The following is a 72,089-nucleotide window of genomic DNA, read 5'->3' on the forward strand; positions in this document are numbered from 1 at the left end:
TGCTACACCTGTTGATACCTTACCTGCAATCCTAAATGCTTAGTATAGGATGCTAGTTTATCATCATTGGCCCTACATTCTTGTCAGTCTGCCTTGCTATACTATTGGGCCGTGATCACTCGGGAGGTGATCACGGGTATATATCATACATACATACATACTATACAGATGGTGACTAAAGTCGGGTCAGCTCGAAGAGTACCCGCGAGTGATTCACGGATTGGGGGCTGAAAGGACCTTTGTCCCGACGGCCCTCTGTGTGGATCGTTGTGGCGGAGCGACAGGGCAGGTTGAGACCGCCTAGGAGAGAGGTGGGCCTGGCCCTGTTCGGCGTTCGCGGACACTTAACACGCTTAACGAGATCTTGGTATTTGATCTGAGTCGGCTACGAGCCTATACGCACTAACCATCTACGTGGGAGTAGTTATGGGTATCCCGACGTCGTGGTATCAGCCGAAGCACTTCAGACGTCAGCGACGGAGCGGCGCGCGCCGAATTGGACTGGAACGCCACTAGGCTAGGTCTGCTTTCGGCCGCGTACGCAACGTGCAGGTGTGCTATGGGCGATGGGCCCAGACCCCTGTGCGCTTAGGTTTAGACCGGCGTGCTGGCCTCTCTGTTGAGCCTAGGTGGGGCTGCGACGTGTTGATCTTCCGAGGCCGGGCATGACAGAGGAAAGTGTGTCCGACCAAATGGGATCGAGCGTGTTGGGTTATGTGGTGCACCCCTGCAGGGAAGTTAATCTATTCGAATAGCCGTGATCTTCGGTAACAGGACGACTTGGAGTTGTACCTTGACCTTATGACAACTAGAACCGGATACTTAATAAAACACACCCTTCAAAGTTCCACAGACAACCCGGTGATCGCTTTTCCGCAGGGCAACGAGGAGAGGATCGCCGGGTAGGTGTATGCTATGCGATGCTACTTGGAGATGCTATTTGGAGATGCTACTTGGAGGACTTCAATCTACTCTCTTCTACATGCTGCGAGGCGGAGGCTGCCAGAAGCGTAGTCTTCGATAGGATTAGCTATCCCCCTCTTATTCTGGCATTCTGCAGTTCAGTCCACTGATATGGCCTCCTTACACATATACCCATGCATATGTAGTGTAGTTCCTTGCTTGCGAGTACTTTGGATGAGTACTCACGGTTGCTTTCTCCCCCCTTTTCCCCCTTTCCTTTCTTTCTGGTTGTCGCAACCAGATGCTGGAGTCCAGGAGCCAGACGCCACCGTCGACGACGACCCCTACTACACCGGAGGTGCCTACTACTACGTGCTGCCCGCTGACGACGACCTGGAGTAGTTAGGAGGATCCCAGGCAGGAGGCCTGCGCCTCTTTCGATCTGTATCCCAGTTTGTGCTAGCCTTCTTAAGGCAAACTTGTTTAACTTATGTCTGTACTCAGATATTGTTGCTTCCGCTGACTCGTCTATGATCGAGCACCTGTATTCGAGCCCTCGAGGCCCCTGGCTTGTATTATGATGCTTGTATGACTTATTTTATTTGTAGAGTTGTGTTGTGATATCTTCCCGTGAGTCCCTGATCTTGATCGTACACATTTGCGTGCATGATTAGTGTACGATTGAATCGGGGGCGTCACATTGTAGTACTCAGACATTCTGAGCACATGCTCACTAGCTGAGCTATTCTCCTCCATCTTGTAGGCAAAGTACTTGTCAGAGGTCTCATACCTCTCGACTTGGGCATGAGTCTGAAATACAAATTTCAACTCTTGGAGCATCTCATATGCTCCATGTCGTTCAAAACATTTTTTGAAGTCCCGGTTCTAAGCCATGAAGCATGGTGCACTAAACTATGAAGTAGTCATCATACCGAGCTTGTCAAACGTTCATAACATCTGCATCTGCTCCTGCAATAGGTCTGTCACCTAGCGGTGCATCAAGGAAATAATTCTTCTATGCAACAACATGGATAATCCTCAGATCATGGACCCAGTCCGCATCATTGCTACTATCATCTTTCAACTTATTTTCTTTAGGAACATATAAAAAATAAACGAGGGGAGCTAAACGCGAGCTATTGATCTACAACATAGATATGCTAATACTACCAGGACTAAGTTCATGATAAATTTAAAGTTCAATTAATCATATTACTTAAGAACTCCCACTTAGATAGACATCCCTCTAATCATCTAAGTGATCACGTGATCCATATCAACTAAACCATGTCCGATCATCACGTGAGATGGAGTAGTTTTCAATGGTGGACATCACTATGTTGATCATATCTACTATATGATTCACGCTCGACCTTTCGATCTCAGTGTTCCGAGGCCATATCTGCATATGCTAGGCTCGTCAAGTTTAACCCGAGTATTCTGCGTGTGCAAAACTGGCTTGCACCCGTTGTATGTGAATGTAGAGCTTATCACACCTGATCATCACGTGCTGTCTTGGCACGAAGCAAAATAGATGTATAAAGGATAAACATCACATGCAATCAGTATAAGTGATATGATATGGCCATCATCATCTTGTGCCTTTGATCTCCATCTCCAAAGCACCGTCATGATCACCATCGTCACCGGCTTGACACCTTGATCTCCATCGAAGCATCGTTGTTTTCTCACTAACTAATGCTTCTACGACTATCGCTACCGCTTAGTGATAAAGTAAAACAATTACATGGCGATTGCATTTCATACAACAAAGCGACAACCATATGGCTCCTGCCAGTTGCCGATAACTGTGTTACAAAACATGATCATCTCATACAATAAAATTTAGCATCATGTCTTGACCATATCACATCACAACATGCCATGCAAAAACAAGTTAGACTATTGTTGCAAGTTTTACATGGCTGCTACGGGCTGAGCAGGAACCGTTCTTACCTATGCATCAAAAACCACATCACGGTATAGTGATTGCTTTTTGATCTTCAGAAAGAACCCTGTTCATTGAATCCGATTCAACTAAAGTTGGAGAAACTGACACCCGCCAGCCACCTGTGTGCGAAGCACGTCGGTAGTACTAGTCTCTCATAAGCGTACGCGTATTGTCGGTCTGGGCCGCTTCATCCAACAATACCGCCAAATCAAGATTCAACTAGTGACGGCAAGAAATATGTATATACCCACGCCCACAACTTCTTTGTAATCTACTCGTGCATATAACATCTACGCATAAACCTGGCTCTGATACCACTATTGGGGAATGCAATAATTTCAAATAAAATCCTACGCACACACAAGATCATGGTGATGTATTGCAATGAGAGGGGAGAGTATTGTCTACGTACCCTCGTAGACCGTAAGCGGAAGTGTTATGACAACGCGGTTGATGTAGTCGTACGTCTTCACGATCGACCGATCCCAGCACCGAAGGTACGACACCTCCGCTATCTGCACACGTTCGGCTCAGTGACGTCCCGCGAACTCACAATCCATTAGAGTTCCGAGGGAGAACTTTGTCAGCACGACGGCGTGATTACGGTGATGATATTGCTACCGGAACAAGGCTTTGCCTAAGCACCGCTACGATATGACCAAGGTGGATTATGGTGGAGGGGGGCACGGCACATGGCTTGGAACAATCAACTTGTGTGTTCTAGGGTGCCCCCTGCCCCCGTATATAAAGGAGCAAGGGGGAAGGCCGGCCAGCCCTACTGGCACCCAAGGAGAGGAAGAATCCTCCTCCTAGTAGGAGTAGGATTCATCCTTTCCTAGTCCTACTAGGAAGGAGGAAGGGGGAAGGAAAGAGAGGGAGAGGGAGAGGGAAATAGGGGCCGCGCCCCCTCCCCTAGTCCTATTCGGACTCCCCTTGGGGGGGCGCCACCTCCTGGGCTGCTGCCCTCTCTCGCCCCTAAGGCCCACTAAGGCCCAATACTTCCCCGGGGGGTTCGGGTAACCCCTACAGCACTCCGAAAAATACTCGAATCACTCGGAACCTTTTCGATGTTCGAATATAGCCTTCCAATATATCGATCTTTATGTCTCGACCATTTCGAGACTCCTCGTCATGTCACCGATCTCATCCGGACTCTGAACAAACTTCGGTCATCAACTCACATAACTCATAATACAAATCGTCACAGAACGTTAAGCGTGCGGACCCTACGAGTTTGAGAACTATGTAGAAATGACCGAGAATCATCTCCGGTCAATAACCAATAGCGGAACCTGGATGCTCATATTGGTTCCTACATATTCTACCAAGATCTTTATCGGTCAAACCGCAAAACAACATACATTATTCCCTTTGTCATCGGTATGTTACTTGCCCAAGATTCGATCGTCGGTATCTCAATACCTATTTCAATCTCGTTACCGAAAGTCTCTTTACTCGTTCTGTAACCCGCAACTAACTCATTAGTCACATTGCTTGCAAGGCTTATAGTGATGTGCATTACCGAGAGGGCCCAGAGATACCTCTCCGACAATCGGAGTGACAAATCCTAATCTCGATCTATACCAACTCAATAAGTACCATCGGAAACACCTGTAGAGCACCTTTATAATCACCCAGCTACGTTGTGACGTTTGGTAGCACATAAAGTGTTCCTCCGGTATCTGGGAGTTACATAATCTCATAGTCATAGGAACATGTATAAGTCATGAAGAAAGCAATAACAATATACTAAACGATCAAGTGCTAATCTAACGGAATGGGTCAAGTCTATCACATCATTCTCTAAGAATGTGATCCTGTTAATCAAATGACAACTCATGTCTATGGCTAGGAAACTTAACCATCTTTGATTCAACGAGCTAGTCAAGTAGAGGCATACTAGTGAGACTCTGTTTGCAACACATGTACTAAGTTTCCGGTTAATACAATTCTAGCATGAATAATAAATATTTATCATGAAATAAGGAAATAAATAATAACTTTATTATTGCCTCTAGGGCATAATCCTTCATGTAGCCCTTGCCAAACTCATGGCAAGGTACACAATAGGTCTGGTACACAGCATGGCATACTTTATAGAACCTATGGCTGAGGCATAGTGAATGACTTTCATTCTTTCTCTATCTTCTGCTGTGGTCGGGTTTTGAGTCTTACTCAACTTCATACCTTTACAGGCTAGAACTCCTTCTTTGAGTGATCTGTTTTGAACTCCTTCGAAATCTTGTCAAGGTATGTACTCATTGAAAATCTTATCAAAGCGTTTTGATCAATCTCTATAGATCTTGATGCCCAATATGTAAGCAGCTTCACCGAGGTCTTTCATTGAAAAACTTGTATTCAAGTATCCTTTTATGTTATCCAGAAATTCTATGCCGTTTCCAATCAAAAATATGTCACCCACATATAATATTAGAAATGCTACAGAGCTCCCACTTACTTTCTAGTAAATACAGGCTTCTCCAAAAAGTATGTATAAAATCATATGCTTTGATCACCTCATCAAAGCATATATTCCACCTTCGAGATGCTTGCACGTGTCCATAAATGGATCGCTGGAGCTTGCACACTTTGTTAGCACCTTTAGGATCGACAAAACATTCTGTTTGCATCATATACAACTCTTCTTTAAGAAATCCATTAAGGAATGCAGTTTTGACATCCGTTTGCCAGATTTCATAAAATGTGGCAATTGATAACATGGTTCGAACAGACTTAAAGCACCGCAGTGAGTGAGAAAATATCATCGTAGTCAACACCTTGAACTTGTCGAAAACCTTTTGCGACAAGTCGTGCTTTGTAGACAGTAATATTACCATCAGCATCAGTCTTCTTCTTGAAGATCCATTTATTTCTATGGCTTGATGATCATCGGGCAATTCAACTAAAGTCCATACTTTGTTCTCATACATGGATCCCATCTTAGATTTCATGGCCTCAAGCCATGTCGCGGAATCTGGGATCATCATCGCTTCCTCATAGTTCGTAGGTTCGTCATGGTCTAGTAACATGACTTCCAGAATATGATTACTGTCCCACTCTAGTGTGGAACATCCTCTGGTTGACCTACGAGGTTCGGTAGTAACTTGATCTGAAGTTTCATGATCATCATTGTCGGATTACGGGTTCCGGCAAACCCTTGTGAGGTTCGAACTCTGTGGTGTGCATGAAGAACACTCTCTTCCTCGCTGGCTCGTTCAATGATTCCACAGCCTAGCTCGACGGACCCAAAGAACAAGATACATGAGGGTTTATACTGGTTCGGGCCACCTTGCGGTGTAATACACTACTCCAGTTTGTGGGTGGATTGCCTCGAGGGGCTAAGGATGAACTAGTACAATGGATGAACAACCTTGGGAGGTGAGGTGTTCTTGAGCTAGATGAACCGCTGAGCTCGTTTGGGTGGAATGGATCCCATCCTTCTATGGTGGTGGCTAAGTCCTATTTATAGTGGCCTTGGTCCTCTTCCAAAATGTTAGGCGGGAAGTTATCCCACAACGGCCAAGTTTGAAGGGGGACAACTAGTACAAGCTATCATGACACGAGGTGGTCTTCGCCTGCCAAAGGCTCTGGTGGTGGTGCTGTTGTGGGCTCCGTGATGACCTCCGTCCTGCCATCCTGCCATCCTGTTGGTCTTGGTCTTGTTGCACCGATATGGAAACCTTTGCCTGATTCCTCGGGACCCTGCGCCTGCGCTTGCCTCCTTAGCACCAAAGAGGAAACTGGTACACTACGCCCGCTGGCGCTCGCCCGGCCTTGGTCGTCATGGCTCACGTCACGTGAGCCTCACGAGGTGCTCCTTGCATAGATATCTCCGCTCCTCAGGAGCTAGCCTAGTGAGGCTGCCCTTAGGGAGGTCATGGTGTCGTACGCCTCGCGAGGCTCGGCCCCTTCCGAGGGTCTTGAATTGCTGCTGCTGAAGATGGCCTATACCAGGCCGTTGGTGGAGCCATGCTCTCGGGCCACAGGCAGGCAAGTCTGGGCATCCCGGGTCCCAGAACACCGACAGTAGCCCCCGAGGCCAAGGCGCGCTCGGACTTGCCTTCGAGGCGAAGCCAAAGGGCAAGTGCGGAGCACCGCGGGCCCCAACCGCCTGCGGCCTTGATTGACGCGTGGCGATTGGTGGGACGCGGCCGTCTCCGCTTCCCCATGCTGCCTCGGCAACCGTTCGACTTGACGAGACACTGCTGCATGCATAAGAAAACCATCATTACCTGCGATCGTGGAGGCTGGCGGTTGACCTCCTTCTGGCTATAAATGAAGAGAGGCGCAGATCCCCCATTGCTCATCTCCTTCTCCATGCCGCCTACTTCTTCTTCTTCCTCCTCCTCGTCTCTCTGTCTTGCCATGACACTCATGGCACCGACAATGAGATTCTCCACCATTGAGAAAGGGAACCCCACCCCCCGCCCCCTGCGAAGAGCAGGGGACACTTCCACTGAAGAAAAGGTTCGTCCGCTCCCGCGACGCTGTCGTGAGGCAGGAGGTGATGAGGCCTTGGTACGAGCGGCCTCCTCCTGGCTACCTGCTGCCGTTGTACGCCCATATGAAAGGCTCTGGAGGAGGAGGCAGCGCCCCGCGCCGCTCGCGTCTCGGCCGTGGTGGCCAGGCTGTGGTGGCACGAGCCGCCGATCCACGAACTTATGCCAAGGGTTCCTCGCGTGAGTTCGTGATATGGGCGGCGATGCCCCCAAGCACGTGGATCAAGATTCCTCAGTTCTTCGCTGAAGAGATGCCACCGAGAGGACCACTCGAGCTGTGGTTGCAGCACGCCCAGTGCAGCACCTCGGCAACAGGGGCGGAGGTCGAGGTCGTCTCCCCGGGCAAGATCTTCATGACTCGTGGATGGGGCAAGGTCGCCCGCGCTTGCTGTGTGGAGGTGGCACTCACCATCCAGTTTGAATACGACGACGCCTCCATGATGTTCTTCAAAGTCTTCGACGAGGAGGGCCGCCGCCTGGAGTGCTGCCCCGGAGGGGGCCGCCAGGATGGCGTGGCAGCGGGCGTCGAGCCTGCCCCCGGCCCTGCTGGCAGTTCCTCTAGCAGCAGCGATGGCTCATGAGAGTCCCGCGAATCTCCGGAGCTTGACGAGTCTCCGGAGACGAGCGACGACAGCTACGTGCCACCGAGCTCCCATTGTGCCCGAAGCACGGCAGCAACGTCAGGTCATTGTCGTTGATGATCTGGATGGGGTCGGTGTCGGCCCCTCATGGCCCACTCTTGATGATGGCGTCAGCGGTGATGCCCGTAGCTAGGACCCTTGAAGTCTTCCTTCTTTTGTTCCCTGCGAGGAATTGAGACGAACCCCATGGGGGCGTGTAAAGAAATTGTAATGCTTTTGCTCCGGTGTTTATCATTCCTTCTGTAAGACTTGTGGTCGCACGTCTCGCTTGGCACTGTCCCCCTTTTCATCCTCGCGATAGCTTAGCGCTCTACGCCGGCAGGTCCCAGTCCCCAGGCAGGCTTCAGCCATCGCTGGTATGCCAAGTCTTTATGCCGTGGTCAAGGCCAAGAGGTGAGTGGCCCGAGGTCCGGTAAGAGCTCCTGAGGCGCGATGCTCAAGAGGTCCCCCTTGGCGTGCAAGCGGTGTCCCGAAGGCAGAAATGGAAGGCAGCATTGCCGGAGCAAGGTTGCCCGAATTGAAAATTCCGATTGCGACGTCGTGCTAATCCGAATATGTGACTTACCTTGCCGAGCCGAGGTAGTTCCTTGTACGGCTTCCAGTTTGCGCTTCAGCGGCAGTGTTATTGGGTGAGGCTCATGCCGGCTTCCCCCTTCCTTGCTCATCTAAGTGCTCTGCGTCCTCCGGTCATGACCCTTGAGCAAGCTCAACCACCGCTGGTATGCCAGGTCGCGATGCCGTGGTCAAGGCCAGGGGGTGAGGGCTGGAGAGTCAGTAGGAACTCCTGAGGGGCGATGCTCAGGACCCCCCGGCCACCCGTAACCACGCCCCGTAGATTCCTACGAGTTAGTGCGAGGGGAGAATACAGCTCATAACCGCATTTGATGCCCTGCCACTAATCTTTCCGCGAGAAGATGAAGGCACCGCGGATCTGGTGAAGTGACGTGCGTGGGGTGGGCCGCGAGCCAGAGCTCGATCGCACAGGTTTATCAGCGTTGCAGGGACGGACCCGAGCACAAGCGTCGTGCTAGCATGTGAAACCCTCGTTGCGGGATGAGCAAGTGGCCGATCAGCAATGCGGGAGGCCGCGATGGGTAATAACCAGGTAGGCGATAATCATAAGGTAACTCATGCAAGGAGGTAACCTAGTTTAGATAAATGCAAGGATGATACATGTCACAGGGACGGACCCATATCTGCTCAAATCATCTGTGAAGGTTAGAAAATAACAATACCCGTAGCGAGCCTCAACACTCATCGGACCGCATACATCGGTATGTATTGTTTCCATAAGTCAGTGGCTCGCTCCATTGTTCCAGAGAACGGAGTCTTAGTCATCTTGCCCATGAAGCATGGTTCGCAAGCATCAAATGATTCATAATCAAGTGATTCCAAAAGTCCATCCGCACGGAGTTTCTTCATGCGCTTTACACCAATATAACCTAAACGGCGGTGCCTGATACGTCTCCAACGTATCTATAATTTTTGATTGCTCCATGATATATTATCTACTGTTTTGGACTATATTGGGCTTTATTTTCCACTTTTATATTATTTTTTTGGGACTAACCTATTAACCGGAGGCCCAGCCCAGAATTGTTGTTTTTTGCCTATTTCAGTGTTTCGAAGAAACGGAATATCAAACGGAGTCCAAACAGAATAAAATCTTTGGGAACGTGATTTTCTCACTGAACGTGATCCAGGAGACTTGGACCCTACTCCAAGGAGTCAAATAGGAGGTCATGAGGGTGCCCCCCCTAGGGCGCCCCCCTGCCTCGTGGGCCCCTCGGTGCTCCACCGACGTACTCCTTCCTCGTATATGTACCTACATACCCCCAAACGATCAGAACAAGAGCCGAAAACCTAATTCCACCGCCGCAACATTCTGTATCCACGAGATCCCATCTTGGGGCCTGTTTCGGAGCTCCGTCGGAAGAGGGCCATCATCACAGAGGGCTTCTGCATCATCCTAGCCCCTCCGATGAAGTGTGAGTAGTTTACCTAAGAACTTCGGGTCCATAGTTAGTAGCTAGATGGCTTCTTCTCTCTTTTTGGATCTCAATACAAAGTTCTCCCTTCTCTTGTGGAGATCTATTCGATGTAATCTTCTTTTTGCGGTGTGTTTGTTGAGACCGATGAATTGTGGGTTTATGATCAAGTCTATCTATGAATAATATTTGAATCTTCTCTGAATTCTTTTATGTATGATTGGTTATCTTTGCAAGTCTCTTCGAATTTTCCTTTTGGTTTGGCCAACTAGATTTGTAGTTCTTGCCATGCGAGAAGTGCTTAGCTTTGGGTTCGATCTTGCGGTGTCCTTTCCCAGTGACACAAGGGTCGGCAAGGCACATATTGCATCATTGCCATCGAGGATAACAAGATGGGGTTTATTTCATATTGCATGAATTTATCTCTCTACATCATGTCATCTTGCTTAAGGCGTTACTCTGTTTTTAACTTAATACTCTAGATGCATGCTGGATAGCGGTCGATGAGTGGAGTAATAGTAGTAGATGCAGAATCGTTTCGGTCTACTTGTCACGGACGTAATGCCTATATACATGATCATGCCTAGATATTCTCATAACTATGCTCAATTCTGTCAATTGCTCAACAGTAATTTGTTCACCCACCGTAGAATACTTATGCTCTTGAGAGAAGCCACTAGTGAAACCTATGGCCCCCGGGTCTATTCTCATCATATCAATCTCCATCACTTTAATCTTGCTTTGCTTTTTTACTTTCCTTTTACTTTTTACCTTTCATCTTTATACCAAAAATACCAAAAATATTATATCTATCAGATCTCACTCTCGTAAGTGACCGTGAAGGGATTGACAACCCCTAATCGCGTTGGTTGCAAGTAGCTATCGTTTTGTGCTGGTACGAGGGACTTGAGCGTGGCCTCCTACTGGATTGATACCTTGGTTCTCAAAAACAGAGGGAAATACTTATGCTACTCTGCTGCATCATCCCTTCCTCTTCGGGGAAAACCAACGCAAGCTCAAGACGTAGCAAGAAGGATTTCTGGCGCCGTTGCCGGGGAGTCTACTCAAAAAGTCAACATACCAAGTACCCATCACAATCCCTATCTCTTGCATTACATTATTTGCCATTTGCCTCTCGTTTTCCTCTCCCCCACTTCACCCTTGCCATTTTATTCGCCCTCTCTCTCTCTCTATCCTCCCTCTCTATTTGCCTCTTGTTTGCTCGTGTGGTAGTTTGCTTGCTTGTCGTTATGTCTGAAATTGGGGAAGTTATCGCCAATATGGGCGATATCAATATCATGGAAAATTCTGATGCTCCTGCTGAAGAACTCCCTACCTACCATACAAAAAGATTTTGAATCGGTAGTGGTAATATTATTGGAAAAGGAGTTATTCAAGATTTCTTTACTTGTGTAGGTGCTTTTCCCTCTATGGGCGGTTCTATTCTCCATAGAACTAGTAGTCTTGCGGACGCTATTGCCATGCTTATCGTTGAACTTGAAAGGCAATTTATGCATAGGCACCCATCTATACAAAGAGTTTTCCTAGAATTTTCTAATATCGAGCATTCCTCTGTTAAGCGTGCCGCTACTACCTTTTTGGCTCATGAATTCAGATTTATAATAAAAGAAGCCAAAGAAATCTTTGTGCACTATAGGGTGGACGTTGGTCGTCCTCCCATAGAATCTATCCTCTTTGATCAAGAAGAAATTATGCGCTTTCAATCTCCTGACTATGTTGCTTTTAATGAAAACCTCAGAAAAAAGGTGCCAACCAATATTTTAATTGATAGAATCTCTGAACTTAATGATGATTTGGCTATTCGAAATAATGAGCTAGGATACTCTCTTGAGTCTAGGCTCACAAAGTTCTGTCAAAAGAATGCTTATAATGATGAATTGGTTGTACAATACGAAGGGCCGAAAGAGGAACCTATACCTCCTAAAATTGATCTTGGGGACTTCTGTCCTATTAAATTTATCCCTTTTGATTACTTTTGCTTTCCTCAAAGAAAACTTGCTGCTGAACATAGATAATATGAAATTAGCTTCATCGATCTATCTTATTACTATGGCACAACCTAGATCTATCCTCGCTTTTATGCCTAGCTAGGGGCGTTAAACGATAGTGCTTGTTGGAAGGCAACCCAATTTTATTTTTATTCCTTGCTTTTTGCTCCTGCTTAGTAATAAATAAATTATTTAGCCTCTGTTTGGTTGTGTTTTTTTGTGTTTAATTAGTGTTTGTGCCAAGTAGAACCGTTGGGAAGACTTGGGGAAAGTCTTGTTGAACTTGCTGTAAAAAACAGAAACTTTAGCGCTCACGAGAACTGCTGTCATTTTTATTTGAAGAGAGCTATTTAGTTAATTAATTTTGAGGATGATTAATAGATAAATTCCTCAAGTCAAGAAATTTATTTTAGAATTTTTGGGGTTCCAGATCTTGCGCTAGATACATATTACTACAGACTGTTCTGTTTTTGACAGATTCTGTTTTTCGTGTGTTGTTTGCTTATTTTGATGAATCTATGGTTAGTAAAATAGTTTATAATCCATAGAGAATTTGGAATACAGTAGGTTTAACACCAATATAGATAAAGAATGAGTTCATTACAGTACCTTGAAGTGGTCTTTTGTTTTCTTTCGCTAACGGAGCTCACGAGTTTTCTATTTTGAGTTTTGTGTTGTGAAGTTTTCAAGTTTTGGGTGAATTCTTTTGATGGATCATGGAACAAGGAGTGGCAAGAGCCTAAGATTGGGGATGCCCATGGAACCCCCAAGATAATCCAAGGACACCAAAAATTCAAAGCTTGGGGATGCCCCGGAAGGCATTCCCTCTTTCGTCCACTTCCATCGGTAATTTACATGGAGCTATATTTTTATTCACCAACATGATATGGGTTATGCTTGGAGCGTCTTGTATTATTTGTGTCTTTGTGTCTTAGTATGCCACAATCATCCTTGCTGTACACACCTTTTGAGAGAGCCATACATGAATTAAAATTTGATAGAATACTCTATGTGCTTCACTTATATCTTTTGAGCTAAGTAGTTTTGCTCTATGTGCTTCACTTATATCTTTTGAGCTAAGTACTTTTGCTCTATGTGCTTCACTTATATCTTTTGAGCTAGTTAATTTTTCTCTATGTGCTTCACTTATATCTTTTGAGCGTTATAATTTTGCTCTATGTGCTTCACTTAGATCTTTTAGAGCACGGTGGTGGATTTGTTTTAAAGAAACTATTGATCTCTCATGCTTCACTTAAATTATTTTGAGATTCTCTTAATAGCATGGTAATTTGCTTAATAATAATATGCTTGGTATTCAAGATTTGTGAAACTTTCTTTTGATTGTGTTGAATACTAAGAAAAGATTAAAGCTTGATAATTGTTTTGAGATATGGAGGTGATAATATTAAAGTCATGCTAGTTGAGTAGTTGTGAATTTAAAGAATACTTGTGTTAAAAGTTTGTGATTCCCGTAGCATGCACGTATGGTGAACCGTTATGTGATGAAGTCGGAGCATGATTTATTTATTGATTGTCTTCCTTATGAGTGGCGGTCGGGGACGAGCGATGGTCTTTTCCTACCAATCTATCCCCCTAGGAGCATGCGCGTAATACTTTGCTTTGATAACTTCTAGATTTTTGCAATAAGTATATGAGTTCTTTATGACTAATGTTGAGTCCATGGATCATACGCACTCTCACCCTTCCACCTTTGCTAGCCTCTCTAATACCGCGCACCTTTCGCCAATATCATACACCTACCATATACCTTCCTCAAAATAGCCACCATACCTACCTATTATGGCATTTCCATAGCCATTCCGAGATATATTGCCATGCAACTTTCCACCATCTAGTTCATCATGACACATTCATCATTGTCATATTGCTTAGCATGATCATGTAGTTGACATAGTATTTGTGGCAAAGCCATCGTTCATAATTTCTTCATACTTGTCACTCTTGATTCATTGCATATCCCGGTACACCGCCGGAGCCATCCATATAGAGTCATACTTTGTTTTAGAATCGAGTTGTAATCAGTGAGTTGTAAATAAATAAAAGTGTGATGATCATCATTTAATAGAGCATTGTCCCAAAAAAAAGAGAAAGGCAAAAGAAAAAAAGAAGGCCCCAAAAAAAGAGAAAATAAATAAAAGGGGCAATGCTACTATCCTTTTACCACACTCGTGCTTCAAAGTAGCACCATGATCTTCATAGTAGAGAGTCTCTCATGTTATCACTTTTATATACTAGTGGGAATTTTACATTATAGAACTTGGCTTGTATATTCCAATCATGGGCCTCCTCAAGTGCCCTAGGTATTTGTGAGCAAGCAAGTTGGATGCACACCCACTAGTTTCTTTTGTTGAGCTTTCATACATTTATAGCTCTAGTGCATCCATTGCATGGCAATTCCTACTCACTCACATTGACATCTATTGATGGGCATCTCCATAGCCCGTTGATACGCCTAGTTGATGTGAGACTATCTTCCCCTTCTTTTTGTCTTCTCCACAACCACCACTCTAGTCCACCTATAGTGCTATATCAATGGCTCACGCTCATGTATTACGTGAAGATTGAAAAAGTTTTGAAAAAGTTAGAGTATGAAACAGTTGCTTGGCTTGTCATCAGGGTTGTGCATAATTTAAATACTTTGTGTGGTGAAGATGGAGCATAGCCAGACTATACGATTTTGTAGGGATAACTTTCTTTGGCCATGTTATTTTGAGAAGACATAATTGCTTGAAGTATTATTATTTTTATGTCAATATAAAATTTTGTCTTGAATCTTTCGAATCTGAATATTCATACCACAATTAAGAAGATTTGCATTGAAATTATGCCAAGTAGCACTCCGCATCAAAAATTCTCTTTTTATCGTTTACCTACTCGAGGATGAGCAGGAATTAAGCTTGGGGATGCCTGATACGTCTCCAACGTATCTATAATTTTTGATTGCTCCATGCTATATTATCTACTATTTTGGACTATATTGGGCTTTATTTTCCACTTTTATATTATTTTTGGGACTAACCTATTAACCGGAGGCCCAGCCCAGAATTGCGGTTTTTGCCTATTTCAGTGTTTCGAAGAAACAGAATATCAAACGGAGTCCAAATAGAATAAAATATTCGGGAACGTGATTTTCTCATCGAATGTGATCCAGGAAACTTGGACCCTACTCCAAGGAGTCAAAGAGGAGGTCACAAGGGTGGGGGGCGCGCCCCCTAGGGTGCGCCCCTACCTCGTGGGCCCCTCGGTGCTACATTGACGTACTCCTTCCTCCTATATATACCTACGTACCCCCAAACGATCAGAACAGGAGCCAAAAACCTAATTCCACCGCCGCAACTTTCTGTATCCATGAGATTCCATCTTGGGGCCTGTTCCGGAGCTTCGCCGGAAGAGGGCCGTCATCACAGAGGGCTTCTACATCATCCTAGCCCCTCCGATGAGGTGTGAGTAGTTTACCTCAGACCTTCGGGTCCATAGTTAGTGGCTAGATGGCTTCTTCTCTCTTTTTTGATCTCAATACAAATTCCCCCCTTCTCTTGTGGAGATCTATTCGATGTAATCTTCTTTTTGCGGTGTGTTTGTTGAGACTGATGAATTGTGGGTTTATGATCAAGTCTATCTATGAATAATATTTGAATCTTCTCTGAATTCTTTTATGTATGATTGGTTATCTTTGCAAGTCTCTTCGAATTATCCGTTTGGTTTGGCCAACTAGATTGGTAGTTCTTGCCATGGGAGAAGTGCTTAGCTTTGGGTTCAAGCTTGCGGTGTCCTTTTCCCAGTGATAGAAGGGGCAGCAAGGCACGTATTGCATCATTGCCATCGAGGATAACAAGATGGGGTTTATTTCATATTGCATGAATTTATCTCTCTACATCATGTCATCTTGCTTAAGGTATTACTCTGTTTTTAACTTAATACTCTAGATGCATGCTGGATAGCGGTCGATGAGTGGAGTAATAGTAGTAGATGCAGAATCATTTCGGTCTACTGGTCACGGGCGTGATTCCTATATACATGATCATGCCTAGATATTCTCATAACTATGCTCAATTCTGTCAATTGCTCAACAGTAATTTGTTCACCCACCGTAGAATACTTATGCTCTTGAGAGAAGCCACTAGTGAAACCTATGGCCCCCGGGTCTATTCTCATCATATCAATCTCCATCACTTTAATCTTGCTTTGCTTTTTTTACTTTGCTTTTACTTTTTACCTTGCATCTTTATACCAAAAATACCAAAAATATTATATCTATCAGATCTCACTCTCGTAAGTGACCGTGAAGGGATTGACAACCCCTAATCGCGTTGGTTGCGAGTAGCTATCATTTTGTGTAGGTGCGAGGGACTTGAGTGTGGCATCCTACTGGATTGATACCTTGGTTCTCAAAAACTGAGGGAAATACTTACGCTACTCTGCTACATCATCCCTTCCTCTTCGGGGAAAACCAACGCAAGCTCAAGGCATAGCAGTGCCACAAATATGTTGCACTAGCATTATCAACTTTGCATCTTTTGGCATCAATATAATGAATATGTGTATCACTACGATCGAGATTCAGTAAACCATTTATATTGAGTGTATGACCATAGAAGGTTTTATTCATGTAAACAGAACAACAATTATTCTTTGACTTAAATGAATAATTGTATTGCAATAAACATGATCCAATCATATTCATGCTCAACGCAAACACCAAATAACATTTATTTTAGGTTCCACACTAACCCCGAAGGTAATGGGAGTGTGCGATGGTGATCTTATCAACCTTGGCATCACTTCAAACACACATCGTCACCTCGCCCTTAACTAGTATCTGTTCATTTTGCAACTCCTGTTTCGAGTTACAAATTTTAGCAAATGAACTGGTATGAAATACCCAAGGGTTACTTATGAACACTAGTAAAGTACACATCAATAACATGTATATCAAATATACCTTTGTTCACTTTTCCATCCTTCTTATCCACCAAAGTTTTTGGGGCAGTTCCGCTTCCAGTGACCATTTCCTTTGTAGTAGAAGCACCCAGTTTCAGGTTTGGGTCTAGCTTTGGGCTTCTTCACGGGAGTGGCAACTTGCTGGCCATTCTTCTTGAAGTTTTCTTTCTTTCCCTTTCCCTTTTCTCGAAACTAGTGTTCTTGTTTAACCATCAACACTTGATGCTATTTCTTGATTCCTACCTTCACCGATTTCAGCATCACGAAGAGCCTGGGAATTGTTTTTGTTATCCCTTGCATATTATAGTTCATCACGGAGTTCTAGTAACTTGGTGATAGTGACTAGAGAACTTTGTCAATCACTATCTTATTTGGAAGATTAACTCCCACTAGATTAGAGTGATTGTAGTACTTAGACGTTCTGAGCACATGCTCACTAGCTGAGCTATTATCCTCCATCTTGTGGGAAAAGTACTTGTCAAAGGTCTCATACCTCCTAACATGGGCATGAGTCTGAAATATCATTTTCAGCTCTTGGAACATCTCATATGCTCCATGGCCTTGAAAACATTTTTAATTCCCGGTTCTAAGCCGTAAAGCATGGTGCACTAAACTATCAAGTAGTCATCAAACTGAGCTTGTCAAACGTTCATAATGTCTACATCTGCTCCAGCAATAGGTCTGTCACCTAGCGGTGCATCAAGGACATAATTCTTTTGTGCAGCAATGAGGATAATCCTCAGATCATGGACCTAGTCCGGATCATTGCTACTATCATCTTTCAACTTAGTTTTCTCTAGGAACATATCCAAAATATAGGGGAGCTACAACGTGAGCTATTGATCTACAACATAGATATTCAAAAACTATCAGGACTAAGTTCATGATAAATTAAGTTCAATTAATCATATTACTTAAGAACTCCCACTTAGATAGACATCCCTTGAGTCATCTAACTGATCACGTGATCCATATCAACTAAACCATGTCCGATCATCACGTGAGATGGAGTAGTTTTCAATGTTGAACATCTCTATGTTGATCATATCTACTATGTGATTCACGTTCGACCTTTCGGTCTTCAGTGTTCCGAGGCCATGTCTGTACATGCTAGGCCCGTCATGTTTAACTCGATTATTCCGCATCAAAACTGTCTTGTACCCACTACAAAAAAAAAGACACATCCGTGACATTTTGGGCCGAACGAATTTTTTTTCTGTCACACATATGACACTTCTATGACGATAATTGTGACAAAACCCGGTATCATCATAGATGTGGTGGGCTCCTACTTCTATGACAAAAATGGGCTTTTCGTCCTGGGCGGGCCGAAGACGCAGCTTCATGACATTCTTTGGGCCGTCCATGACGGAAAAAACCATGGTAGAAGCGAGGGGGAGGAAAATTTCGGGGAGTTCCCGGTTACGGTGGGAGGTCGGGGGCTGAGCGATGCGCGTTTCTCTCGTACACGTACGCGCGTGTGTGCGAGGCGTTGGCTCTAACTGAACCCGAGCGAGGCGTTGGGCTCTAACTGAACCCGAGAGATTGCACTGCAGGCTACGTGTTACTAAACCCGAGCGATCGATCAACGGCTGTTATCTGAACCCGATCGAGCGATTCCTTCGTTACTACTGCTAACTGAAGCCGATCGATGGGATGAACAATGAGCGTTGCAGGGGGGTTTGGATGAACAGTGAGCGGTGGCGTTGCCTCTGGATGAACAGGACCCCGTGGTGTGGTGGAGGGGTGCCCGTGGAGGGGTGGATGAACAGGACCCCATGGTGTGGAGGGCTGGATGAACAGTAGACGGTGGAGGGGTGGTTGACCAGGACCCATGGTGTGGAGGGCTGGATGAACAGTAGACGGTGGAGGGGTGCCCGTGGAGGGGTGGTTGAACAGGACCCCGTGGTGTGGAGGGCTGGATGAACAGTAGACGTTGGAGGGGTGGTTGAACAGTAGCCGATGGAGTAGCGCATGGTGGAGGCTGGATGAACAGGAGCCCGTGGAGGCTGGATGAATAGGAGCCCGTGGAGGCTGGATGAGGTCGACGGTGGAGATGAACAGTATCCCGTGGAGTCCCGTTTTGCGGTACGCCACACCCCTCCCGATGAACAGGACCCCTATTTCGACCGTAGCGCTCCAACACAAGTCTGTTTCTTCCGTTTTGCGGTACGCCACACCCCTCCCGATCAACAGGACCCCCGTTTCGACCGTAGGAGGTCCGTTTCCTCCGTTTTGTGGTACGCCAGACCCCTCCCGATGAACAGGATCCTGTTTCGAAAGTTGTCGGTCGAACACAAGGCCGTTTCCTCCGTTCTGCGGTACGGCATGCCTCGTTTCCATCGCCTGTTCCGTCCAAGCCCTCCCGATGAACACGACGCATTCCGTTGCCTCCCCATGAACACGACGCATTCCGTTGCCTCCCCATGAACACAACAACGACGCTATTTCTCCGTTTCGACCCAGCCATGTACACGAGCCCTCGCCGTACGTATGCGCGAGTAGGCGTTCGAGACCCCGCCCGTATGTACACATACGTGGCCGTATTTTCTTTCTTGCACCCTGGCCGCTGTACGTACGTGTAAATGCTATGTGCGCGCCTCTACTACGACACGTGCGCGCCTCTACATCGACCAGTATATACGTACACGTTCGCGACCAAAATGACAATGCTACGTACGCTTCGACCAGGTGGGTCCTGACTGTCAGGCACTTCCTTGCCTGCGAAGATGCAGCTGGTCGGTCCCAGCAGTTAGGGGGTGAATCATTTTGTTTTGTTTTGCCCGGACACACTTCCTTCCGTGCGAAGATGTAGCTGGTGGGTCCCAGCAGTTAGGGGGAATCGTTTTTTTTTGCGAAATACGGTGGCCCGTCCGGTGGGTCCCGCTGTGAGGTGGAGGAATAATTATTTTGCACGTAATAAGGAGGCACTTCCTTGCTGCGGCCATGGACCCAGCTATCAGCCTCTCCACGTATAGTCCACGTCTGATGGAAGCCATTCCTTGACCATGTTGACCACGCCGCGCTGAGAGCACCAGGGCGGTGGACGACGGCAAGGCCTAGGAAGGGAACGACACGGAGCCGGGGAAGATGCGGCAGTGGATGCCGATGCGTAGAGGAGTACGAGGGTTCACTGGTTCACTGCAATGTGAGGCTGCCGTCGCCGCGGAATAATAGGGGGTGTGGGTGAGTAGAGGGATGGCCTGGCCAGCGGTGGGAGTAGTAGGGGGCGGTGAGGCCTCCGCCGCATCGCAGCCGGCCACGGGAGGCAGGAGCACGAGGCACGACCGGCGCTGGTTTGGGCGGCTGGAGCAAGAAGACCAGAGGTTGAAGAAGCACTACGGCCATTGGATGGACATCGTACGGTCACTGGAGCTAGAATCGTGCATATTGACTAAGTTTACAAAGCCCTCCGTCCCCGTCAACTTAGTAGGCCCACAAGTCAGCCTGCCACTATTCTGGGTCCCAGCTAACAGGGGGAGTATTCAGTTTTTTGTGCATAATAAGGAGGCACTTCCTTACGTGCGAAGATATAGCTGGTGGGTCCGAGCTGCCAGCAGTGGTAACGTTTTTTCCGCAAAATACAGAGGCCCTTTCGGTGGGTCCCTGATGTCAGGTGGAGGAATCATTATTTTGCGCGTAATAAGGAGGCATTTCCTTGCGTGCGGCAGTGGACCCAGCTGTCGGCCTCTCCACATAAAGTCCACTTCAGATGCATGTCGGTCGTTGACCATGTTGACCTGGCCGCGCTGAGAGCACCCGGGCGGTGGACGACAGCGAGGCCTAGGAAGGGAATGACACGGAGGCAGGGAAGACTCGGCAGTTGTTACCCACGTGGAGGGGAGGACGACTGTACGAGGGTTTACTGGTTCGTTTGCCGTCGCCGGAGAATAATAGCAGGTATGGGTGAGTAGAGGGATGGCTAGGCCAGCGATGGGAGTACGGTGGGGCGGTGAGGCCTGCGCGGCAGCAGAGCCGGCCACGGGGAGGAGGGAGCAGGCAGTCCCACCGGCGCCTGTTTGAGCGGCTGGAGGAGGAAGAGCAGAGATTGAAGAAGCACGATGGCCGTTGGATGGCCATCCAACAGTCACTGCTTGCGCGTTAACCTTTTTTTAGGAAAGCCTCAAATCTGTGTAAAACAGCATACATCCCATTTGCTAATTCTTAAGGTTTTTCTGGGAGCCCATATTCTTTTTGTTAGCATTACAGCCCATATTGTGGCCACGGTTAAAAAATTATACGAAATTTTGCATATTTTGGTGCGGTCCGAACTTTTTTTAATCCCGAAATTTCGACTCACATTCAAACTGATTTTAAAAATAAATGTAGATCAATATAAATTCCAACAAATTCTCCATGCATAAAAATTAATGTAATTTAAAATCTCGAAATGAAAAAAAGATATTTGAAACTAATTGCCGGTTTGATGTGTTTTAAAAATGTATAGCCCATTTCTCCTTATTGATGGGCCATTTTCTCGGCCAGCCGAAGGAAATCTCTCCTCGTCTTGAAAGATTTGCAGCCCAACAGGCCTGACAAAGCGACTTACTTGGCAAATCACAAAAAAACTGGGATGTGGCCTTGGACCCAGCTGTCAGTCCATTTGTTTTTTAGTCCATTTGGTGGGCTGGGTGAAACAATGATGTAGCATCTATGCAGCCCATTTAAATCCCATTTGCATTTTTCTCGAAAGCCGCGGACTTGCTGGGCTGGGTGAGAATATCATGTTGGGCTAGACAGAGAAATGTTATAAAAACATAAACACATGATTGCACGTCAGTAAAATCTTTGCAAGCTTATGTACGCAATCACTAGGAGTTAACTTGCAAAGTTATATATAAACAATTATTATTATTATTTTGTAAGAACTTTCAACTTACGAAATAAAATATCATTTTAATTTGATGAGTTAATAGTACGTGGGGTATTATTATTTTTTAGGCTAGACGTGGGACAATTGAGTTGGTTCTAGGGGAAAGTACTGGGAGAAAACTCATTACATCGAAAAAGAAAGTGGGAGAAAATTCAGAGACCTGCTGGGTCCACCTGAGGAGGGGAATATGTTCGGAGGAAGGAGATTCAAAGCACGGCAGCCGAGTGAACTAGTTTTTTTACGGACAAGGGAACTAGTTTACATACATAAGCAAATTGCCACTAAAAAATCAATCAGGTTAATGGGTTCTTAAAAGAAATATTTCAGACAAAACAGATAATTACGACACATAGGCTAATGCATGAAACACTCACATGATAAAGGTGCTTATAAACAGATAAAGTACAACATCTAGACCTTCCTGGCACGCTTGATCATGACGCTACGGCTGTCCATGTACTCGTCGATTACGAGAAGTAGACACGCCCTCATGTCCAAGATCTGCATGTACATGTCGTAGCATGCGTATGCGCCCTTGGCCGCGTAGGTTATGTAGGCTAGATTCAGAGGTACCTCCCACGTGTTCAGGTCATCTTCTTTCATGTTGGCGTATCAGGGGTCGATGATGGTCTCAGCAAGGTCAACCACAGAGTCCTTCTCCTGCCCGTTGCTGATGATCTTGTATTGCTTCTGGATGTCGACAAGCTTGTTGCACTAGATGGCCGAATCGTCGCGTTCTTCCTTCTCTCCACCGTAGCGAAGGTGCAGTCGGCGTTGCCGATGAAACGGGCGAATGCTCCAGAACCTGGTGCAGCCATAGGAGTGAGGCGAGGCAGAGCTTCACCGAGTCCGTATTGTTGGTGTACATCACATTCAACTTGGTGCAGCCATAGGACTGAACGGCAAACTCAAAGGGGAACTCCTTGCTGATGTCCATATCCATCAGGCTCACCCCTCGGATCGCCATTGGAGTCTGTTCAAGTGAACGAGTGTGTAGGCGGCGGCAGCAGTTCGTTTTTCAGCTCTTGGGGAACTGGATTCAACAGTAAGCTAAGTGTGTAGAGGCGACAACAGTTACTACCCCTCCCTCGTCCGCTGCATGCCCGGCAGAAGATGCACCCTTGGCCACACGTCGGTTCACGAGCGGGTCTATATTGGTACTATAATAACAGGAGTTAGTGGTCACTTTACTTAAATTTAATTAGCTTTAATAGAAATTTATACTTAAAACAAGCAATGCATTCGCTCATTCTATCAGTGCCACAGGATCAACATGCACAACAATTAGAATTATTATTCTCAGGACGCACACGATCATCACATTTGTCGCACTTTCACAAAAGATAATACTACCGAGTTTGAACTGTTTGTTATGGTTGTTGTCCTCTGCATCATCATGCCGTGTTTCCCAGCTTGCAAGATTCAGAACCAACAAATAAGATCCAAATAATAAGTACAACAAAGATGCCTACACATCTCATTGATTCCCAGCTTGCAAGATTCAGAACCAACAAATAAGATCCAAATAATAAGTACAACAAAGATGCCTACACATCTCACCGATTCCCAGCTTGCAAGATTCAGAACCAACCCATTAGAGCCTTTTGATAAAGTGAATATCGGGATTAAATCCATCTTGGCTAGCCATGTCATACAATCGAAGAACTTGGCGAATGCTCTTGACTGTCACAACATCTGTAGTCGAGTATTCCTGTTTGCACAACATGTTTGCACAGCACAAACAAGGAGATAGGAGAGCATGATTTCGCTTTAATAGCGGCCTCCTTGAATTCAACCTCCAGCTCTACTTGGATGAGGTCTGCCTAGAGTTCCATGATTCAATTCATGTGCCTTTTTCTGCAGTTCACCTGAAATGAAGCAAAGATTGCATCATTCAGCTAGCAAGAAGTACTTGCTCTTGTGAGCTGGCAGGTTCTTCTTTAGTAGTTGCACTAAAATTGAGGAACATTAAGGTTGGATGTCCGGCTCATGTAAGGTGCAACTATAATTTTCTTATCCTTTGTGCAGTTCCATTAAAATAAAGTGCCATTGTGGTGACAGTGACGGCTCCATCTTGCAAAGGCTAATAAAATGTTGCACGAGATTACCAGCAGAACTTGACGGAGATTTTGGAAACTCCAATCACCATTTTGTGCAGTTCCACCAAAATTGAGAGATGTTGCCCACGTGACATTTTATTTGAACTGCACAAGACACTCATTCCAAAAAAAGTGTTTTCTGTAGTTCACCAAAAGGTCACAATAGCAACAAGGTGAAATGAATATCCCTATCTGCACAAAAAGATAGAAAGTAAACAGTTGCTGGTCAATAAGAATATATAAAACATATACAAAATGAAAAGAAGAATCTTAATTATGTTCATGGCAATCACGCAAGGACAATAGAAATTTTAAAACGTCAGCGATGCTTCATGTTACCAGAAGCATTACGATCAACAATGAGATTCCTCAAATATGGGATTACTTTAATGGTGGCATTGCTTGCTTGTTTACCAGACACAGTAAATCAACAACAGCTAAAGAGTTGGTTTAAGGGCATGGGACCGTGGGGACACTAGGACACTCAGCAGCGTAAAGGAGCAACTTACTTATCATAATGGGGAAAATAGCAGGAGTGCCATTGTACTATGTGAGGGCAGCAAATCTAATCCTGGAGACCGTTTACTATGTGAGGGCAGCAAATCTAATCCTGGAGACCTTTTACTATGTGAGGGCAGGAAATCTAATCCTGAGACCTTTTACTATGTGAGGGCAGCAAATCTAATCCTGAAGACCTTTTACTATGTGATGGCAGCAAATGTAATCCTGGACATACTCTGTTGACTTTTCCACCATCTGCCATTTTCTATCCTTTTTTCAACCAATAATAGATCTGTTCCTTATCCAGTTTGTACTGCGTTTTCCCATTATTTCCCTTTTCAACCAAGAGACTGGTTGGGTATCCGGTCTCTACTACTTTCACCATATTATTTCCTCTTTGAATCAAGTCCTAGATTCATGCTACAACTTTCCCCCTTTCTTCGTTGTTTGAACAAAGCCCTAGATTCGAATGCATGAAGTAGCTTTACCTCTAATAATACTAAAAATTTAGGTGGCTTTGGAAGAGCTGATGGGAGTAGAAAAAGATGCACATGCAGACACGTGGGGAGCTGGGGCAGTAGAGCAAGGCCGCTTTCGAAGAACTTATACCTGAGGGTCGCCGGGATGTCGGTGTCGGCAGGTCGGATCTGCGGACAATACGGCAGGGAGGAAGAAGGGTCGGAGGACCTCCCAAGCCGGCCATGTGTCGGAGAGAATGGCACAGACAGAGGATCGGGCCCCTCCGGCAGTTGTGGGTTTCCTCCCTCGGCGGCGATGACCGCGTGAATGATGCACCTTTTAGTCCTCTACACACACCGGCCGAAGGGATCCGACCGGATCTATGACCAGCGGTGAGCACAGAGAAAATGTCGCTACCGCTGTCTTGTTTATATCTGGAGAGGATGAGAGAATGAAGAGAGCAACCCTAGTAAAGCAAGCGCTCAGGCCCCTGCGTCCATATATAGTGGAGTGATTATCTTTTTTCTCTCCACAACAAGCGTTTCAATTTGTGTACGTGGCATTAAAGAAAAGAAACTCTCTATTTAAGGTGACTGATGTACGACTCCTACTTACTACTAGTAGTACTACAGTATTGTTCACTTGTGCTCCCCGCCCCTCCATTCATTGAACAACCCCACGAGTGAATAAACATACATTAAGTACTGTATTTATATAGAACGAACAAGCTCGAACTGTTTTCGCATAGTTAAAAGTTGAGGGCGGGGCTTTTCCCGGGCAGTACGCGCGGCAGTTTTCGGGTAGGGCCAGAAGACTATTTTAATTTTTTTAAACTTCGAGACGGCCACATAGCATGGAGCCGAACCCAATGATTTTAAGCTTACAGGCATGGTACACGCTATCCTAGACTACTATACACATGAAACTGCCACACGAGCGCCTGGGCTGCGCTTGGCTCTTCGCCTCTTCGGCAAGTTGAACAATGATGGAATACTACTGCACTGGAGGAGTACTACAGTACGCTTCTGGCCATCTAACACCGATTGAACTGCTGCATGTCCACCGCGTGCGGGAGGGAGAGCGTGTAGCGAAAGCTTCTCCTAGTCTTGCCAGCCACCACGCTCATGGGCGAGGGGGGGACGCTCCTGCCTTTGCGTGTATGACAGGTGGTCCCTACAGGTGTGTGGCCAACCTGTCATATAGCCAAAGGCATGTGCAGTTAAGTCCGCGAGGGAGAGGATAATCAAACTTCTCGTTGATGTACGAGTTGACGCGACACATCAAAGCACTGCACTCGATATATTTCAATAATTTGCGTGTGTGACTCCCAGATGCAGAGGCCGGGGGTCATCATCCTCCTTTTCGAGAAAAAATAGACGCATGTGTGAGAGGACGAGTGCGTGCGTGCACCTCTTGTCTGCCTGTATAATGTACTACTAAACTCAAAGTACAAGTTTTTGTGGGTGGCACGATGGTGCGTGCGAGAAGTCCCGAGAGATAGGTTTAATGCATTAATTGCAATGCACGCATGCATAAAGTACATGCATTGGTCAATTTTCTCTTAATACTTGCATGCAATGATTTAATGCACCTTGGAATCTGAACATGTGTTGGGGACAACCAAATTGAGCCTTATAAAATGGAAAAACTAAAATTTTGAGATAAGCCCTATAAAACCGGAAAGGAGGGAGTAGAAAAAGAAGTACTCCATCCGGGAATAGTGCCGCACTTCGAAACTAGAACCATCAATAAATTTTGAGCTTGCGTCTCGTCACATTCCAAATTACTCCACGCTATATTGAATTGCAAACCTATTCACACCGATCACAACCTAAACGGTTTCCCACTTAGGAGCGTATTAGTACTCGGTTATAAATACTAGTATGCCAAGATGACTGCAGATTCCTCCTCAACTCCTCATCCACAAAAACAAACAAGTCATTCAGCATCCTTCCCTTGCGTCTACCATGGCCAGCGTGAGTTCTGGGTCGATAGATTGCCACCATGGAGAGGCGAGCATGGAAGCGGAAGCACGAGAGATGTCCCGCCTCGCTGCGAGAGCAGCCGACATGTCCCGCCGCACGGAAGTAGCAGCACAGTGGTCCCGCCGTGCCGCTGAAGCAGCATGGAGGTCCCGCCGCGCCGTCGATGCAGCAGACTGGTCCGGCCACGCTGCGGAAGCAGCAGAGATGTCCCGCCGCGCCACGAACGCAGTAGAGATGTCCCGCCGTGCCGCGGCGGCCTGGGAAAATTTCTTGCGGGCACGCGACGACTGTTACAGGCGCATGCATGTGATCGTCCATAGCCAGATGGATCAGATCTCCCGCTCGGCGAGGTTGCAGGACGACATGATAGCCTCGTTTGAACAGGCTACCGGCGTTATCCGACAGCTAAGGGAGGGCAATGAGAGGCTCCGGGCCGAGCGCGACCTGCTGAGGGAGAAGATCGTCCGAAGTGCAGACCTGCAGGAGGAGACTAGTGCCTTGTTGAAGAAACTTATGGACGAGAATGACATGCTCCGCAACAAGCACCAAAGGCTGGTGGAGGAACCCGTGGATGTTCTCAAGCAGCGTCTTGAGGACACGAAATAGCTCATTGCTGCTCGCCGCGGAGACTAGTTTCCTGGTTTCTTTTGATGTAATAATCGGTTTAGGATGTGGATTGTGTCGTCGGTTGGTGAAATGTTGGGTTCTAGCATGGATGTTTGGCCTTTGTTGGCCTCTTGGGATGTTGCGATTTCAATCTGGTAGCTTTTAGTCCTTCGTGTTAGGCTGGAGTTGTGCTGAACTTCTTGTGAATTGTGGTGGTTTTCAGTAATGAAAATCGGAAGGGGCAAGCCCTTCTTTGATCATAATTTTTTAATCGTCCTTATATATTCACCAGTGTTGCTATAAGTCGCAGTAGATGCTATATAGGTCCGTCAGATCTTACATCAAGATCCATGCTTTCAGAATTTCTTTTTTCTCTCTTAAATCGCAGTCGAGTGAGACATAGCCACGCCATTAAACAGAGGCTCGGGCGTCATTAATGGAGACCTTGGGAGAGAGGTGGACGGCGATGGAGGTCAAAGGGCTCTCCTCCCGATAAGCACGTGCAGGGGTCGGATCGCACGCCTCTCGTACTCCAATAGCTACCCTGCACGTCGCCTCCTAGCTAATAAAAAAGGGGATGTGTGGCGGCACGTAAATGGTACTAGTAAGTAGAACACCCACAGTTTCAATAATACTTGTGTTTCCGATTGTAACATGACAGCACTTCTTCCAAAATGACTTTGTTGATTGTTAATGTGTGCGCCTTCGCAAATCGGACTGCAAATTTACCACAGCATGTTGGTGCCATGTCATGGCACCAAGCCAAGTTTCATTATTTTCATGCGTGTTTTGGATTTATGGGAATTAAAAAACTAAGTTTCTCAATGTTTCCAACCCAACCATGATGCCCAGAATTTTGAATTTCATTCCCATTTCTTGCATGGAACCTAGAAATTTACCCGAGGACACACATGTGATTTTTCAACCAACTTTGGTGCACTGGAACATGTGCTTGTATTTAAAATTTGAATTAGGTGACACGTTCCCTCCTAGAACCACGAGCCTTCTTAAGAGAAGCTCCGATTTGCAAGAAGCTTATACCAAAATTTGTTCCTATTCGGCCAATTTTTTTACCACGGCATGGTACTACCATGACATGACACCATGCCAAGTTTCATGATTTTAAAACCAAGTTTCTCAATGTTATCGACCGAGCCACGATGCCCAGATGTTTGAATTTTATTCTCATTTTTTGCATGGGACCTACTCCCTCCTTCCATCTATATAGGGCCTAATGTGTTTTTCAAGACAACCTTTGACTATTGACAAGATTAATAGCACATGAGATGTATACTATGCAAATTATATTATTGGAAGCTCCTTTGACATACAAAATTGAAGGTATGCTATGTGTAAGTTGCATGTCATATATTATTGCTCTAACGTTTGGTCAAAGTTAGCCTCGAAAAACGCATTAGGACCTATATGCATGAGAGGAGTCGACTTTGAGAGAACGTGTTTGTTCGAGAGACACTGAGGAAGACTACTATATATCAATGGTGCATGTAGGCGGGAATTAAACTAAGGGATGGTCTTATTGGTTTCGGGGATATAGGGAAGAGTGAGAGGCGGGGGGTAGCGAGAAGGAGATTGTTAAGTGTGAGTGTGTGTTTTACCCATCTAGGCGGAAGTCATGTGCACAAAAGAGGAGAACGATTCGATGTGGCGTTAGGATTGAGGGTAATTAACTACGTATGGAGACATAGAGACCATGAACGTGCATGTGTGAGAGGTATACATGTATGCGTGGGATGTGTATGTGTGTGTGCGGGCGTGCATGATCGAGATAAAAGAAACAAGACATAAGTCATAAGATCAACGACATGGGAGAGACGGATCGGTATGGCAATATGCATGCATGTGAGAATGCATGGAAGAAGTCCCGACAATTGAGCATGTGTTTTTTTCTTTAAGAGATACTTGCGTGGGCTGGAGAGTGCATCTATGGTGAGCAAAGGCAGTGAGGCGCAACGATTGTGCAAAAGAGACGAACCTATAAATGCCTATGTATGGAGAGACATATATAGTGTGGGTGATAGGAAGCAAGACTCCGTGCGAGAAAGAAATGTTGACGGAGAAACTACAGATAGATACAGAGATGGAGATGCTAGCTAGAGGGACATCTGCTAGTTTGGGTGTTGGAGATGATTGTCGGGTGGTTCAAAGGATGAAGTTATATATGTGTGTGACAGGGCACTTGACTGCATGTAGAGAGAAACATATGTAGTGTGCGTGATAGGAATCAAGAGTGAGGGCGAGATAGAAGGTTGATGGAGAAATAGATAAATAGAAAGATAAAGATGCTAGCTAGTGTGCGTTAGAGATAGGAGTCGAGTGGATCATAAGGCTGGGTTATGTGTGTGGGTGTGAGAGAGATAGAGAGAGGGTGCATGTGAGTCACATACAAACAGATATCAGAGAGAAATGAAATCCAAAGAGACGGAGTTTTGTGTCTGTGAGAGAGAAAGATATTTAACAACGAGAGTGATAGCTAGAGAGACATACGAGGGAACGCAAGATATCTCTAGGGAGAGAGGGTGTGTGTGAGAGACATACAAGAGAACAATGGAGAAATATGAGACCCTGGGAGACAAAGTTTGTGTTTGTGTGTGAGAAAGAGATATTGATGAGGAAGAGTCGTAGGTTCTCATATCTAAGGAGCGAAAGACATCTCTGTATGAGGGGTGTGCGAGTGGCACACATGGGAATAGTAGAGAGAAATGAGACCTCGGGAGACAAAGTTTTGTGTTTGTGTGAGAGAAAGAGATTCCACCTGGAGAATCATAGTTAGAGACACATAGCAAGGAGCGAGATATACTTAGAGAGAGATAGAGTGATGAAGGTCGAGGGAGAGAGTACCGTCAGTGTGTTACAAAGATAAAAGATCATTGTCGACATACAGGTAGCACGAGAGATACCCGAGAGACGATGAACGCGTATAGGTCCAGAGAGATGGTCCTATATAAGCATGAGTGATAGCTATATTAGACGAATATCTGGATTAAAGGGGATTCAAATATTTAAACTGGAGATCACGACATCGATAATATCATAACACAAATTGGTGTATCAAACATACATATTCATTTGAATTTGGGCACACGTGTAATGTTATATAGTTTATCAATATTGGTGATCCATAGATTCTTCAATTACAAACAATGCATGGTTTATATGGAATTAATGTCTAAACGGGATTACACTATATGTTGCGTGTGTGAAACACATTATACATGTTTGAGAAGTAAAAAAAACCGCATGAAACACACATTATTTGGAGACAGTTAGCGAGGAATGCATACATTGGATTTCAACATAAAGTGGTTTCAAATATTTAAAAATCCAAATTGATGGATACAACATTATGAATCTGAGATCATGCCATTTGTAAACCATATTTATGTATAAATGGTGTTGTGCTTTTGAAAGTATATATAAAAAAAGATGTATATAGAATGTAATTCCAATTGAAAATGGATCCCGCCCGGAAAAAAAATAGAATACAAACGAGATTCAAATTGAGTTGGCACGGTAAACATGCACTCTGCAAAATTTGAACGAAGCGGGGAAAGTCGCAGTAACCGCCCGGAACCAAAATCTGCGAGATGGAAATCACTGCTGCCTATCCCTGCCACACAAAGCCTATATGCTGGATTTCTGTAGGTTTTGATAGGGGTAGGTTTGTAATTTCACCCAAACGTGACGTAACCGCCTCTCACTCGGATTCATACATGGTGGGCGCCAACACATAGTGTGTCCTCGGCCGAAATTGACTCCCTCCCCGATTCATATTCATACACGGTGGGCGCCAAAAACAAACTCTCGTCGGCAAATATTCGGTGTACGCGAGATTACCATCCTATCCCCGACTGACTAGTGTTGCTGTGATGTAGTAGAAATTTGAAACGGGGGCTAAGTTTGTAAATTTCCTTGCATTTGAGACAAGCGCGCCCTGAATACATGGTTCCCCCCTTCCTCTCTACCTTCCTTTTCCCCATTCGTACTGCGTGGGCGCTAAAACACCCTCTCCACCCCACCCTCCTCCGTCCGCCGCCGTCCGCCACCCCATCCACCGCCGTCCTCATCCACCATGCCGGAGCTGATACCCCGACGCCGCTGTCCATTACAAGAGATTGACCTCTCTCATCCATGGCTTCGGACCGGGATCCTTGCATCCCGTCCTCTCGCTTCATCCCCGCCATCGTCCACCTTGCCGGCGCCGCTCCTACGACCGTCTCGTCCACCATGCCCCGCCGCCACCGTCTACCCTCCTAGATTTGCTTCCACGCCGCCGACAGCCATCGCTACCATAGCACCGTCAAATTCTCAGCAGATGCCTACACGGCACCGCACCACAGGCGGTACTCTTTCGTATCTGCTCAACTTATTTATCGCAGCAAGAAAATAGATCGCCATTACTTTACTCTGATTTCTTGTCTTGGTTGCGAAGTTGCCTTTGTCCGATTTGCACCTTCAGATCCGCCATGGCACGCTCAACACCATACTCGCAATGCTTATGGTTTTCCCCTTTTATATTCCACACTAGTTAAATCACAGTAGACTAAATTTCAAAATTGGGTCAGTCGATTTTTCAGAGCTCGCCGGAGTTCGCTGGTGCGATCGAAGGGGCTCGGGTGGTTGTGGAGCCTCGCCGAACAAAGAAAACTTGACACGGGTGGGGGTTGGGGTGGGGTTGGAGGTGGGGGCGGCGGAGGAACATAGGCGATGGGGGCCGGTGGTTCGGCCGGTGGCCCGTGCGGTGTTCTGTATGGGAAGAATCAGAGACGAGGAAGAAGAAGGGTTAGGAGACGTAGGACCTTCATCCAACTGCCTGAAATGGTCAAGAGACAGCTGGGAGTTGCATTCTTAATGCGCTCTGGTTCATCATGTGTGGGCACTGCGCAACCAACATTTTATTATCCAAAATCTGCTTGCTCTTCTTTACCATGTTCCTCTTCCGTTCTTCTTTAATATGTACTCTCTCCGTTCCTAAATACAAGTCTTTGTATAGATTCCACCATGGACTACATATGGAGCAAAATGTGTGAATCTACACTCTAAAATGTACCTGGATACATCTGTATGTGATCCATAGTGGAAATCTCTACCAAGACTTATATTTTGGAACGGAGGGAGTATGATAGTAGTACAGTATGTTCCTTGTACTGAAGATGAGCAGGGACATTTGCAGTGTAGAGGTCTATACGGTCGGTTGTGATGGACACTTTGAGCCTCTTTGATTCGTAGGATCTTGTAAACATAGGAATAGGATTTGAAGTGGCCTGCCCACTTGAATCCTATAAGAATAGCAAGGAAATGCAGGGAGCTATGTCGCCTTTGAGAGTTACATTGATATTAACAGTACCGCACCTTCACTTGAAGAGAGCTGGTATCCGAAGCCTTTCTAGCCGTACTGGCAATACTAGCACATATATTCCAGCAAGTTCCACTTTACTGATTTTTCTCTGATGCTTAAGGTTTTCCCGTTATATCTACACTATGATCTGTGTAGCTGCTTTGTGTCGCACTAGCAGCAGTCCACTCTTGAAGCTAAACACTGCAATGACTTACAAAATTGGCACCAAGGCATTGAGTGCCATTCTGGATGCAATGAAACGCATATGCTCCCCACCTATTGATTCTTGTTTAGAATATCATCCTAATGACTATTCTAACCTTGAGGAGTCAAAGGCAGATGGCCTGTCCTATTCACCCATCAAGGTGCCTGTTCTAATTTGGCAATGTTTTATTGATTGCGGGTATCTTGCATATGTTGTCTTGCATTTCTTCTACTTTGTTGCACCACCATCTGCTTAGTTTACTCATCATATATGTCGAGATGCCATTCCCATCCATTATCAATACATATTCCATCTGTCATCGTACCATGTTTTCCACTCAAATGATGTTCTTGTGCATGAGACATCAAAAAGGAAGAGGGTGATTGTCGAACCTGAAGGAGCACCAGCAAAGTCCTTGAAAAACATGGTGGTTCCAGAGAAATCAGACAGCACCCCACTTATATTGGTTGTATAACCAGTGACACAAAACGTAGGACCGACTCCAACAGACTGTACCCATACTTCACTGGTCACACCACTAGCCCCACCACACAGGACCTGCACTCCAGCAAAAGGTATACCGATTTCATTTGCCATAGCACTAGCTGTACCATAGAAAAATCTCACTCCAGCAAAAAGTAAATCAAGTCCACTGGCCGAAGACCTATCCCAACTGCAGAGACGGCCAATTCCTGCAGATTGGAACCCCATTCCATTTATTCCCAGCTTAAAAGACAATGCTTTCAATGTTGTTAGGGACTACGTGCATATATTCCCATCATGGGAAGATTATTGTGAAGACAAACACCATTTTCACATCTTCCTGTCCAACTTACGTGTAAGTGCTATTATTCATGGCTATTATTTTCCTGTTTTCTGCTGATTGAACACATGAATGATTTACATTACATTATTGTAACTAGGCGAGGGTCAATCTGGATAGTCATGACGAGCAAAGCTTGCTTGTGCTTTTCAAGGAAGCATTGCAGTAGTATCGGTGTTACCTGAGGAAATCACACTTTGATGGCAAGTCTATAAACGAATTTTTGGTGAAGTCTCCTATGCTAAATTTAGAAGACATTGAATGGAAAAACCTTTTTATGCACTGGTCTCGTTCCTAGGATGATGTACTGTCTATGAAATCACATGACAATTTGAACTTCTACTTTTCCGCATGTGCCTTACGGATCTTTTTTGCATGAAATCTGCTCGAAGAAGAATTCCGGTTTGACAAGAACGACATGATATCGCAAATATGCTGCCCGCTGCTTTTCTCTTGTTAGTACTTGTTGTCCTGTATCAATGTACTTGCATACATACCTGGTTCATTATGTGACAGCAGTATGCATGATAGCTTGCTTATCAATTGTTCGCTCCAAATTATCTGATCTGTATGAATGGTTACATTAGTGTAGAATATATCCAATGCCAATGTTTTTTAGCTCTGCATTGTTCTTGTAAGTACATGTTGTCCTTTATCAGTGTACTTATAATGACAGGTAGTCGTTCATGTACCATCACTCTGTAGCTTATTTTTCTTTGCCCTCCATTTTCTACACATCAGATCTATATTTACTCTTACCATAAGGTTGGTACTGAAGAAGTTTAGCTGTGCATTGCTCTTGGTTGTACCTTTTGCCTGTATCGCTGCACTTACATTTATAGCTACTTGGTTATGTAGCATCACTCTTCATCTTATCTTAAATATTCTCCATTTTTTCGTATATTATCATATCTATATTTACTCTTAACAAAATGTAGAATAAAGGCAATGCTTTTGAAGAAGATTCTGTGGTAAACTTCTTGAATTGCCCCCCCCCCCATCGGCATGGACAAGGCCTTTATAGAGCCTGTCTTCACCAATAATGTAAGTTTGTCCATCTCAAGCCTTCAAACTTTGTTGTATATATTTGGTTAGGCATGACTGCAACAGCTGTTTATTTTTGGTGTTTGCATCAAATTGCTTGTTTAAAGTTTATTATGTAGTTTATAAACAAAAGTTTGTCCTTTCTCAATTTAAGTTTTCAGTTGTACAACCAACTTCCTTCTTCATACCATGTAAATTAAACTATACAGAGCAAGTGATCTTCTTTTGCACTGCATGTATGCTTCTGTTCTTCATCCGCAATCCAGTGGTGTGGTGAACCTACCCACCACAGCACAATGTCATATTCTGCAATGTCTTAACTATGAACAATGTCATATCATTCTACTATTATTTAAACCATCTCTTTATTTGCCAATCTGAAATGGTATAAATTGATAGCACACTAACCATTGATACTTATGAGATCTTGATCTGTAATCCAGTGGTGTCGTGAAGCTGCAAACTCCTTCACAATGTCATTTCCTGCCATGTCTTGACCTGAGCAATACCATATTGTGTTAATGCAAATTTAAACAGTGTCACTTTATTCATCAGTAAGAAATGTGATGAATTGTCAGCACTGATACTTTTATGTGCAAAACATGTCATCTGTCTGCTTGTTTATCTTTCAGAGTGAGGAAGATATAAGTGTTGAACAAGCGCAGTCTCATCATCTTGCTCAGCTGCTTGCGCTGCAGCTCCCCAGCAGGGCTAACCTTTCTTGAACTCTATTGAACTGTTGTCGGTTTTGTATATTATTTTGTCGGCATGTTTATTTGCACTGGTGGCGATCTTTGATGCCCAGTGTATGTAATCTGTTGTCTGCTTGTGGTTTATTATCATAGTGGTGAACTTTGATGCCCAGTGGATGTAATATGCCGTAATTTCTTTATTGTACAGTATAGGTTTTTTCTTATTCACGATGCTGCAGTTATTTTACTGTATATATATCCTGTCTTCGCAGTAAACCGGCCAAACCGTAAAATTACGGTACATAATCGGGCCGTCATGCAATCACGATGTAGGTTGGGCCTGAAACGTGTCGATCAGCTCATGGGTCGGCAGTAGCCCGAAATGAACCCCGGCCCATGATTGTGCGAATCAAATCACGGGCTTTTAACAGGCCAAAAAATTGTCTCGGTCCTTGTTTGGCCCAATCAGATATCGACCGCGAGTACGCCGGATGCAAACCGGGTCGTAGTTAGGCCCAACTATATGACGGGCTTTTAACATGCTGAAATTAATATAGGGCCGAAATGTTAAACGGGCCCTTAATAGGCCAAAACTACTATCATGCCGAATTACTAAGTGGGCCTTTAGCAAGTGGGCCCAAAAGCATAGTGTCTAGTTGACGGGCCGAATCTGATATGGGCCATAATTAGGCCCAAAACCTCTTAAAGGGTCGGACCTGATCTGGGCTGTAATTTGGCGCAGAACGTGGTAGGCTTTTAACGGGCCGGATCTCATATGGGCCACTATTAGGCCTGGAACATGGCAGGCCATTAATAGACCGGATCAAATATGGGCCGGCATTTGGCCCAAAACATGGCAGCCAGTTAACGGGCCGGCCTACTAGGGTCCACAAAATCTTGTGGGCCTACAGCTGGGCCGGCCCATTAATGTTGGTGAAATCTTGTGGGCCTTTAGCTGGGCCGACCCATTATGATCCGCAAGAATTTGTTGGGCCTTTACGTGGGCCGGCCTATTATGGCACACGAAAATCTTGTGGGCCTTTACCTGGGCCGGCCCATTATGGCCCACGAAATCTTGTGGGCCTTTAGCTGGGCCAGCCCATTATGGTCCGCAAAATCTCGTGGGCCTTTAGCTGGGCCGGCCCATTATGGTCCGCAAAATCTTGTGGGCCTTTAGGTGGGCCGGACCATTTAAACTTGTTGGGTCGTGCCACGTGTCGATGTATCATATGTGCATTCTGTCCAGTGAGTGGATGACATCTGTCCCGACGATGAGCCGACACGTGTTTCCTCTAGCCAATGATGATTTTACACGTGGAAAATCCCCATTGGTCGGGGCTGTTAACGGGTTACCGGATCCAAAACCCGACCCAATAGCTTAACGGCGTTCCGTTACGGTGGATGCCACATGTCGGTCACCCTTGACGAAAGCACTTCTGTGAGGCGCGATTTATCGTCATGGAAGTGGACACTTCCGTGATGATAATTTTGGTAATGTCATGGAACACTTCTACGACAGCACAGGTATGACTATCTTGATTCTGTCATAAATTTGTCATGGATGTGCATGCATGACAAAAAAAGTGACCTACTGTGACAAACACGTATCATCACGGAAGTGTATTTTTTTGTAGTGACCCGTTGTATGTGAACGTAGAGTTTATCACACCCGATCTTCACGTGTTGTCTCGGCATGATGAACTATCGCAATGGTGCATACTCAAGGAGAACACTTATACCTTGAAATTTTAGTGAGTGATCATCTTATAATGCTACCGCCGTACTAAGAAAAATAAGATGCATAAAAGATAAACATCACATGCAATCAAAATATGTGACATGATATGGCCATCATCATCTTGTGCCTTCGATCTCCATCTCCAAACCACCGTCATGATTTGCATCGTCATTGGCTTGACACCTTGATCTCCATCGTAGCATCGTTGTTTTCTTGCCAACTATTTTTTCTACAACTATTGCTAACGCATAGTGATAAAGTAAAGCAATTACATGGCGTTTGCATTTCATACAATAAAGCGACAACCATAAGGCTCCAGCCAGTTGCCAATAACTTTTACAAAACATGATCATCTCATACAATAACATATTTCACATCATGTCTTGACCATATCACATCACAACAAGCCCTGCAAAAACAAGTTAGACGTCCTCTACTTTCTTGTTGCAAGTTTTACGTGGCTGCTACAGGCTTCTAGTAAGAACCGTTCTTACCAACGCATCAAAACCGCAACGGTGATTTATCAAGTTTGTTGTTTTAACCTTCAACAAGGACCGGCCGCAGTCAAATCCGATTCAACTAAAGTTGGAGAAACAGACACCCGCCAGCCACCTTTATGCAAAACTAGTTGCATGTCTATCGGTGGATCCGGTCTCATGAACGTGGTCATGTAAGGTTGGTCCGGGCTGCTTCATCCAACAATACCGCCGAACCAAAATAAGACATTGGTGGTAAGCAGTATGACGATCACCGCCCACAACTCTTTGTGTTCTACTCGTCCATATCATCTACGCATAGACCTGGCTCTGATACCACTATTGGGGAATGTAGCATGCAATTTCAAAAATTTCCTACGCTCACGCAAGATCTATCTAGGAGATGCACATCAATGAGAGGGGAGAGTGTGTCTACGTACCCTCGAAGACCGAAAGCGGAAGCGTTTGACAATGCGGTTGATGTAGTCGATCTTCTTATCTTTCCGACCGATCAAGCACTGAACGTACGACACCTCCGAGTTCTGCACATGTTCAGCTCGATGACGTCCCTCGAACTCTTGATCCAGCAAAGTGTCGAGGGAGAGTTTTATTAGGGAATGAGGTAATTTCAAAAAAAAATCCTACACACACGCAAGATCCATCTAGGTGATGCATAGCAACGAAAACGGAAGAGTGTTGTCCACGTACCCTCATAGACCGTAAGCAGAAGCGTTATGACAACGCGGTTGATGTAGTCATACGTCTTTATGATCCGACCGATCCTAGCACCGAAAGTACGACACCTCCGTGATCTGCACACGTTCATCTCGGTGACGTCCCATGAAACCTAGATCCAGCTGAGTGTCGAGGGAGAGTTTGGTCAGCACGACAGCGTGATGACGATGATGATGAAGCTACCGGTGCAGGGCTTCGCCTAAGCACTTCAATGATATGACCGAGGTGGAATACTATGGAGGGGGGCACCGCACACGGCTAAACAATCAACTTGTGCGTCTATGGGGTGCCCCCTCCCTCGTATATAAAGGAGTGGAGGAGGGGGAGGGACGGCCCCTTTATGGCGCGGCCAAGGGGAGTCCTACTCCTACTAGGAGTAGGATTCCCCCCTTCCCTAGTTGGATTAGGAGAGGAAGGAAGCGGGAGAGAGGGGAAGGAAAGGGGGGCCGACCCCACCCAATTCGGATTGGGCTTGGGGGGTGCCCCCTCCTAGGCTCCCTTCTACTCTCTCCCACTATGGCCCAATAAGGCCTATATACTTCCCGGGGGGTTCCGGTAACCTCTCGGTACTCCGGTATATGCCCGAACTCACCCGGAACCATTCCGATGTCCAAACATGGGCTTCCGATATATCGATCTTCATGTCTCGACTATTCCGAGACTACTCTTCATGTCCGCGATCTCATCCGGGACTCCGAACAACCTTCGGTACATCAAAACACATAAACTCATAATACCGATCGTCCTCGAACGTTAAGCGTGCGGACCCTATGAGTTCGAGAACTATGTAGACATGACCGAGACTCATCTCCGATCAATAACCAATAGCGGAACCTGGATGCTCATATTGGTTCCTACATATTCTACGAAGATCTTTATTGGTCAAACCGCATAACAATATACGTTTGTTCCCTTTGTCATTGGTATGTTACTTGCCCGAGATTCGATCGTCGGTATCTCAATACCTAGTTCAATCTCGCTACTGACAAGTCTCTTTACTCGTTCCGTAATGCTACATCCCGTAACTAACTCATTAGTTACATTGCTTGCAAGGCTTATAGTGATGTGCATAACCGAGAGGGCCCAGAGATACCTCTCCGTTACACGAAGTGACAAATCCTAATCTCGATCTATGCCAACTCAACAAACACCATCGGAGACACCTGTATAGCATCTTTATAGTCACCCAGTTACGTTGTGACGTTTGATAGCACACTAAGTGTTCCTTCGGTATTTGGGAGTTGTATAATCTCATAGTCATAGGAACATGTATAAGTCATGAAGAAAGCAATAGCAACATTTTAACAATCATAGTCCTAAGCTAATGGATGGGTCTTGTCCATCACATCATTCTCTAATGATGTGATCCTGTTCATCAAATGACAACACATGTCTATGGCTAGGAAACTTAACCATCTTTGATTAATGAGCTAGTCAAGTAGAGGCATACTAGGGACACTCTGTTTGTCTATGTATTCACACATGTATCAAGTTTCTGGTTAATACAATTCTAGCATGAATAATAAACATTTATCATGATATAAGGAAATACAAATAACAACTTTATTATTGACTCTAGGGCATATTTCCTTCAGTCTCCCAATTGCACTAGAGTCAATAAACTAGTTCACATCGTCATGTGATTTAACACCAATAGTTCACATCTTTATGTGATTAGTTCACATCTCCATGTGACTAATACCCAAAGTGTCGTGGAGTTGACACGGCAGATGTCCTAGAGCAAGGACTTAGTCGTAGGGCCATCACACTAGGAAGCTTAAAGGGGTTAATCGGGACAAAGGACACACGAGAGAGTTTTTATACTAGTTCGGCCCCTTACGGTGAAGGTAAAAGCCTACGTCTAGTTGGGATTGGTATTGCTGAAGTTTCCATCTCCAAGAGGCTTAACTCACCGGCTTGGTTATCGACTTGGTTGTTTATTCTATTAAAATGCCACCGGGTCGTCTTCTTATATACACGGGTTAACGCCTGGTGGCCTACAGAGTCCCGGCAGGCTCATAATCGTGTCCGGCTCGGTGAATTCCTTTACATGCCTTTATTTACAAGTCTTTCCTTACATACGGCAGTTTACAGTATCAAGCCTTAAGACGGCCCCAGGCCCTTTGGGCCTTCTTTACGTTTAGTAAACTATCATCTTGAATGTTTATCATGCTTCTTATGTAACCCGCCATTAGGGCTGACCCGGCCCCTCCTGGGCGGGTCATACTGGTAGTAATATCCCCAACATTAGGCCCCAGATTGACATTGAACTTTGTTCTTTGTCAATCTTCAATACTTAGGTGGAATCCATCCTCTGTCTGAAAACTTCTGTAACCCGCCGTGACGTCATCTTCTGGAAACAAAAAAACTCTCATGACGTCATCTTCCAACAGATCTTTCATTTTTAATGCCTTCCGAGAATCGAGGCATCCGTTTAGTTGGATAATCATTATTCGGGTATCCTTGATTTTTGCGCCCACCTGTTCGCGCACTCCCTTATAAATAGGTATGACCTAGGTCTTTTTCATTCTCCCCCTTCGGTCATCTTCCTCCTCTCGCTGTTTCGCTGCCGCTCGAGCTCTGCCGCCGCCACCGCAGATCTCCTCGTCTTCTTCACCTCAGGCCGCTGCATCGACCTGATTTGACCAGAGAAACATGATGCACCTCCACAATAGCCCTGCATCTGTAAGTCCCTTTCCTTCTCTGCCTTAGATCTGCATTACGGCTTCTCAAGTTTGTCGGTGTTCGTCGGTGCTCGTCACAGACTCTTGGTAGATTTCACTTCTGATGCCCTTTCCTGATCGTCCGATAGTGTAGAACTGCTGCGGTAGCTGATTGGCATTCATTTTTATAGCAGTAGATCTCTTTCTCCTATATAGATGCTTTGTTAGCTGATAAACTCATCTGTACTGGATTTTTAGGTCTAGAATATTTTCTTTTTGGGACAGCCATTTGATCCAAAATAGTAATGATAGCTTGGTGAAACTTGTTTATGCCAACACTTAGCTGAATCTATTTTCTGAGAAAATCTGTAGTCATGGCGGCTTACCACTCCGGCTTTCTTTTCCTTATATGTCATTAGCCCTTAGTTTAAGTCGCCGTTACTTGTTTTACAACTTCAACCTTTAACTATAAATTGAACTGGCATGTTGTTTTTCCTTTTTCAGTCCCTTACACGTCATGCCGTCAAAGACACCCACCATCTGCAATTGGGTCCCCTCAACCATAACTGAGGAGCGTTTAAAAGAGTTCTTCCTCATTGGGTTTCTGCCCTCAAGAAGCATCATGTCTTATCGTGCTCCTGACCCAGAAGAAGAACGACCCAATCCAAAAGACGGCGAAGTGATCGTCTTTACTGACCACATGAACCGAGGCTTTTCACCGCCCGGTTCAAAGTTTTTCAGAGAAGTTCTTCACTTTTTCAAACTCCATCCTCAGGATATTGGTCCCAATTCCATATCCAATATCTGTAACTTCCAAGTGCTCTGTGAGTTATATCTTCAGCAAGAGCCGACTGTGGAACTATTTAGAGAGTACTTCTATCTGAACTGGCAGAATGAGTGCACCAATGGCCTTAGCTTAGAACTTGGAGGCATCTCAATTCAGCGCCGGCAGGGTGCTGTCTTCCCTCTCATAGTTTTACCAAGTCACCCAAAGGACTGGAACCAAACTTGGTTTTACTATCAGTACATCTCACCCGCCAATGAGAAGCCACTGCCGGGTTACCGCCCCGATCGTCTTGACCCCAAGTTCGCCCTGCCAGATAAACTTACCATTGCTGAACGCAAGAAGTTGCTTATATCTATTAGAAGAATCAACGGTTTGTTAGGGAATGGTTTAATCGGAGTCGATCTAACCCGCTGCTGGATCTCATGGCGGATTATTCCATTAAGCCGTCGTTCAAAATTGATGTATGAATATGGTGGAGAACTGGACGACTCTCTCCGTCATACCCCGGTTCAACTAACTGAGGAGGATATTGTCGCAATGTCAAACCTTCTGGTGAATGCGAAGTATGAAGACTACAGTGTTGTTGGGTTAAATCCTTTCTGTAAGCTTAACCCGGTACCAGAAGTAAGGACATTCTGATCTTTTTTCCTTTGTATTTTTCCAGCCGTATTGTTTATCACTGATCTTTCCTCTTGTCTTTGTAGGCCAACTCTGACTTTTGGAAAGTGAAATATGATCACGAAGCTGCCAAGAAGGCGAAACTTGCCGCCATGAACGCCAAGAAATCGACCCGGAGAACGAAGAAGAAGAAGAAAACCACTGTTGAAGATTTAATGAAACTTGATGACACGTCTGACTCGGAGGTAGCCCTTGATTCCCTTGGCCAACTTTTTAACAATCTTATTGACACTGATCCTTACTAGGATGACACTGGGGCCAGTCAGGCCGGGGAAGCAGAGGTAACTGTCATTTCCTCCAACTCAAAGCCCTTACCAAGACACAAAGTTCGACGAGTGATCCGTAAAGTAAGGTTTTCTAACCCCTTAGCTCACTTGGATCCCAACTTTCATTTGAAAAAGCAGCAACATGAAAGCCGCCGTGAAGTTGAGATTGAAGATGAACCGGCTGTCATCCTTCTACAGACCCCTCGGAAACACCCGAACGAGGTTTACTTATTATTGTCCTTAACTTGTTTTAATGAATCCTGCTCCTTGTATTTCTTTTAACTCCTTTCTTTTACCTTTTCAGGAGGTGTCTCGTTCCTCAGGCGACTCATCACAAACACAATTTCCGGCTTTCAAGACTGCTCCTGGGTAATCAGAAATCCTCTTTTCTTCTAGGTTGATCAATTGTATCTTGATGCTGACTACCCTGCAATATTTTTTCCTTAGTGGCCAGGCTAAATCCAAGAAGGCGAAGGCAGCAAAATCGGCAGAAGACCCGCCAGTACTAGCATCTGACCCAGCTAGGCCGCCTTCTCCATTAACTGACGCCCCAGAAGACCCGCCTATTGTCAATGAAGCAAATCCTCCGGAGCCGTCCCTTGACAAAGCCACTATGAATCCTTCTACAGCTGGACCATCAAGCTCAACCGACCTGCCGTCTCCACGTGTTCAAGATGTTCAAATTATTGGGAGCCGCTTTGTTCAGCCGGGGAACCCAACGGTGTTGGCTCGGTGCACAACAAAGCAAGAAGCATTGGAGAGGCAGAAGGTTCACTTTGATGTTGCCAATTATGACCGTCTCAATGCCAGTGATATCTTATCTGGCTATCTCAGTCATGTACACTCGAGTCGTGAGTCTGAGATCGAGATGGTCAAGTAGCTTCAGTTGAAGTATGAGGTACGTTGTTTCCGGCTTACTAATATTCCTTCAGCCCTCAAGTCTTCAGATTATGAGAGAAACAGAATAACCTGTAGGCTTAAAGTATAGTCCGAGTGAAGGAGTAATTGACCACGGGTACCAAGAAGACGACAAGATGATATTTCAAGACATCGGGGCTAGCAAAGCTCCTTAGTCCGACTGCCGGCTACCGACTACACCAACATGCCGGCTATTGACTACATCAACCAGCCGGCTGCCGACTGCGCCAACCAGCCGGCTGTCGACTACGCCAACCAGCCGGCTGCTGACTGCAGCCCGACCCGACACCGACAAGACACCGACGGGACGGCTGTACCCGAGGACTATTCACGTGTCACCCCAGCCATCATGTATAGTGTCACTTGTCCCCTGGCACTATTTATGAAGTGACGCAGGGGACAAGCATGACACCCCACCATGCCTTGCCCATGCCACCACTTAGCTTAGATGATAAGCTAGCCACACTATATATATGAGCATCCATCCATCCAGCCACCACATGATCACACTCACGCATGGACGCACATGCCCTCACGGCAATGCATGCCATGAGACTAGCCGGCCATAAGGCACTCAGGCTACACATATATACGAGATCAGATGCCTTTGGCACTGATCTCAGATACAGCTCCAGGAGCACTTTGTACTGCCCAATGTACACCCCACATATATACTCACACATGCAGGAGTAGGGGTATTATCTCTCCGGAGAGCCCCGAACCTGGGTAACTAGCGCGTTCTACTCGCATACCCGCTCCCGGGCCTATCAGCAGCAGTCTTACCCTCACACTAAGCCCTTGTGGCATCTGTTGACTCGCAAGCCCCCCGTGAGACTACCACGACAGTTGGCGCCCACCGTGGGGCGGTACTACTGCTATGCTACCATGCTGCTGGTGGTTTCGCAGTCCGGGCGGGACCCCTTTTTCTTCATCACCTCCACCGCGGCGTCGCGCCCTCTCTCCGGTAGCGCTCGGGGGCTCAACATCGACCCGTCCCTAGAGCGGCCGCGAGGGGTGGTGCGTCTTCGCCTTCGGCCTCGCCATCTTCGTCATCACCACCGCAACGCCGGCCGTCCGTCCGCACGCGCGCCGTGCGCAGGGCCTCATTTTGGTCGGCCGTGTCCATCCACACGCCGCTCGCGTATGCTTACCTTCATGTTGCGCCAAGCTCCGGCTGAAACACACATTGGCTCCTCCACATACCATCTACAAGCTAGCTAGATGCAAGTCAAGCTATAGTCATAAGCATATCCCAGATAATCCCACACCATGGTTACGCACTAGCCAAGATGCAATCCAGAGATTCCCCGTGCGCAAACTTATGCCTAGCAAGCTAGCTAGTAGAGTCAACAGAGTCAGCTGCGTGCATGCTGGCTTAGCTAGCCAGCTTGGCCCGTGTGCATGCAAGCGGCCAGCCAAACTGGCGGCGGTGGTGCGATTGCAGCCACGCGCGCCGGCTAGCCACCTCTGCCTCACTTCGACCGGATTCAGCTCCGGCCTCGTGTCAACACCGCCCGCTCGCGTCCAGCGTGCCAGCTCCACTCTAGCCTGCTGCTGCTCCGGGTCGGCTCTCACCCCGTGCGCCTGGCCTCTTCGGGCGGCAACCACGCCGTCCGCCACGTCCCCGCGCCATCTGGCCGTGTGAGTCCCGCTTCGCCTCACGCGCACCCACAGTCGGCCGCGCCGGGCTCGCCTGCATCCGTGGTGCCTCTCCGCGCTTCACGGCTCCGCACGTCGCACCTCCCGGCCGACTTCCACCAAGTCCGTCTTCCCCACGCCACGCCGGCTGCGCCTCGCCGCTCCAGCCGGCTCTGCCTCGCCGTGCCGGCTGCCGCCCTGGCCGTGTCCCTGCTGCTGCTGGCCCCGCGCCGTCTCGCCTCCGCATGTGCCGCCCCGCAGCTCCGCGACCCCGCGCCTGCGCCGGTCAGCCCGTGGCCGCCTGCCCCGCGTGCCTCCTCTACGGCCGCGCCCCGCCCGCCGGCTTCCCCAGCCGACTGATGCCGCGCGATGATGGGCCGGCTCCCGTGCTGGCCGACTCCTCGGCCACCCGGCCGGCCCGGCTGCCTACCGACTACATGCCCCCGCACCGCCTTCCGCCGCTCGGCAGCTGCGGCCGGCTGCTCGTGCTGGAAGGGGCCAGCTGCCCAAGAGAAAATAGAAACGTGAGGTCGGCTCGGGGGAAAGAAAAGTCAAGAGTTGATGCCGGCTAAAAAAAGAAAGAGAAAGAGCATTACGTCCGGCTGAGAAAGTGGCCAGGTGCCGAGGAAGAAGAAATGTGCCCGTCCGGCTACCAGCAGTCGGCGGACAAAGAGAAAAGAGAAGGAAAAAGATTGTTGCCAGGTGGAGAAAAGTCAGGCCGGGTGCCCACCTGACTGCTCGTGCACAAGAAGCGTCCGGCTGTCGACAGCCGGCAAAAGAGAAGAAGACAAAGTAGCTGCCGGAAGATCCGGCCCGACTGCTCAGCAGTCGGCCCGAATCTCGGGGGCTACACCCAGCGGGTGCGTTGACACGCCCCCGTGAAGATGAAGACAAAGTAGCTGCTGGAAGATCCGGCCCGACTGCTCAGCAGTCGGCCCGGATCTCGGGGGCTACACCCAGTGGGTGCGCTGGCGCGCCCCCATGGAAGATTGCAGACAAGAGAAGAGTTTTGTCCGGCTCCTAGTAGCCGGCAGAAGAGAAGAATAAAGGGCGTTGCAAGACGCCTCGCCGCCTGGCCGGTCGAGCCTGACCGGCCGGGACCCCCCCCTTCGAGCACCCAGGGGCTGCACCCAGCGGGTGCGCCGACGCACTCCGCGAGCGCCGAGTCGCGCCGGCTGTTTTCGACGACCGCGACTACACAAAAATCAATGTGAGCTCCTCGCCCGCATATTTTTGCATCACGCAAGCACGGATAACCCCGAGCGATGCTCGGGTGCTATCTCCGCATTTTTATTACAGTTGCATCACTGTTTGCCCCGGCGCCAGCCAGAGTTGGCCCGGGGCTGGCCGCTTGGCCTGAGACGTTATTTCCCGCAGACGGCTTAGTAGCGTGCGCAGTACCAAAGGATCACTCTTAGTCACAGACCGCAGAGCGGTTGTCCGGCTAGCAAGGGTGAATGCTGGAGGCCACCCACACGAAAAACGTCTGGGAAGAAAAACGGTTCGGGCGACCCGGCCGTTTTCCTTTACAAGTATCTACTCGGTTGAATCTGCTCCTAGACTCTGAGTACTGTACACTCTACTTCGCGGCCCACTCTTAGCCACAAACCGCAGAGCAGCTGTCCGGCAAGCAAGAGCACAAGCCAAAAAGCGGAGGGAACATGAAAAAGATTAAGGGGGCTCGGACGAAGCCGAGTCGGCACCCTCCGCATAAAACTTGCAATGCTAAAAGCAAACATTTGATATATCTGAGTGGACTAACTTTGTCTTTTTCATGATCATTTCCATGAACACTCGCCAAAAAACCTCTGCCCAACTTTGCCAAGTTGCCCGAAGGCTTGGGGGCTACTGACGGAGTAATTGACCACGGTACCCCGAACACGGCAAGACGATATTTCAAGACATCAGGGCTAGCAAAGCCCCTCAGTCCGACTGCCGGCTACCGACTACACCAACCTGCCGGCTACAGACTACACCAACCAGTCGGCTGCCGACTGCTCCAACCAACCGGCTGCCGACTGCGCCAACCAGCCGGCTGCCGACTGCAGCCCGACCCGACACCGACAAGACACCAACGGGACGGCCGTACCCGAGCACTATTCACGTGTCACCCCAGCCATCATGTATAGTGTCACTTGTCCCCTGGCACTATTTATGAAGTGACGCAGGGGACAAGCATGACACCCCACCATGCCTTGCCCATGCCACCACTTAGCTTAGATGATAAGCTAGCCACACTATATATATGATCATCCATCCATCCATCCACCACATGCTCACACTCACGCATGGACGCACATGCCCTCACGGCCATGCATGCCATGAGACTAGCCGGCCACAAGGCACTTAGGCTACACATATATACGAGATCGGATGCCTTTGGCACTGATCTTAGATACATCTCCAGGAGCACTTTGTACTGCCCGATGTACACCCCACATATATACTCAGACATGCAGGAGTAGGGGTATTATCTCTCCGGAGAGCCCCGAACCTGGGTAACTAGCGCGTGCTACTCGCATACCCGCTTCCGGGCCTATCAGCAACAGTCTTACCCTCACACTAAGCCCTTGTGGCATCTGTCGACTCGCAAGCCCCCCGTGAGAATACCACGACACTGAGACTTTTAGCTCTGAATCTTTGCCTGATATTGATAGAAACAAAAACTTCACCTATAGTCCCCAAGGACCGGTTTATTTTGACCATCAATGAATCGGTACTTTAGAATTTAGAACCGTCTTCAAAATACTTAATCCTCCGGTTTAACCTTGATAAATTTGCTGAACTGCGTACATTAGCCCCCAAGTGCCAAGTGCTGTTACTTTGTAAGGGACTTGGGACTTTAAATATGTTTGTAGAGTCGTAAAAATTTGATTTGGCATACATTAGCCCCCAAGTGTCAAGTGGTTTACTCGTAAAGTACTTTGAGACTTGAATCTTGAATTTGAATTGGAAACCAAGTCTTGACTTATCTGAACGTTTCACAGAATGCCTTGTCTGAATTGAACTCTCAATTGTCGGACGCAAAGACCCGGCTAGCAAGTGAGGAGTCTGAAATCAAATCTTCCACTTCCAAACTGCAAATGAGCCTTTCTGCAACGGAAAATTTGAAGACCAGCTTTGCTACCAAGGAGAAGGTTTGGGAAAATGAGAAAACACTTCTGACCCGACGAGCTGAGATGGCCGAGACGGCTCTGAAAGAAATTTCAATAGAGTTGAACGGTTTAAAGGGCCGGGTGTCTTAGATGGTCGCTGCTATCTTTGGTAAGCTGCCTGATTTGACCTTTCGCATAATTTTTGCCAAACCAGAGTATAATCCACCAACTTACTCTATTAAAAATATATGCAGGTCCATGAAGTAAAAATCTGAGCCAAGACCCGTTGATTAAACTGAAGGCAGTATACACCTTGGTTGAACAATTGTATATTGGTGCACAACGAGCTCTGGCCGCTATCTCTCCTGCTAATCAAGGACCCAACCGTCTTAGCGATGTCTTGCAGAAGCTGTCCATCCTTCCTGCTAGATTCCAAGAAGTAAAACGCTCCTGCGCGTGAGCCGGAGCTTTGACTGCCCTAAGCCGCTCCAAGGCTTGGGTGCCAGACCTAGACCCAGGGGACGTAGCAAGAGGTTACCCTACTATGAAGGAGGACGGGTCTCCGTTTGATCAGGATGATTTCATAGCGTGTGTACACGAAGTCCGGCCTCAGGCGACTAGTCTTGGAGATGACACAAATGTTGACAAGTACCAGCCGGGTTTTGATAGTGAAAATAAGAAGATGGCCACTCCTTCATACAAAGTAGCAGATCTGATCCCACCAGTGAGAGAAGATACCTTTGCCCTGGAAATTGACCCGGTCGGCCTGATTGACAACGAAGCCGAATTTGTCGCCATGAAGATTTTGATTGGTCAAAATCCAACTTCCAGTAAACAAAAGGTGGTGAACCGGCGAGGGAGGGACGATGATCATCTTCATAGGCTTATAAAGCCTTGTAATAACTTAGTTGCTAAAACACCGCATGTTTGTTTATGCCGTCGTGCATAAAATACTTCTATGTGAATCTGCTTCCAGATGTCAATGTATGCATCATTCAATGTTTGTCTCTACGATATTTGAACTCGGTTCCTGTGAATACAAGAAAAAGACTGGCAAGGCGGTTTAGAACCAAACAGGCTTAAACACCCTAATTTACAACCAATATATTTACCTAAAAAACAGAGACAAATATAAAGAAAGGATAAGGGTTAATACCAATTCTTGAGTTAACGCAGCGGGTAAGCGTGTATAAGTAAGAACCATACCTTGTCCTTGTTGATCCTTAGATCGCCAGTTTTAATAATCCGGGTGGTGAACTTTATAATTCAATATGTATGAAAGGTTAATACTTCTTGAATACTCAATGATCATCATATCTTAGTAGCTCGTACCTTTGGATCCTTGAGCTATCGTCTTGAATAACTCGGGCGGCTGTGTTGTTCAATAATTGAGCCGGTTAAGAAAACTAGGCTATCTTATTTGTAATATTGAAACAACAAAAGCTAAAAGGCAAGCAACAGATAATAAACATAATTTTAACTCTGTATTCAAAAGGCTGGGGGTTTCTGATTCGAATACGATCAGTAAACTGGACCAAAGGGGTTAAGCTAAGGTTCGAATACGACCATATAGCCCCAAGTGGCTTTGGCGTTGCGCCGATCAAGAGGGTACCGACAGCTATGTTCTCTTTGGTTCGAATACGACCTATGTTTGAACAGGAAGCCCCCAAATGACCTTGAGAGGTTTTTAACGACCCTGATTCGAATAGGATCCAAGTCGGACTCAAAAGGGGTTAAGCTATGATTCGGGTACGATCAAGAAGCCCTCAAGTGAGTTTGGCCTTGAGCCGATCAAGAGGGTTACAACAGCTATGTTCTCTTTGGTTCGAATACGGCCTATGTTTGAACAGGAAGCCCCCAAGTGACCTTGAGATTTGCAGCTAGATTCGGATACGATCATAAGTTGGACCAAAAAGGTTAAACTTGATTCAAATATGATCAGCTCCTTAATAGTCATTTGTAAGTAAGAAATAATAAAGATGTATAGTCTGTGAAAAGAAAAGAGACCGATGGTCTTACTTTATTGCTTATCATAGTATATACAACGTGAACGTATGTACATGTTGAGAGACGGTGGCTCAGGTGTAATATGGCCGAAGTTGAGCAATGTTCCATGGCCGGCGGGTCTCCTCTTCCGACTTACGTGAGTCTGCATGCTCTCGAACGTCAATGAGGTGGTATGACCCATTGTTTAAATTTTTACTGACCACAAAGGGTCCCTCCCAAGGTGGGGATAACTTGTGTGCATCTGAAAGATCCTGGATGAGCCGGAGCACCAAGTCGCCTTCCTGAAAAGTCCTGGACTTAACCCGGCGGCTGTGATAACAATGCAGGTCCTATTGATAAATTGCTGACCGTGCCGCTGCTAAGTCCCTTTCTTCATCCAGCAAGTCAAGCGCATCCTGTCGGGCTTTTTTATTGTTAGCTTCAACATAAGCCGCCACACGGGGCGAGTCATGATGGATGTCACTAGGCAACACTGCTTCTGCTCCGTAAACCATGAAGAAGGGTGTGTAACCCGTAGACCTGTTGGGCGTGGTATTGATGCTCCATAACACTGAGGGTAATTCCTCTACCCAACAACCCGTCGTTCGCTGTAAAGGAACCATAAGCCGGGGTTTTAACCCTTGCAGAATTTCCTGATTGGCTCTCTCAGCTTGACCATTGGATTGAGGATGAACTATAGAAGAAACATCAAGCCGGATGTGCTCTCGCTGACAAAACTCTTCCATAGCCCCTTGGGACAGATTAGTGCCATTATCTGTGATAATATTGTGTGGAAAACTGAAACGGAAGATTACTTTTTCATGAACCGAACCACCGTGGCTGCATCACACTTACTCACAGGCCCCGCCTCAACCCATTTGGTGAACTTATCAACTGCCACCAAGAGATGTGTCTCTTTATCCTTAGACCTTTTGAAAGGTCCCACCATGTCAAGCCCCCAGACCACAAATGGCCAAGTGATTGGAATCATCCAGAGCTCTTGAGCCGGCACATGCGCTCGTCGTGCAAATTTTTGACATCCATCACATCTACTGACCAGATCTTCTGCATCAGCGTGAGCCGTCAACCAGTAAAAACCATGACGAAACACTTCGGCCATTAAAGATTTTGACCCGGCGTGATGACCGCAATCGCCTTCATGGATCTCATGAAGGATTTCTTGACCTTCTTAGGGGGAAACACACCATTGAAACACTCCGGAAACACTGCGATGAAACAACTCTCCATCCGAAATCGTCATGGACTTAGATCGCCGGGTTATCTACCGAGCCAGGGTCTCATCCGCTGGCAACTCTCGCTGGGTCATGTAAGCCAAGAACGACATCGTCCAATCTGGGATGACATGAAGAGCCGCTACCAACCGCGCCTCTGGGTCAGGAACAACTAAATCTTCTTCTGTGGGTAACTTGACAGAGGGGTTATGCAAAACATCCAAAAAGGTGTTGGGTGGCACCGGCTTACGCTGAGACCCTAGCCGGCTTAAAGCATCAGCCGCTTCATTCTTTTGACGGTCAATGTGTTCCACCTAATAACCTTTAAAATATCCTACAATAGCATCGACCTATCGGCGATAAGCCGCCATGAGAGGGTCTTTAGAATCCCACTTGCCAGATACCTGTTGAGCCACTAGATCTGAGCCACCAAGACATCTGACCTGGCTCAAGCTCATCTCCTTTGCCACTCGAAGACCATGGCGCAAGGCTTCATACTCTGCTGCGTTGTTAGTGCATGGAAACACCAACCGTAACACATAACAAAATTTATCACCTCATGGCGAAGTTTACATGACTCCAGCCCCCGAGCCTTCCAATTGCCTGGATCCATCAAAATGAATAGTCCAATATGTGTTGTCCGGATTCTCTTCCGGCATCTGCATGTCTTTCCAGTCATTGATGAAGTCAACCAGGGCTTGAGACTTAATTGCAGTACATTGAACATACTTCAACCCATGAGATCCAAGATCAATTGCCCACTTGGCGACTCACCCCGTGGCTTCTCTGTTTTGAATAATGTCTCCCAAAGGAGCAGAGCTAACCATAGTGATTGGATGTCCTGAAAGTAATGCTTAAGCTTCCGGCTCGTTGTCGGATTTCGGGTTCCGGCAGACCCTTGAGGTTCGAACACTGGGGTGCGCACGGAGATCTCTCCCCTACTGATCTACGTCCAATCTCCTCGCGTGATCTAAGATGGAAACAACGAACAACACAAGGGACACAAGGTTTATACTGGTTCGGGCCACCGTTGTGGTGTAATACCCTACTCTAGTATGTGGTGTGGTGGATTGCCTCAAGGGCTGATGAGGAACAGTACAAGGGAAGAACAACCTCGCGAGAGGTGTTCTTGAGCTGGTGCGATGAACTGCTTGGGTGAGTTCAATCGCCCCTCTCTCTCTATCTCTCTTTTTCGGTCCCTTCTGTCTGTCCTCTACTCTGTGGTGGCTAGCTCTATTTATAGAGGCCCTGGGCCTCTCCCCAAATAACGAGCGGGAAGGGTGCCAACAATTGGCCATTTTGAAGGGGAACATCTAGTACAAGTTATCCTGACCAAAGGTGGTCTTCGGCTGCCAAAAGCACTGGTGATGACGTTGTCTTGGGCTCCACGGTGACCTCCATCCTGCCGCCATGCTAGTCTTGGTCTCGTTGCACCGGAATGGTAACCTTTGCCCGGTGCCTTGGCCTGTGCTTGCCCCCTTTGCACCAAAGGGGAAACAAGGACACTGCGCAGGCCAGCGCCCACCTGGTCTCGATCGTCATGGCTTGCGTCACGGGCTCCTCGCGAGGTACCCCTGCCTTGATCTCTTTGCCTCCTCGCAAGCCTGCCTGATGAGGCTGCCTCTGAGGAAGCTTCCGGTCGTCCGCCCCGCGAGGCTTGGCCCCTCGCGAGGGTCTTGAGCTTGAGCTAATGAAGATGGGCCGCGCTGGGCCCCCACTTGAGCCACGCCGCAGGCCGCAGGCAGGCAAGTCTGGGGACCCTCGTTGCCAGAATGCCGACAATAGCCCCCGGGCACATGAGCCACGCCGCAAGCACGAAGCGCCGCGGGCCCCCAACAGCCTGCGGCCTTGGGCGCCGCGTGGCGATTGATTGGACGTGGGCATCTGCACTTCCCCAGGATGCCTCGGCAACCGCATGACTTGACAAGTCCCTGCATGCAGAGAAACCAGTCATGATTACCTGCGTTCGTGGTGCTCGACAGTTGGCCTCCTCTGGCTATAAGTATGAGGCTGTGTGAGCCCCTTCAGTCCATCCCTTGCTGCCGCTCCTTTCCTTCTTCTTCCTCGTCTTGCTTCTCCTTACGCCAATGGCACCAATCCGCCGGTTTTCTGTAGAAGAGAAGGGAAAGGCCACCCGAGAGGGTCCTGACCCACTTCCGCCGAAGAAACGGCTGGTCCTCTGCCACCGAGATGTGGGTGCTCAGTTGGAGGCACCGAGGCCCTGGTACGAGCGGCCGCCGCCTGGGTATCCGCTACCCTTGTACGCCCACGTCGTGGGTCCTGGGGGAGAAGGCATCGAGCGACATCGACGGTGCCGCCGTCGACGCCGGCGAGTCACGGTGGTGCGTGTCGTTCCTCCTGGAGTCCACACCGAGCGCCCCTCTCACAAGCTCGTGCTCCACGCCGCCATGCATCGGAGCTCTTGGATTCACCTTCCCCCCTCCTTCGCCTTCGAGATGCCGCCGAGCGGGGCTCTAGAGCTCTGGCTGCAGCACGCTGACTATGGTACCCTTGCGACCGGAGCGGCGGTCGCGGTCGTCGCTCCGGGCAAGGTCTTCATGACCCGGGGCTGGGGCGAAATTGCCCGGGTCTGCCGGATGGTAGGTGCCCTCGTAAATCATGTTGAATACGACGGTGCCTCCCTGATGTTCTTCAAGGTCTTCTATGCTAAAGGACGCCAGTTGGAGTGCTGCCCCAGGGAGAACGGCAGGGGCAACGAAACGGCGAGGACCTGGCCCGCCCATCGGCCCTCCAGCAGCTCCTCAGGCGGCAGCGGAGGAGCTGGGGAATCCAGCGGCTCCCCCGAGCTCCTCGCGACTCCGGAGACGAGCGATGACAACTACGAGCCCCCGAACTCGCACCATGCTCAGAGTGGGGCGGCTGCGTCCAGCCGCCGACGCCACTGATCTGGATGGGGTTGGCGCCGGTGTTGGGCAGCCCACTGTTGATGATGGCGTCCCTTGCGGAGGTGCGGGCGATTAGCGTTCCTTAGGATTAGTACTCTTGTTCCCTGCGAGGAATCAAAGCAACACCCCGTGGGGGTATGTAAGGCGCCTGCCATGTCTTTTGTGAAGGTTATATCCTTAATATGAATCAATGCAAGGTGCTTGCTCTATCGTGGCTCGGCTCCCCCTTTCTATCCTCGCGAGGACTCGGCGCTCTACACTGACAGGTCCCAGTCCCCAGGCAGGCTTCAACCGTCACGGGTATGCCAGGTCGCGATGCCGTGGTCAAGGCCAGGAGGTGAGCGGCCCGAGGTCCGGTAAGAGCCCTCGAGTCGCGATGCTCGGGAGGTCCCCTTTAGCGCTCAAGCAGCCCTTGCTGGGTGAGAAAGGAAGGCAACGTCGCCATGACAGAGCCGCACTGGGCGAGGGTTTGGCGCTGCGTTAGTCCAACTCTTGTAAGGGCTTGACTTATCTCTTGAGTTTGGTGTAGTTCCTCGATGAAGCGCCCGACCTGAGTGGTGGCAGCTGAGGCGCTGCTGGGTTAGGTCCTCGTGAGCTCCTTCCCACTCCCTTGCACTTTCCTTAAAGCTCTATGTCCTCAGGTCCCGGCCCTCGAGCGAGCTCAGCCACCGCTGGTATGACAGGTCGCGATGTCATGGGTCATGGCCAGGGGGTGAGGGCTGGAGAGCCAGTAGGAGCTCATGAGTCGCGATGCTCAGGCGCCCCCCTTTTAACGTGCAAGCGGTCCGTGCCGGAGAGAGGGTGAGGCAGCTCGCGACGTCCTTAGCGTTGCTCCTAGAGTAGGTCCTGCACACCAACCATGAAGAGAAACAAGACCTGTCGTTACGGTTGCCAGCCAACCTTTGGTCGCTCCGGGGAAGTGATTGGGGCACTGAGGGCCTGGTGAGGTGGCGCCTTGCGAGCTGCCGCGGCCAGAGCTCAACCACTCAGATTTATCAGCGTTGTAGGGACGGACCCATGCGCAAATGCCATGCCAGAGCGAGCGGCTCCATAGGTAGGTGTCAATCGAGCAGGCGATTAGGTTGGGTATGTTAAGCACGCAGGAGGGAATTCATTTTAAATAGACACGCGAAAAGCAAACGCCGCTGGGCCAGGCCCGAGCAGCTCGGGGATGATGCAGCCCAAGGGGCGCCCCCGACAAGGCAAGTAAAGAGCATAAGCAAAACGGATACATGCCGCAGGGACGGACCCACACGACCTGGGAATGATGCGGCCCTGTGGGTGCTACCAGCTAAAAACGGGACTTAGAAAGATATCACCTGGTGCTGTTGAAGATGAAGTGATGTTGAAGAAGCGGGCGATGCGTGATGAAGATGTCGACCCTCACGAGCCCCCAGGCCCAGGAGCCTCGGGAGGCTCCGGGGGCACAGGTGGGTCTCCGAGAGCCATCTCCATCTCCGCCAGGACCGCACAATGCCTGACCTCCTGGGCCTCCAGAATGCTCCTCAGCAGGCGCTGATGAGCGGCGACCGCATTCGGCAGGCCGAGAGGCATGCGAACATAGCTGTGAGGTGGACCCTCGCAACGCCCCACGCGCGAAGGCCAGAGGTGCTCCTGAGACGCGGCTCGGTTGAGCCCTGGCACGTCGATGCAGATGCCTAGCCCACCATCCTCGCCAGGATGTGGGGCCACGGTGGGCAAACGGCGACCGCCGTGCATGACTATCGACTCCTGTAGCTCCTGGGTGTTTCTTGTGATGAACTCCTGAGGGTTTGGTCTTCCTTGCCTTGTACCTTCCTGAGGGAAACATGCCTGGAAGCACCCCTCAAAGCGGTGCCCGAGCGCCTCCCTCGTGACCTTGGCAAAGTCGGTGTCTCTCCAAGAAAGAGCCCCTGTGCCCTGCCTGAGGAGGGCGCCGGGCACGCCTTCCTATGCGAGAGAGGGTGGCGCTCCCTGATTGGGCGCAGATCCTGACGCAACACCTCCGGAGGCGCCTGCCTCCTTATGGCTTGGGCCAGGTGAAACCTTCTTCTTCTTAAGGGTCGCCTCGGGAAGCCTTCCGTTCCCATGGTTCGGGTCTTTGATTGCCGTGGCTTGGAACGCGCACTCAAGTGAACACATTGCATCCCTTTCTTCACAGGGTACGGTGATGACTCCACCGCTTCCTGGCATATTGAGGACATTGTACCCATGGTGAGTCACTGCCATGAACTTGGCCAGGGCCGGGTACCCGAGGATGGTGTTGTATGGCAGACGAATGTGGGCGACGTCGACGTCGATGAGCTCGGTGCGGTAGTTGTTGCACTGCGAAGGTGACTCGAAGGCGAACCTGCCCTATTGGAACAGTGGAACCATCGGTGACTCTTGAGAAGGGCTTGGTCGGCTGAAGCTGATTGTACGGCACTTGGAGATTGTCAAACGTCTCAACGGACAGGATGTTGAGTCCTGCTCCGCCGTCAATGAGGGTCCTGGTGACCTGCACGTTGCTGATGACTGGGGAGCAAAGCATCGGGAGGACTCCGGCCGTTGCCACGCACTTGAGCTGATGCGCTGAGTTGAATGTGATAGCGCACGCAGACCACCTTAGAGGGCGCGTAGCCTCAAGCTTGGGAGGACTGCATTCACCTCGCAAGCAAACTGCTTGAAGATGCGCTGTGAGGCCGGGGCCTGCGCGCCACCCAAGATGCAAGTGATTGCACGCGGCTCCTGGAAGCCCCCAACCCCCTCGTCTTGATGTTGGTCTTTGTTCCTCCTCGGCGGTGGCGGTAGAGGAGGAAGGCCTGCATTGCCATACGGGCGATCCTCACGAGGCTGATCTCTCCAGCCTCCCTCGCGAGGCTGGTCCTGCCAGCGATCCTCGCGAGGCCGGTCACACCACCCTTGGCAAGGGCCACGGTCTTCCCATCGTCTGCCACCTCTTCCTCCTCCTCGGCCATAGCCCCTGTCGTTGCGCTCGGGGCATCGGCCGGCATGTCCATCTCTCACGGCACCGAGCTCTTGACATTCGTTGGTGTTGTGGGTGTGGAGGTCATGGTACACGCAGTACCGGCTGCCCTTGGATGACTCAGGCTGATCTCTGCCTCACTTAGTGTCTGGTTCCGCTGCAAGCACGGCAGCCCCCTTGCGCTTCACGTCCTTGGCCTTGGGTTTCTTCTCTTCTGGGTCGGCAGCCGGGAGTTCGAGGAGGGAAAGGCACCCTTCCTCAGCCCTGACGCACTTGGTTGCCAAGTTGAACAGCTCCAGGGATGTGCACAGGTCTTATGGATTGCTAGCTCCTCCTTCATCTTGATGTCGCGTACGCCATCGGAGAAGGCCGAGATGATGGCTTCTTCGGTCACCTTGGGGATCTTGAGGAGAGCGTTGTTGAAGCACTGGATGTATTTCTGCAGGGTTTCCCCTTGTTGCTGCTTGATGCGGCGCAGATCGCTCATGGCCGGGGGCCGGTCGCGAGTGTCCTGGAAGTTGGCGATGAAGCAAGTGTGCATCTTGTCCCAGGAGGAGATTGTGCCAGGAGCCAGGTTCAGGAGCCAGGTGCGGGCCCTGTCCTTGAGCGCCATGGGAAACCAGTTCGCCATGACCCTTTCGTCTCCGTTGGCGGCTTCGATGCATAGCTCGTAGAGCTGTAGGAACTCCGCGGGGTCTGTCGTGCCATCATAGCGAGGCGGCAGGTCAGGCTTGAATTTGCCTGGCCATGCGACACCGCATAGCTCGGGGTGAGGGCACGACAGCCAGCCATGGCCACCGGTGCCTTTTGCTGGTGCTGGGCTTGTTCCTAGGGATTACCGCGCGCCGTCGCTTGGAGCAGCGCGGGGTCTTGGCGTGGAGGTGCAGGGACGCGATCTTGGCGCGCCGGTGCTGGGAGCGCGCGAGCACCTTCTTGGGGACGAGGGATCTCTTGGCAGCTCCTTTCTTGCTGCGCAGGCGCCGGACACGGAGGGTCTCGCCCTGGGGCTGCGCACCTTGGAGCCAGGGCGCCTTCTTGGGGAGGAGGTGGTGGAGGAGCCTACTAATCCCCGCCTCATGCGCGGAATGGAGGGCAAGACAGCGAGAGGGACGGCAAGGGGGAGCCCCTTGCGGCACTGACGAGCTCGATGATGCGGGCGAGCCAGTCCTCGTAGAGGTCGTCGACGGGGCGGTAGTACAAGAGCTCTCTTGCCAGGAGCAGAGCCGCGTGCGCGTCCGTGGGGGCGCGACGGGCGTGGGATGACGAAGCGGCTGGAGTCAGCGACAGTGTGGTGCTGCGGCCCTCCCGCCGCACCGAAGGATGCTGGGAGGAGGCCTGCTGCTCGTTCCCCGCCGGGCCGGTGGCGGCGTTGGCGGCAGGCGACGGGGAACGACGAGGATGTCCACCGACGGGGGCCGTCTGGGCGACGCGGGTGGCCAAAGCAGCCCGGCGCTCGGCGCGAGCCCAACGAGCGTCAGCCATGGACACGACGAAAGATTGTACGCGAATAGCGGAAGAAAAATTCCGACGCACCCCTACCTGGCGCGCCAAATGTCGGATTTCGGGTTCCGACAGACCCTTGAGGTTCGAACACTGGGGTGCGCATGGAGATATCTCCCCTACCGATCTACTCCAATCTCCTCGCGTGATCTAAGCTGGAAACAACGAACAACACAAGGGACACAAGGTTTATACTGGTTCGGGCCACCGTTGTGGTGCAATACCCAACTCCAGTGTGTGGTGTGGTGGATTGCCTCAGGGGCTGATGAGGAACAGTACAAGGGAAGAACAGCCTCGCGAGAGGTGTTCTTGAGATGGTGCGATGAACTGCTTGGGTGAGTTCAATCGCCTCTCTCTCTCTATCTCTCTTTTTCGGTCCCTTCCGGCTGTCCTCTACTCTGTGGTGGCTAGCTCTATTTATAGAGGCCCTGGGCCTCTCCCCAAATAATGAGCGGGAATGGCGCCAACAATTGGCCATTTTGAAGGGGAACATCTAGTACAAGTTATCCTAACCAAAGATGGTCTTCGGCTGCCAAAAGCACTAGTGATGACGCCGTCTTGGGCTCCATGCTGACCTCCGTCCTGCCGCCCTGCTGGTCTTGGCCTCATTGCACCAGAATGGTAACCTTTGCCCGATGCCTTGGCCTGTGCTTGCCCCTTTGCACCAAAGGGGAAACAAGGACACTGCGCAGGCCGGCGCCCGCCTGGCGCCCGCCTGGTCTCGATCGTCATGGCTTGCGTCACGGGATCCTCAAGAGGAACCCCTGCCTTGATCTCTGCGCCTCCTTGCGAGCCTTCCTGATGATGCTGCCTCTGAGGAAGCTTCCGGTCGTCCGCCCCGCGAGGCTTGGCCCCTCGCGAGGGTCTTGAGATTGAGCAGATGAAGATGGGCCGTGTTGGGCCCCCACTTGAGCCACTCCGCAGGCCGTAGGCAGGCAAGTGTGGGGACCCCCGTTCCCAGAATGCCGACACTCGCCATGAACACCCCATAAACAAGCTTATGCCAATGTGGATATCGTTGTTTAGACTCAATTAGCACTTCACTGACATAATAAACCGGCCGCTGAACCGGATGCTCTTTGTCAGCCTCCTGGCGCTCTACCACAATAGCCACACTAATAGCCCGTGAGTTGGCAGCTACGGATAATACTAGCGGCTCTTTCTCAATTGGAGCAGCCAGGACCGACAGCTCATCTAGTTGTGCCTTCAGATCCTCAAAAGCAGCATTCGCAGCATCGCTCCAAACAAAAACATCCGTTTTCTTCATCAACTGATACAGATGCATAACCTTTTCCCCTAACCGGCTTATGAACCGGCTCAAAGCAGCCACACGACCCGCCAGTCGCTGAACATCATTGACGCAGGTTGGTTTGGCTAGAGATGTGATTGCCTTGATTTTCTCCGGGTTAGCTTCAATACCTCGGTTAGACACCAAAAAACCCAAAAGCTTGCCGCCTGGCACTCCAAAAACACGCTTGGCCGGGTTAAGCATCATCTTGTAAACCCGAAGATTATCAAAAGTCTCTTTCCGGTCTGTGACCAAGGTTTCCTCTTCCCTGGATTTCACCACTATATCATCCACATAAGCATGAACATTGCGCCCAATTTGATCATGAAGACAATTCTACACACACCGCTGGTAAGTCGCCTGGGCACTCTTAAGCCCAAAAGTCATAGACACATAGAAGAAAGCTCCAAAAGGAGTTATAAAAGTTGTCTTCTCTTGATCCTTGACTGCCATCTTAATCTGATGATAACCGGAATAAGCATCTAAGAAACTCACCCGTGCGCAACCCGCCGTAGCATCAATGATCTGATCAATACGGGGGAGAGCAAAAGGATCAGCCGGACAAGCCTTGTTCAAATCTGTGTAATCCACACACATACGCCAGGTGTCATTCTTTTTTAGTACAAGCACCGGGTTAGCTAACCATTCTGGGTGAAAGACGTCCACAATGAACCCGGCTGCCAAGAGCCGGGCCACCTCTTCTCCGATGGCCTTGCTCCTTTCTTCATTGAACCGTCGGAGAAACTGTCTAAGAGGTCTGAACTTTGGATCGATATTAAGAGTGTGCTCAGCGAGTTCCCTCAGGACACCCGGCATGTCTGAAGGTTTCCATGCAAAGATGTGCCAGTTCTCACGGATGAACTCGATGAGCGCGCTTTCCTATTTTGGATCCAAATTTGCGCTGATGATGAACTGTTTGGATGAGTCGCCAGGTACAAAGTCAACCATCTTAGTGTCATCAGCTGATTTAAATTTCAACTCCGGCTCATGCTCTGTTGTTGGTTTCTTTAATGATGTCATGTCCGCCGGGTCAACATGATCCTTGTAGAATTTTAACTCCTCTGTTGCACAAACAGATTCAGCATAGGCGGCATCACCCTCTTCACATTCCAATGCTATCTTCTGGCTCCCATGTACTGTAATGGCGCCCTTATGATCCGGCATCTTGAGCTGCAAATATACATAACACGGCCGAGCCATGAACTTGGCATAAGCCGGCCGCCCAAATAGAGCATGATATGGGCTTTTGATTTTAACCACTTCAAAGGTTAATTTTTCTGCTCTGGAGTCACACTCATCCCCAAAGGCTACTTCCAGCTCAATCTTCCCAACTGGGTATGCTGATTTACTAGGTTCCACACTGTGAAAAATAGTGTTGGATTGTTTAATATTTTTATCCGTCAATCCCATCCGACGTAACGTCTCATAGTAGAGGATGTTGATGTTGTTGCCTCCATCCATGAGTACCTTAGTAAACTTGTACCCACCAACCTGAGGTGCCACTACCAAAGCCAAGTGACCCGGATTATCAACCCGGGGCGGGTGATGCTCTCTGCTCCACACAATAGGCTCCTCCGACCAACGTAGATAACGTGGAATTGCCGGCTCAACGGCATTGACGGCCCTCTTGTGGAGTTTCTGGTCCCTCTTACATAAACTGGTAGTAAAGACATGATACTGTGCGCTACTCAACTGCTTCGGGTTGCTCTGATAGCCGGATTGCTGCTGCTGCTGATTCCCTTGGCCGTGTTGCTGATTATATCCTCCTTGGTGACCAGGATAACCCTGACCGTGAAAACCTCCTCCGCTTTAACCGGCGCCCGGGCCCTGAAAGCCGCCTCCACCTGAGCCGCCACCTGGGCCGTGACCCCCATCAAATGCGTTTGAATTTTTAAATGCCTTCATGATCGTGCAATCCTTCCACAAGTGGGTGGCTGGTTTCTCCCGGGTGCTGTGTTTTGGACAAGGTTCATTCAACAACTGCTCAAGGGTGGGGCCTGACCCGCCCGATCGAGGGGGTTGTCTGCCCTTACGCCGCTGATTACCACCCCGCGCATTAGTATTAGCAACAAACTCATCAGCCTTACGTTTATTACCTCCCTGATTCGCCGGGTTATGCTGGTGACCCTTGCCATTGCCATTCTTCTTTCCCTTCGTTTCCTTTTCTTTGTCAGACACCGGATCCTTGATGGTATTAGAATCGGCATACTTGACAAGAGCTGCCATCAACGTTCCCATGTCATTACAGTCACGTTTAAGCCGCCCAACTTCTGCTTCAGAGGTTCAAAGCGGCATTTTTTCTCCAACATCAAAACTGCTGAGCCGGCATCCATCTTATCAGATGAATGTATTATCTCCTTGACCCGGCGCACCCAATGGGTTGTAGATTCACCATCCTCTTGCTTGCAATTGGTCAGGTCCACAATCGACATTGGCTGCTTACACGTGTCCTTAAGGTTCTGGATGAACCGTGCTTTCAACTCTGCCCATGAGCCAGTAGAATTGGGTGGCAATCCCTTCAACCAGGTCTGAGCCTTTCCATCCAACATCATGGTAAAATACTTGGCCTTCGCAGCATCGCTAACCTCCAACAGCTCCATAGGCATCTCATAACTCTCAATCCAAGCCCCCGGCTGTTGGTCAGCCGTGTAATTAGGCACCTTACGAGGCCCCTTGAAATCCTTGGGCAACCGTTCATTGCGTATGGCTGGGACCAGGCAAGGCACGCCTCCGGTTCTTGTGGCCACTCCTGCCTCAACCAAGGTTGCTGGATAAGCCGGAAAGGTTTGGTGAGCCGCCTGCTCTGCCACTATCTGAGCCGCCTGTTCCGCCTCTTGACGAATCCTCTCTTGATCCGCCAAGTTAAGGGCTCCAGCCCGCACCGGCTCATGCCTATATGGCCGGTTGTGGCGTTGAGCATTACTTGACATCTCTGCGGACTCCATGTGCCTACTGTAACTCGGGCCCCGGCTTGGGCGAGGAGTTGAATGAATCCTGTCTCGACTGTAGGAGTATGCATCCTACTGGGCCAAAGCTGCCAAACGAGCCGACGCTGTGATGAGATTTTCCATAGGGTTAGAGAAGTGACCCGGAGGTGTTGATACATAACGAGGAGGCGCTTTATTCAGGCGGGGTGGCTCCATGGTGCGTGGCTGATCTGGTGCACCAGGTGTTGTGACCCAGTTCGCCTCCGGCGGGTTGCTCCCCCGGCCCTGGGTGTATGGAACAGGTTCCTCGGATCCAGCGTTAGAGGCAGACGCGATTGAGTTTTCTGATGCCTCCTCCTCATGACCTCATTTGATGCATTAAGATCCACCGAGAGCCGGAAAGTTTCTGCTTGAAGCTGCTGAGCACGAGCATCTAGGGCTGCTTGTTCTGCTGCCATCCGGGTTTCCTCTGCGGCTAGATTTTCCTTAGCTTGCACCATCTCCTCCCGCACGCATGCCACTTCTGCGTCATGCTGGGATTTATCCGCCGGTTCTACCACAGCGGTTAACAGAGTCGTCAGCCTATCCATGAGGTCCATTAGAACCTGAGCCGGGGGGCACGCGAGGTCTCCTGACCCGGTAGCTGCTGCTGTTGCGGTGGAGTTCTGCCCGAGTTGTGTCCCCGCCATGAAGACTCCGGCCCAATTTGGCGGCTCAAGGGGGTCCAGAATACTGCTGCCATCGGAACAGTCCCCGAGCATGCAGTCTTGCAGCTGGTACAACGAATCCGTCTCACCTGTTGATGATGCAGTATCAGAGCAGATGGGCGTCTCCCCGCCTTCCATCGATCCTTCGGATTATTCACCGCCATGGACGCAGCCCACGAAGGCATGTTTCACGACAGATTGAACACGGGCGGACCCGGCGTGCTGAGCCGTTTCGATGAGGTGGTGTGGACGTCCGGCTCAGTGCCTGACTCGCCGATCCGGCCGATGAAGACGTGAATTCCGCCGAAGGGGACCCGGTACCTGTACTCGATCGAGCCGGCCTCGGGGCCCCAGCCTTCATCGTCGATGTAGAGTTTGCCGCGACGACTCTTGGTCATCCGACCCACAGCGTATCCCTTGAGCCCTTCGAAGTTGCCCTTCAAGAACTCAAATCCATCGTGCGCTGGCCCAACGGTGGGCGCCAACTGTCGTGGAGTTGACACGGCAGATGTCCTAGAGCAAGGACTTAGTCATAGGGCCATCGCACTAGGAAGCTTAAAGGGGTTAATTGGGACAAAGGATACACAAGAGAGTTTTTATACTAGTTCGGCCCCTTACGGTGAAGGTAAAAGCCTACGTCTAGTTGGGATTGGTATTGCTGAAGTTTCAATCTCCAAGAGGCTTAACTCACCGACTTGGTTATCGACTTGATTGTTTCTTCTCTTAAACCGCCACCGGGTCGTCCCCTTATATACACGGGTTGACGCCTGATGGCCTACAGAGTCCCGGCCGACTCATAATCATGTCCGGCTCGGTGACTTCCTTTACATGCCTTTCTTTACAAGTCTTTCCTTACATACGGCAGTTTACAGTATCAGGCCTTAAGCCGGCCCCATGCCCTTTGGGCCTTCTATACGTTTAGTAAACTATCATCTTGAATGTTTATCGAGCTTCTTATGTAACCCGCCATTAGGGCTGACCCGGCCCCTCCTGGGCGGGTCATACTAGTAATAATATCCCCAACACAAAGGGTTTACTAGAGTCAATAATCTAGTTCAGCTCGCTATGTGATTAACACGCAAAGAGTGATCATGTTTTGCTTGTGAGAGAAATTTAGTCAACGGGTCTGCCACATTCAGAGCCGTATGTATTTTACAATTTTTTCTATGTCTACAATGCTCTACACGAAGCTACTCTAGCTAATTGCTCCCACTTTCAATATGTATCCAGATTGAGACTCAAATTCATACAGATCGGTGGAAAAAGCTTGCATCGACGTAACTCTTTACGACGAACTCTTTTATCACCTCCATAGCCGAGAAATATTTCCTTATTCCTCTAAGGATAATTTTGACCGCTGTCTAGTGATCTACTACTAGATCACTATTATACTCTCTTGCCAAAATCATGCTAAGGTATACAATAGGTCTGGTACACAGCATAGCATACTTTATAGAACCTATGACTGAGGCATAGGGAATGACTTTTCATTCTCTTTCTATTTTCTGCCGTGGTTGGGTTTTGAGTCTTTACTCAACTTCACACCTTGCAACACAGGCAAGAACTCCTTCTTTGGCCGTTCCATTTTGAACTACTTCAAAAACTTGTCAAGGTATGTACATATTGAAAAGTTATCAAGCGTCATGATCTATCTCTATAGATCTTGATGCCCAATATGTAAGCAGCTTCTCCGAGGTCTTTCACTGAAAAATTCTTATTCAAGTATCCTTTTTATGCTATCCAGAAATTCAGTATCATTTCTGATCAATAATATGTCATCCACATATAATATCAGAAATGCTACAGAGCTCCCACTCACTTTCTTGTAAATACAGGCTTCTCCAAAAGTATGTATAAAACTATATGCTTTGATCAACTCATCAAAGTGTATATTCCAACTCCGAGATGCTTGCACCAGTCTATAGATGGATCGCTGGAGCTTGCACACTTTGTTAGCACCTTTAGGATTGACAAAACCTTCTGGTTGCATCATATACAAGTCCTCTTTAATAAATCCATTAAGGAATGTAGTTTTGATATCCATTTGCCACATTTCATAAAATGCGGCAACTCCTAACATGATTCGGCAGACTTTTAAGCATCGATACGAGTGAGAAAATCTCATCGTAGTCAACTCCTTGAACTTGTCGAAAACCTTTTTGTGACAATTCGAGCTTTGTAGATAGTAACACTACTATCAACGTCTGTCTTCCTCTTGGAGATCCATTTATTCTGAATGGCTTACCGATCATCGGGAAAGTCAATCAAAGTCTACACTTTTTTCTCATACATGGATCCCATCTCAGGTTTCATGGCCTTAAGCTATTTCGCGGAATCTGGGCTCATCATCGCGTCCTCATAGTTCGTAGGTTCGTCATGGTCAACTAACATGACCTCCAGAATAGTATTACCGTACCACTCTGGTGCGGATCTTACTCTGGTTGACCTACGAGGTTTGGTAGTAACTTGATCAGAAGTTTCATGATCATCATCGTTAGCTTCCTGACTTACTGGTGTAGGAATCACTGGAACTGATTTCTGTGATGAACTACTTTCCAATAAGGGAGTTGGTACAATTACCTCATCAAGTTCTACTTTCCTCCCACTCACTTCTTTAGAGAGAAACTCCTTCTCTAGAAAGGATCCACTCTTAGTAACAAAGATATTGCCATCGGATCTGTGATAGAAGGTGTACCCAACAGTTTCTTTTGGGTATCCTATGAAGACGCACATCTCCGATTTGGGTTTGAGCTTATCAGGCTAAAACTTTTTCACGTAAGCATCGCAACCCCAAACTTTAAGAAACAACATCTTAGGTTTCTTGCTAAACCACAGTTCATATGGTGTCATCTCAACGGATTTTTGGACAGTGCCCTATTTAACATGAATGCAGTTGTCTCTAATGCATAACCCCAAAACGATAGTGGTAAATCGGTAAGAGACATCATAGATCACACCATATTTAATAAAGTACGGTTATGATGTTTGGACACACCATTACACTGTGGTGTTCTTGGTGGTGTGAGTTGCGAAACTATTCGACATTGTTTCAACTGAAGGCCAAACTCGTAACTCAAATATTTCGTCTCCGTGATTAGATCATAGAAACTTTATTTTCTTGTTACAATGATTCTCCACTTCACTCTAAAATTCTTTGAACTTTTCAAATGTTTCAGACTTGTGTTTCATTAATTAGATATACCCATGTCTGCTTAAATCATTTGTGAAGGTTAGAAAATAACGATACCCGCCACAAGCGTCAACACTCATCAGATCGCATACATCAGTATGTATTATCTCCAATAAGTCAGTGGTTCGCTCCATTGTTCTGGAGAACGGAGTCTTAGTCATCTTGCCCATGAGAGGCATGGTTTGCAAGCATCAAATGATTCATAATCAAGTGATTCCAAAAGTCCATCTGCATGGAGTTTCTTCATGCGCTTTACACCGATATGACCTAAACGGCAGTGCCACAAATATATTGCATGATCATTATCAACTTTTCATCTTTTGGCATCAATATTATGAATGTGTGTATCACTACGATCGAGATTCAATAAACCATTCACCTTGGGTGTATGAGCTCAGAAGGTTTTATTCATGTAAACAGAATAACAATTATTCTTTGACTTAAATGAATAACCATATTACAATAAACATGATCCAATCATATTATGCTCAACGCAAACACCAAATAACATTTATTTTAGGTTCAACACTAATCCCGAAGGTAAATGGAGTGTGCGGTTGTGATCTTATCAACCTTGGAATCACTTCCAACTCACATCATCACCTTGCCCTTAACTAGTCTTTGTTTATTTTGCAACTCCCATTTCGAGTTATTACTCTTAGCAACTGAACCAATATCAAATACTGAGGGGTTGCTATAACACTAGTAAAGTACACATCAATTACATATATATATATATATATATATCAAATATACTTTTGTTCACTTTGCCATCCTTCTTATCCGCCAAGTATCTAGGGTAGTTCCACTTCCAGTGACCATTTCCTTTGCAGTAGAAGCACTCAGTTCCAGGCTTGGGGTCTTTCTTTGGGCTTCTTCATGGGAGTAGAAACTTGCTTGCTATTCTTCTTTGAAGTTCCTCTTTATTTCCCTTTGCCCTTTTCTTGAAACTAGTGATCTTGTTAACCATCAACACTTGATGCTATTTCTTGATTTCTACCTTCGCCGATTACAGCATCGCGAAGAGCTTGGAAATTACTTTCGTCATCCCTTGCATATTATAGTTCATCACTAAGTTCTAATAATTTGGTGGTAGTGACTAGAGAAATTTGTCAATTACTATCTTATCTGGAATATTAACTCCCACTTGATTGAAGCAATTATAGTACCCACACAATCTGAGCACATGCTCACTGGTTGAGCTATTCTCCTCCATCTTGTAGGCAAAGTACTGTCAGAGGTCTCATACCTCTCGACACGGGCATGAGTATGAAATACCAATTTCAACTCTTAGAACATCTTATATGCTCCGTGGAGTTCAAAACGTTTTTGAAGTCCCGGTTCTAAGCCGTAAAGCATGGTGCACTAAACTATTAAGTAGTCATCATACCGAGCTTTGTCAAACGTTCATAACGTGTGCATCTGCTCCTGCAATACGTCTGTCACCTAGCGGTGCATCAAGGACATAATTCTTATGTACAGCAATGAGGATAATCCTCAAGTTACGGACCCAGTCCGTGTAGTTGCTACCATCATCGTTCAACTTAGCTTTCTCTAGGTACATATTAAAATTCAACGGAACAAGAGCAAGGGCCATCTACGTACAACAACATAGACATGCAAAATACTATCAGGTACTAAGCTCATGATAAACTAAAGTTCAATTAATCAAATTACTGAAGAACTCCCACTTAGATAGACATCCCTCTAATCATCTAAGTGATCATGTGATCCATATCTACTAAACCATGTCCGATCATCACGTGAGATGGAGTAGTTTTCAATGGTGAACATCACTATGTTGATCATATCTACTATATGATTCAAGCTCGACCTTTCGGTCTCAGTCTTCTGAGGCCATATCTGCATATGCTAGGCTCGTCAAGTTGAACCCGAGTATTCCGCGTGTGCAAAACTGGCTTGCACCCGTTGTATGTGAACGTAGAGCTTATCACACCCGATCATCATGTGGTGTCTCGGCACGACGAACTGTAGCAACAGTGCATACTCAGGGAGAACACTTATACCTTGAAATGTAGTGAGAGATCATCTTATAATGCTACCACCGAACTAAGAAAAATAAGATGCATATAGGATAAACATCACATGCAATCAATATAAGTGATATGATATGGCCATCATCATCTTGTGCCTTTGATCTCCATATTCAAAGCACCGTCATGATCACCATCGTCATCAGCTTGGCACGTTGATCTCCATCGAAGCATCGTTGTCGTCTCGCCAACTATTGCTTCTACGACTATCGCTACCAATTAGTGATACAGTAAAGCAATTACATGGCGATTGCATTTCATACAATAAAGCGATAACCATATGGCTCCTGCCAGTTGCCGATAACTCTGTTTCAAAACATGATCATCTCATGCAATAAAATTTAGCATCATGCCTTGACCATATCACATATGCCCTACAAAAACAAGTTAGACGTCATCTACTTTGTTGTTGCAAGTTTTACGTGGCAGCTACGGGCTGAGCACGAACCGTTCTTACCTAAGCATAAAAAAACCACAATGCGGTATAGTGATTGCTTTTTGATCTTCAGAAAGAACCCCGTTCATTGAATAGGATTCGACTAAAGTTGGAGAAACTGACACCCACTAGCCACCTATGTGTGAAGCACATCGGTAGAACCAGTCTCGCGTAAGCGTACGCCTAATGTCGGTCTGAGCCGCTTCATCCAACAATACCAATGAATCAAGAATCAACTAGTGACGGCAAGCAATATGTATATACCCACGCCCACAACTCCTTTGTGTTCTACTCGTGCATATAACATATACACATAGACCTGGCTCGGATGCCACTGTTGGGGAACGAGGTAATTTCAAAAAAATTCCTACGCACACACAAGATCCATCTAGGTGATGCATAGTAATGAGAGGGGAATAGTGTTGTCCACGTACCCTCATAGACCGTAAGCAGAAGCGTTATGACAACGCGGTTGATGTAGTCGTACGCCTTCACGATCCGACCGATCCTAGCACCGAAGGTATGGCACCTCCGCGATCTACACATGTTCAGCTCGGTGACATCCCGCGAACTCTATATCTAGCTGAGTGTCAAGGGAGAGTTTGGTCAGCACGACAGCGTGATGTCGGTGATGATGAAACTACCAGCGAAGGGATTCGCCTAAGCACTGCAACGATATGACCGAGGTGGAATACTGTGGAGGGGGGCACACCACACGGCTAAACAATCAAGTTGTGCATCTATGGGGTGCCCCCCTCCCCCATATATAAAGGAGTGGAGGAGGGGGAGGGACGGCCCCTCTATGGCGCGCCCAAGGGGGTCCTACTCCTACCGGGAATAGGATTCCCCCCCTTCTCTAGTTGGATTCGGGGAGGAAGGAAGGGGGAGAGAGGGGGAAGGAAAGGGGGGCCCCCACCCAATTCGGATTGGGCTTGGGGGGGCCCTCCTAGGCCCCCTTCTCCTCTCTCCCACTATGGCCGAATAAGGCCTATACTTCCCGGGGGGTTTCGGTAACCTCCCGGTACTCCGGTATATGCCCGAACTCACTCGGAACCATTCCGGTGTCCAAACATAGGCTTCCAATATATCGATCTTTATGTCTCAACCATTCCGAGACTACTCGTCATGTCCGTGATCTCATCTGTGACTCCGAACAACCTTTGGTATATCAAAACATATAAACTCTTAATACCGATCGTCATCGAACGTTAAGCGTGCGGACCCTATGGGTTCGAGAACTATGTAGACATGACCGAGACTCATCTCCGGTCAATAACCAATAGCGGAACCTGGATGCTCATATTGGTTCTTACATATTCTATGAAGATCTTTATCGGTCAAACCGCATAACAATATACGTTTGTTCCCTTTGTCATCGGTATGTTACTTGCCCGAGATTCGATCATCGGTATCTCAATACCTAGTACAATCTCGCTACTGGCAAGTCTCTTTACTCGTTTCGTAATGCTACATCCCATAACTAACTCATTAGTTACATTTCTTGCAAGGCTTATAGTGATGTGCATTACCGAGAGGGACCAGAGATACCTCTCCGTTACACGGAGTGACAAATCCTAATCTCGATCTATGCCAACTCAACAAAAACCATCAGGGACACCTGTAGAGCATCTTTATAGTCACCCAGTTACGTTGAGACGTTTGATAGCACACTAAGTGTTCCTCCGGCATTTGGGAGTTGCATAATCTCATAGTCATAGGAACATGTATAAGTCATGAAGAAAGCAATAACAATATACTAAACGATCATGGTGCTAAGCTAACGCATGGGTCTTGTCCATCACATCATTCTCTAATGATGTGATCCTGTTCATCAAATGATTACACATGTCTGTGGCTAGGAAAATTAACCATCTTTGATTAACGAGCTAGTCAAGTAGAGGCATACTAGGGACACTCTGTTTGTCTATGTATTCACACACGTATCAAGTTTCCGGTTAATACAATTCTAGCATGAATAATAAACATTTATCATGATATAAGGAAATATAAATAACAACTTTCTTATTGCCTCTAGGGCATATTTCCTTCAAGTTTCGTCAGCACGATGGCGTGGTGACGGTGATGGTGAAGTGATCCGCGCAGGGCTTCGCCTAAGAACTACATGCACTACAAAAAAAGACACATCCGTGACATTTTGGGCCGAACGAAATTTTTTTCTGTCATACATATGACACTTCTATGACGATAATTGTGACAAAACCCGGTATCATCATAGATGTGGTGGGCTCCTACTTCTATGACAAAAAATCATGACAGAAAATGGGCTTTTCGTCCTGGGCGGGCTGGAGACACAGTTGCATGACATTCT

The sequence above is a fragment of the Triticum dicoccoides genome, chromosome 7A (assembly GCF_002162155.2).
Source record: "Triticum dicoccoides isolate Atlit2015 ecotype Zavitan chromosome 7A, WEW_v2.0, whole genome shotgun sequence".
Classification (NCBI taxonomy): Eukaryota; Viridiplantae; Streptophyta; class Magnoliopsida; order Poales; family Poaceae; genus Triticum; species Triticum dicoccoides.